General features: G+C 39.9%; 2 protein-coding genes across 3 annotated transcripts; both read left to right on the plus strand.

The window, feature by feature from the left end:
* The first annotated feature begins 17370 nt into the window (after positions 1 to 17370).
* Positions 17371 to 24679, plus strand: LOC137201187 (fructose-bisphosphate aldolase A-like). Of its 2 annotated transcripts, none has more exons than XM_067616106.1 (8): positions 17371 to 17525; positions 19641 to 19757; positions 20786 to 21052; positions 21681 to 21841; positions 22161 to 22244; positions 22730 to 22904; positions 23002 to 23201; positions 24090 to 24679. In XM_067616106.1, exons 2-8 carry the CDS (start codon positions 19646 to 19648, stop codon positions 24183 to 24185), a joined length of 1095 nt encoding a protein of 364 aa, XP_067472207.1. In that variant the 5' UTR covers positions 17371 to 17525; positions 19641 to 19645; the 3' UTR covers positions 24186 to 24679. The 2 variants fall into 2 exon arrangements, with proteins under 2 accessions (XP_067472207.1, XP_067472206.1); XM_067616105.1 differs by lacking the exon at positions 17371 to 17525 and adding an exon at positions 17904 to 17926.
* A 3528-nt stretch (positions 24680 to 28207) lies between these two features.
* si:ch211-195b15.7 (synembryn-A) lies at positions 28208 to 57538 on the plus strand. Its single transcript, XM_067570759.1, has 14 exons — positions 28208 to 28611; positions 29181 to 29283; positions 30603 to 30650; positions 32904 to 32921; positions 33299 to 33388; positions 33751 to 34289; positions 35245 to 35380; positions 37625 to 37813; positions 43708 to 43802; positions 44018 to 44168; positions 45757 to 45852; positions 55162 to 55306; positions 55747 to 56029; positions 56123 to 57538. The coding sequence occupies exons 2-14, from the start codon at positions 29194 to 29196 to the stop codon at positions 56280 to 56282; spliced, it is 2040 nt and encodes a 679-aa protein (XP_067426860.1). The 5' UTR covers positions 28208 to 28611; positions 29181 to 29193; the 3' UTR covers positions 56283 to 57538.
* Positions 57539 to 60948: the final 3410 nt, after the last annotated feature.

Raw genomic sequence — 60948 nt, forward strand, 5'->3', positions numbered from 1 at the left:
ACCTATTATGCTCATTCAGCTCTAAATTTTTGTTTTTGGACTCTACTAGAGTAGTGTGGCATGATTCACAGTTCAAAAAACTCCTTATTTATCTTATACTGGCCCTTTATGCAGCCCCTCAATATACACTTTCTCTTACACTCCGTTTTAGCTCCTGTCTCTTCAAGGCTCCCCTCCCGATGAGCCCACTCTGTTCTGATTGGTCAGCTTTACATATCAGAGTTGTGTAACTTTACCGTCAATGCAAACCAAACATTTCCTGCTTTTTTGCTTCAAATTAAAAGCTTTTCAATGACTAATTAACAGGAGATTTTTATTGTGAAGAATTTACAGGAAATTAAAACTTGTTCCTCACTGAATTAGCGGAGCTTCGTTAGCAGCGCTAAAAACCAGTCAAAAACAACAACATATGGAGCTATTTGGAGCTATTTGTTCAGCGGATCGGTTAGAAATAATGCAGGGAGGACTAGTACAAGGAGAAACAGCCACATTGAGTTGTTTTATGAAGAGCTGCAGACAACCAGCACACCTCCAACAGGTAAACTACTTATTTTACTTTGCTGTGCTGTGTAATCGCGTCGTGGCTTGGCATAACTACTCGTACGCTGTGCTAATAGCAGATGTCCATATAAAGAAATCTGTCACGAACTGACATCAGCTCAAAAGTAGAAAAAAACGTTAGAAACCGAGCATTCAGAGCAGTCTGAAGCTCCTGCTTTTTGCTCACATGGATTACTGCTACATACGTTTACCTCATTATTTGACACATCCACGGCCACTTTTAACATGAACATCCGACAGTGTGACATCATATATATGTCTGAAAATAAGGAAAGGGATAATACGTCCCCTTTAACTAGCTATTGATATGGTGATTTTGTTTATAATTATTAAGTTAATTATTAATCAAAGTTCCAAATTGATAGATTAGTACATTTTGACTTCAGGGTGGTGCCCTGTTATTATTAATTCGTATTAACAGTTTTTATTGATTTTAATAATTAATGATTATCTTTGATAATCATTAATTATGGCTGATAGCCAAACTTGTAGCCAAGGCCCAACAGTAGCTAGACATGTAATTTGCTATACTATATAATTGTATTGTTGTGTTGTTTTTATATATGTTTACTTTATCATGCCTACCCTGTGTATATAACAAAGTATGTATAATTATTATTTTATTCTTTCAGATGTGCAGACAGGAGGCCCATTGACAGTTCTAGAATGTGCAGCTGCCATTTTATAGAGGGACTTCAGAGGGGTCCAATATGGTTCTCCGGGCATGGGAAGAGTCTGCCTGTGGAGGGCAATCCACCCATAGAGGAGAGTTCACCCTTGGAGAAAAGTCCGCCCGTGGAGGGCAGTCCGCCCATGGAGGAGAGTGTGCCTGTTGATTGTGTGCGAACACCGAAACGTCAACGTTTCTGGTACTCTGCACCAACCATCGATGAAAAGGTCCTTAGAATGGAAACTGGCCTCCCAGACAGAAGCATCATCAAAATCTTTGTTGGCTATACAAGGAGATACAAAGAGTCTATTGTTTATTATGCTGGCTGGAGGGTAGAATCTCTCTCACTTGATTACCAGATCTTCATGACTCTCAAGAAACTCCATCATAACTATACCAACTTGCATCTTGCTCAGCTCTTCCAGTGTAGCACCACTTGTGTGACAAATGTAGTACTTACATTCATCAACATTCTCCACGTGTTGTGGTTCAAAGACATCATGACCACTGTTCTAAGTTGGGGGAAAAACCTGTCAAGCTTACAGGCTTACTGTCAAGCTTACTTCATTCCAGATTTATCATACTGCAGGATGGTTATAGATTGCACACACATTGAATTTGCTACTGCAGCCTCCATGGACCTTCAGAAGCACACCTACTGATCATACAGACGCATGTATACATTTAAAATCTTGGCAGGCGTGGCACCAAATGCTGTGATAACATACAGCAGCAAACTGTATCCTGGATTGGTCTCTGACAAGGACATTGTGGCTAAGAGTGGAATCCTAGAGGTCTTCAAGTCAGGTTATCTTATACTTGCTGATAAAGGATTTCTTGTCTGAGACATTGTGCCAGAAGGAGTCAGTGTGAACATCCCACCATTTCTGCATCATGGTAGGTTGACAAAGAGGAGATTAAACTTACTAAAGACATTGCACAGACCAGAATCTATGTTGAAAGGGAAAATAGCTGTTTGAAAGAATATAAAATCTTGCGTTTCATTCCTTACATCTTGTGAAGCCACGCTGATGTGGTGTGCTGTACTTTGGTGAATTTAAGCATCCCTCGATCAAAGAAGTAGCGGTTAATTTGGATGTAGTAATTTTCATTTTGCAGAGCCCACCATAGTGCAACAGGAACACTTGAGTCTTTTTATTTCAATTGCATTACATTTTTGTCCCTTATTTACTCTCATTTGACTTTTTATAGAATGGATTTAATATGTTTGATGATACTGTAAGATTCAAGATATATCAATATGTTTGTCCTTAATTCACTTGTTCTTTCACATCTTTCGAACTTTAGAGAGTTTTGAGGCTATATGGATGTTGTTTTAGGTATACTGGCATTATAGCTATTGTGTCCATTTTGTATCTTTCTAATCTTTTTAATGCTGTTTTCTGACTGCTGATGCATATTATTTGTGTTAGTTCAAGGTGCTCATCAGCCAGACTAGTCTCTGTGGTCTCTGATTGGATGATTGAGGTAGGTGGTGTTATGTGACTGGCTTTCAGCAGACTGTAAAATAAAGAGTTAGACAGTAACAAATTGCATTACTTTTTATACCTTAATGAAATGATTGTTTCGATTTCCTTAATGTTTTGGATCATTAGCTTCCCTATTACCAGGTACTGACAGGTGGCGTGGCGAGAACACTGATCCATTGCCTCCCAAAAGATAAATAAAAAAATACATAAATAAAATATCAAATAGAATCATTAGAACAGCTGTAGTAAAAATAACAAATTGAACACTGTAGAAATCCTTAAGGATATACAAAGATGAACTGATCTGTGCCAGTAGTAGTGATCCTCCTTCAGGTGGTAGGCGCCACCTTCCTCCTGATGAAGATAGAAGAACTTCTCCTGCACTGCTTCCTCAACAATATGGTCCCTTCACTGGAACTCGCGCTTAACCTCAATGATGCCTGTCTGTCCAACCAGATCACTGGGGAAGGCACCCAGGATACCAGAGTCAGCCAGCCACAAGCTTAGCTTCAAGCTAACTCCGGTGCAGTGCATCATTTATGCTTAATACTGCACACTGTCCTGTTCAATAAATCAAATCAAAATAATGGACAAACCAGACCCACTGACCTTCATGCCCATGGCTTCTTCAAATGCCTTGATCCCTTCCTGCTCATCTGTACAGCCAGTGCTCCATGCAGGTCCTGATTCCCACAGAGCTTGAAAATGAGAGAAGGGGTGACACGCTTCACCATCAGCACACTTCCAAAGTCGCTTGCTGTCTGCTGACCTTTCCTCAGAGCATTCCAGAGGTCACTGTCCTTCCGCCCCACTGTTACTGTTGTCTATATGGCCATTATCTGCTCCATTGACATCTTCACAGCTGCAAGGATGCCAACACTGACCTAGTATTTGTGGGTGGCTATGATGCAGTCAGTGGAGAGGTAAAGCAGAGGTTCCTACTGGATTTCAGGCTCAGGAGTGAGCAGCTAGGAAATCCCAGTAAACTGGCCCTGGAATTGACTGAGCAGCCACTTTCGGTCATCGGGGGTTATTGCATGAGTCAGAGCCTTGTACTCCCGTGCTGATGGCACATTGGGCTTTTTCCACTGGCACTCAACATCTGTGGAGCTGAAGTTGTGGATGGTCCAGATCATTGAAGCGGCCGAGTGGCTGCAATTGTACTCTCCACAGGGACACTTGCAGGGGGTAGAGTGGATGACTCCAGAGTCACCAGTGGAAACCTGTAAAGAGGAAGAGCAATAATTTTTAAAAAATCCCACTCACAGCCCGCTTAATACAATCAAAACACACATTTGATGTGATTGGACTTACAAAAGAATCCAATGATCGATACATAATCAATAAATTTTACATACCTAAAGTTGACTCTTGATTGAAAAGACAACATAACCAAAGTGATCTTATTTGTGTATGTAGTGTGAACATGAATATTGGGAAGGGGCACACTGTTCTTCCTAATTACTTCTCTTATTGTTTATTATAATGCTGTGGAAATTGTCTGAAAACACTTAACACACATACGAAATTATACACAAAACACTGCTGGGTTGAAGATTAAAAATTTTTATTGTACAATAAGTAGACAGAACACACAAAGATTTGCATCAGTTCGTCTCAGCGAACAAAAAGCAACCCTGTTCTTTTATAGTTGGAGAAGGAACAAATACATGATCTGTGACTGGTCAAATCATACAAACTTATGGATTACAGCCACGAGATATGCATTTACATGCACATGTCTGTTAGATAAGAGCCACATCACCTAAAGACACAGAAAGGGAAGAGCAACAAACCATGTGGCCCCTAAACATGTCCTGTTTACTCCAAGACCCAGAATATTACTTTCTTGGGCATGAAACAGGATGGAAAAGGCCAGTGGGTCTCTAAACAATAACAAAAGAACATGTCTGTCCAAAGGCACACACAGAGAATCAGAGAAAATGTAATGATCTCACTTCACATCTGTATATTAAAATGATAAGACAATCCTTTGGTCTTTCATCACTTTTACAATAATAAATAATTATACCATTATAATAGTATACTATAATAGTTTTCATATTATTTATACTTTTTATTATTCGTCACTCACTTTTTTAAACACCTAAATTAGCTAATGTATCTGTCTTCTTACACCATTTCATCTTTTTCACCATTTACAGCTTATTTCATCTAATGCTCACTAAACTTAGTTACAGTTCTCTAACTTCGAATAAGTCTTTATCAGCATTAACTTGGTAGCTAGACATGTAACTTGCCTTGTTATATAATTGTATTTTTTTATATTCACTGCAACATGATTAGTATGACTCATAGTTTCAAGTAGACTCATGTTAGCTACCAAACTAGCCAGCCTACAAAAGTCACTGGCCCTGACAGAACCCACAAGCTAGCCCCCACAAACACTACACTGGCTTGACATGGCTTGACTTGTAGTGATTTTTACCCCTTTGGACACTCTTGTTCTCATCTCTAAAAAAAACGCTGCATGTCAGAAAGGGACATCATGGTTGCTCTGTGGTAATGTAACGTAATAAAAAACAATCATACAGTTCAGTGGTTGCAGTAACTCACTAGCCAGCATGACGTTCACAGGTTTTAAACATTTCCATGGTAACAGCGAGCGCCACTGATCAGAGACATCATTGTTACACTTTAGGATTGTGGGTAGTGTAGTATTTCTCCATGATGTGAATAAAACGTCTTTCTTAAAACAAGATTGATATACAGATTTTTGGGTTCTACAGGAGCACAAGGGTTCTACAACAAGCTACAGGATTGTTTCACAATCTCATAGCTTGTGGTAAGTCTACCATGGATGCTTACGACATTATGGCTAATAATCAAAATCCTCTATTCAGAATATGAATGAGATTTTCGCTTCCAGAACCTGTTGAGCTCTGTAAGTTGCCTTGGTTACTGAGCAGGGAATGATATAAGCAACAGTAATGGAACAGTTTTCAAACAATTAGAAAATATGAATCCAGCTGCCAACTACATATAATCAGAGCAGCTCTGCGCTGTGACAGAAATAAAGAGGGAATGTTTTTATATGAAGTTGGATGCTAAAAAACATATTTCTAAAGCAAAGTGCTCCATGATGGGAGGCGGTAATGTGACAGTCACAGAGATATTAAAGAAGGGAATATAATAGTCTACAGGTGATGTTATACTGTCTGCAGCAACACAGGACGATACTGGACAGAGACCTGCAAAAAAAAAAAAAAAAAAAATCCATAAATTGGTACCTATCATGATAATATGGTAAACAGAAAATTAATTTGCATTAAGATTATTTTAGTTATATATTTAATTTTTGTTAATTTCAGTGTCATATTTAAATTCCAAATTAATTCAGATTAGGGCATTATAACTGTAAATCAAACAAGTGTTTCTCCTCTTTGAAGAAAAGCAGAGATGATTTCGTCATGACTCATAGTACAGTTCTGGATCTGGTAAATTTCGGTCATACCTAAGAGAAAATTCTAAGTACGAGAAGATTGATGAATGCATATGTGACAATTTGCGGCTTGTTTTATATCATTATAAACTGAATATGTTTTGGACTATTGGTCGGACAGAACAAGCACACAAGTGCATCACTTCAATGTCACTGTGATATTTTTGCTATAAAAAAATTTAATCACATCCAACATAAGATACAACTATTTTAATGTAATTATTTTAAGTTGAAATTTGCTGCTTATCCAGCAGCAAGTTTCAACTGATGAGATACATTTCAACTGGTGAGATATATTTTGAGTACATTAACTCTAAATATTGCACACTTTTCCTGCACCATATCAATTCAATTAAGCTATATCCACTCCATACCATCTGACTCAAACAGTTACTGAACTATTTGCGGTGTTATGTTGTCATCTACTGGCAAAACCAAGCATAACATTAGATGGCAGCACTGTTAGCATAATGTAGCATAAATCTCCAATTTAGTAACAACATAGCAGCATGCTAATAAACAAGAATGAACACACTTGAGTTAGGAGGAAAGTTAGCATCCAAGCTTGTCCTTAAACTCTATACAACTGATAACACACAATTGTAACATTTACATATAAAAGGAACAAAATATATCCAGTGGACTGGAGATGGATTGAACACTGCTGAGGTCTAAATGCTGCCTGTGTGATCTGCGGTCCAACTAACCTCTAGCAGGTCTGTGTATGCCTCAGGCAATCAGGACTCAGAACTCTAATGAGCCATCAATTTAGCCAGCCAAACTGTCTATTATATAACCACTGAAATCTTTACTACTACAACAAATCCACACTTACTAGAAAAAAGGACACATGGGAGCCTCTACAAAATTCTTATGGTTACAAAACGTTATTTTTCCTCAAATTACAAAGATTTACAAGCTGTTTTTTTTAATCACATAATATTGTTTAATACTTAAATGCTTTCAAATTTCCTTTGTGTGGTCCCACATCACCATCTTGCGCTCTTTATGTTAGTACAAGAGCATTGAAAACACTGTTGAAAAGGCCAAATGTCTGCTAAAAGAGATTCTTTGTCTGACTTTCCTCTGTTGGGTTTTCCACCTCTGACTCCTCTTTATCTCACTGTCCTCATGGAGTGCAGCGCAGTCCTTGGTAGGCAAATAGATAGTGGTCCTTAGATTCAGGACCTGTAGTGGCATACTAGTAGCTTCTGCTCTCTACCAGTTTGCTAGTGTGGCATTATGGATGAATGTATTGACCAAAAGAGACGCAACATAAAGTAGTAGTAATAGTAATAGAGTAGTGTGACGTCACTAAATCTAAATAGTTGATTTAGGTTGATGCTATTTCAAACAGTGTCATGCTGCTCCCAAGTGGAGATGGTGGGCTGCATTGACCTCCCAAAAAAGAGAGAAAGACTTCACCAGAGAGCAGCATCACATCTCAAAAAACTTGTCATATTTTAAGACCTCTTATCATTGTGCCACAGTGTGGGGGAGCCTAGCCAGTGTATCAAGAGAGGTGATAGGGGGCAGACTCAGACACTTGTTCAGTGATTTAAAAAATGTGATTTATTCCAACCAGTGTGACAAAAAGCAAGTGTCTCAAAAAAAAAAGAAACGAAAATGAACAAATCAAACTCATCTTAAGTGGTTTAATTCAGGAAAACGACAAACGTAGGCATGATCATGTGCTACACGGACATCCTCTTGTTTCTCTCTGCTCTCCTCTAAACCAACAACTTTCCACTTAAATAGGCCCTCCAATCTATCTAGGCAAAACCATATTTCTCACAGGGGTGATTCAGTCTCCCACACCTCTAACAATATTGTTACTAGTATCAGTTAACATTGATTACACACATATCATCCATACTATAATCCTCACCATAAACCTAATTAAGAACAAATCACATAAAGACTAAACCCAAACATTTAACTCTACTACAATAAATCCCCCCATACTTGGTCCAACCCATGACATTACTGGTGATGTCAGTGAGAGCTTAAAACCAGGAAGTAGTTAATTGGGTACATCCCAGGCCTCGTATTTGATATTTTCTCGCTCGTCGCTCCCCGCTTGAGCCAGAAGTTGTTCTGGACCACCATTTTGAAGGCCATCCCAAGTCTCTGATTGCTGCTCTGAGGAGCAAGGAGGGATGTCTGAGGAGCTATGAACAAGGAAACATGAGAGCAGGCTTCATGGAAGTCTTTTACCAGACGACACCCCCCCCCTTATTGGAAAGCAGTTATTGATTGGACGCTGCAGCTGATTGGACTGCTCTGATACACCACATCACTGCAGTTTCATACCGAAGTGGAGACAAATTACAGATTAAACTCAAGTGCATCACTCCCAAATTTTCATAATTGTATGTGTTTTCTGATTCACCATCTAGTTAAAAATCTGTGTTAATTGTTGGTCTGATCAACAAAAGAACCATAAACAACTTTCTTCATTTATTAGAAAGATTTTTCTTTTCATGAACTGTTATTTCCCATGTTAACTTTTATTATGGATAAAATTAAAGTCAGGGAGAGTCTGTCGGCAAGAAACACAGTTTAAACACATATTTTACATCATTTGTGGTCATATCCATTCAGTCACATGTGAGGCTGAAAATTCCTGAGCATCGGGTATGAGTTACATAATTTCACAATTTTTATTAAACTATGAATTCACAATCAGAATGTCAATAGATACAGACTCAAATAATTAATGAATAATATGAATGCACCCTGCCAGTAGAAATGGTTCATGTGCCTCAGAGCAGGACACAGGGACAGTGCATGTTATAAATACTGAGCAGGACACAGTGCACAGTATAAATACAGAATGCAGGTTTTTAATTCATGTGCAGGTGTTTGTTGAACAGGTAACAGGCTGCAGAGAGAAAACAGCTGCTCTGACAGTAATAACTGTGCACCTTTATTAGTATTATCACAGTGCAAATGTGTGCAGACACAAACTCCATTAAAAGTCACTATAGCTGTTAGAGCCGACTGACAGCTGATCCAGCTGTGATCAGCTGCCGCCATCATCAGAAACTGATGTCGCCTCATGAGATGCTTCAAAGGAAGGCATCTCTCCATGCATCCATGGTGGGAGGGACTAAGATGCAAGGAAAAGACGTAAGTGACGGAAACGTGGATGCAATTTAAGAGACTTGGAATGTACTCAGTGGCACCGGTCAAAAAGTCCCTCCTATCGTCTTTTCCTAACCACTTTTCCTTGACCTCGATGGAAAACGTCACAAGGTCAAGGAAAGAATTAATAAGGACTTAAGAAAAGACAACTGCAGTGCTGAGAAAATCCGACTTCACTTACACTGGGCTACGTAATTATGTGATGGCAGATGTTATAAACGTGGGTCTGCCGTGGTGAAACTGTAATGTTCTGAAGATGGACTACAAAAAGCGCATCTTAGATACTACGCCCCGGTTGTTCTAACTGTGTTGTTTCATGCATGTTATATAAACGTGGACAACTCAGTGAAAAATATCACTTCATTACCAAGGTCAGAATTGAATTTAAAAAAGGAATATAGGCTACCAGTCACAAAACTCAAGTGACATTATCACATTGAGAATGCTCACGCTCACCCTCCTGAATCCCAATTACTGTATGAAAATAAAAGTTAAATGTATGAAAGATAGGCAGCACATGTTACTCCTGTACATATCATTCTTAAGTTTCTAACATGATGAATTAAAAACATCATCTGACTAAAAACATCTCATATCCCTTTCTCTTGAAAGACAGACTTCTGTGTTATGGTTAATAAGCTGACTATGATCTGTTATTAGCCTGTGCATACAACAGTGCAAGAACCACCACACAACTCAGTAAACACCTTGAAATGTTGACTTGATTGTGCTTTAAAATTGTTATGGTTGATACAGGCTGTGGATCCGTTTCCCCTCCATCCAAAGCTCTGTTCAGCTCGTTTGATAACAGGATAAACAAACATTCATAGCATTATTTTTTTGCCATTTTTCATGTGAAGAGACAGCATGTCTTGTGATTTAGATAATAAAGTTACACTGCGGTGCCTGGTGCGTAAATGTGCACAGCGTCTCTCTTAATATGGGTGATGCCTGCAGGTATTTAATAAACTCAAGCAACGTTATAGTTGTTTTAATGCCAAATTCCCTCATTTTGTTATGACCCTTCCACTGCAGCTCAACAGGGAAACACTGTACAGGGAAAGAAAAAGTGGGAAGCAGCGTAACTTCATTGATTATTCAAACCTCTAGGGCTGTAGTCTCCTGGTTGATTAGTTGATCGATATGCTCTTGTCCGACCAAATTTTCATTGGTTGAATAATTACTGTGTTACTTTCATAAGGAAAAATGTGCTACATCAATAGCCCTCCAGGATTAATCCATTTACTGTGGCAGGAGGGACAGACTAACAAATTACCTGTGTAAACGGGGGTGTATTCAAAACATCCCCGTTGTTTTCACAACTTTGAACTCACCCAACCTAATGGAGACTGCTAGGTCTAACTGTACTCAATGTTTACTGAATCAGTGTTTCTCCTATAATTGTAATGAGAACCCCCGCCAGGCCAAAAAAATATTTTTTGGTGCCAAAAATAACGCCAAATATCCCTTCATTCGGAAATCAATAGTATTTGGGAGTCTCTGTGCAGCGCTGTTCCGAAATGTGAGTCAACCTCTGTGTTGTTGCCTGGGTAACTCTTGGTAACGTAGCTCCGTTAAGGAATACAACATTGCGTAATATGTTTGCGTAGTGAGTGGGAAAGAGCGAGCGGCAGAAAAATGGCAGTGAATGTGAGCGGAACAGAGGAAAATGTTAGCAGTAAATTGTCAGGCTGGCAGTAAATGTACAGTACAGACTACACTCTAATGCTGTAATTCTGCAGTTTCTAAAGACCAAGAAAATCATATCTGTTGTTTCCCCAACTGCTGGAAAAGTGAAGGGGGTTAGCTCCAAAGTTAGCGACAATGGGTTAACCTAACCTGAAGATGCTAAACAGAGAAATAGAGAACGGAAAAATGTGTGACTGCTGAGTTCACTTTTTTTTATTTGGTTGACAACAGCCCTACAAATCTCCAGACATGCCGACAGGACCGGATAGGATCTAATATTAATGAATGTTTATTGACAATGTTTCTTGGTTGGGCTACAGTTGAAGGATTATTAAATATCTGCAGCGATGGGGGGTCTACAACTCACAGCGGAAACAATAAGTGCATTTCCCCATTAAGACAGATGCTGTGCGCATTGACACACAAGGCACAGAAACAGTAACTTCATTGATTATCTATCTATTGATCTATCTATGCTATAGCAAGCATGGTCAATAACAGTGTTTTTGTAGATATGCAGTAGGGGCAGATAATATACATATAGCACTAAAAGCAAAAAACAAGTTGTTCTCTGGTTTTGGTTTAATTTCTATTCCAATTGCCAATTTGAAGACGAAAACGGGAAAAGCATGTGAATCTGTTTTTTAATTCACAGGAAAAACGTATAATGCATTGTATATTTGTTTATTCTGTTATCAAACAAGCTGAACACAGCTTTGGACAGAGGATACACAGACCACTGTGGATGTGTAATGTGGGTTTAATCGTTTGTGAATGGTGCGTCACTTGCTGCCGCAAGGAATTGTGGGACGGACTTATCTCCTTTCCTTTTGTAAAGGATGGTCAAGTGTACCCTGTGCTAAAGGAGATTAGACAGGAAGCACTGACGCATCTTTCCTTAGCAATTAGAGAATTTGATCCGCTCTTATCATGGCTGCCACTCAGTTAGGAACCTTCCTAAGCAAAGCATGGTGGGTAAGGAAAGTTACAACGCAAGCAAAGGTATAATTTAAGAAACAATAAGTAAATGAATACTTAAATGAATAAAAAATAAGTAAACTTAAATACTTGATTAAACTATAAATTAGTGATTGCGGAAACAAAGATTTCTATAGCACTGAATCAATATGACGCAGTTGCATTGAAAATGGTTCACTGATACAGTCAAAATGGCGACATCTCCTGGGCAACTACTGGAATAGCACTTCTATGGTTGAATAAAATCTGAGACTGAGATGAAACAGTCAGAATATAAGTGGTCTTACTGCTTTCTTTGCTGTTATTTTGTTTAAGAAAGTTTAAATTATTAAAATGGATCACTTTTAAACAGTCTACGGCTCTGTTTTTAGATATCATGGCAGATTGAGAAGCACACCCTGTATCCAAGACCAGTGCTACACCTCTCTGATACAAGTGTGACATCACAAGGACACATTTGGGGTGGTCACGTGATTTTTGGAGTGGTGAAGCAAGGCATCAAAATATCTTGTCGCAATATTTTTGCTTAGAAAGATAATGTGAGTAGATGAGATGAGATGAGAAAGATGAGAAAGATGAGTAGTCTGTTTTAAGTGTAACATCACTACCATAAATGCAGATGTAAATATAACAAAACAACACTAAACACAAACAAGGCCTGGGATAGCATGTGAGAGTAATGCTACAAATATAGATGTTAAACTGGCTAAAGAAACAAATCACAAGTATGGAGACAAATACAAAGTAATGGGGGCAAATGGTGTGGGCTCACCCACTATGTCACACAGTTGAATCTGAATCTGAATCTGGATATGCAAAGCAAATATGGTAAAGTTAACAAAGTTAGTTGTGTGCAAAGTTGTGTGCCCAGCAATCAAAGTAGAATATCAATAATGTTTGTGACAAGTGTTGACAAGGCGGTTCTAAAGAATCTTATGACATCAATTTTGTCTCTTTGATTCAAAAAACCACAGAGGAAGATACTTCACGGAGTTATACAAAAAATATTCTTCCTTCGAGGCCTTTGAAAGTATTGGGATTCTTGTAGTGTTATTTGAATAAATTTTCTATTACAAATAGCCATTTTTACTTGAAGGTCTCTTAATTCCCACCACAGAGTTAGGTGCGGTGAACTTGATGTGGTTTATAAATATTGCGCCTACTCTCACCCTTTGCTTGAAGATGGATGGTAGACAGACAGGTTGACAAACCCTATAATAGTATACTGATATGAGAAAAATATCAACATATTGTTGAGTGCTTGCAACAGAATATATCTGTACAGTAAATCAAATCTTAAAGACCTGGGGCCAGATGCATAAAACTCTGTGTAGATTCATGACAAAAACTGTGTGTATGCTCAAAACCACATTAATAAAGTTATGTGTACTCATGGTTCTGTTTTATAAATGTCAGTCATTAGGGTACTGGGCGCATGTGCACGAGCCTCATTTCCACTCCCGCAATTAATCGCAACGGAAAAGAAAAAGTGCAGTTTCACCGATTTTGTTGCACCGACAAGATTCTCCAACAGCAGAACAGCCGTCCTTATGTGCGACCATCACTCGCGGCTGTGCAGCTCTTTATATGGTCTATATCCTTAATTCATCACATGAACCTGTAAACCATCGTCGGCAGTGATATCTCAAAAAAATGTGATCAGCGATTAGTTTGCAATGCTCATATCTAAACTGACTTTACAAGATGTGCCACAACAAAGGATAAAATAAAAAGAACAATAAGAGCAAAATAAAATGTTGATTCCTATGTAAATTAAAAGAATGATAAAATTAAACACAAAAGCAATTAATCAATGTTAACTTCACAGATGACATCAGATCAGACATCTTAAAAATACCTGTGTAAACGCCAAAGAAAATACAAATAAAAAAATGAATCACACAATCAGTGCAGCTGGTTATGAACCTAAACAAACAATGTTTTACTAAAAGATTCCATATCTCACCTTATATTTAACGTCCACCTCATCACACCCTCAGATTGCTTTAGAAAAACATGTGTATGCCTGGTGTAAAGTAGGTGCGCACATTCTCATCGCACATTCTGTGTTTATAAATACCAGTTTATGTACCGGAAATGGTGTATGCATGGTATTTGTGCTTACATATCATTAATGCATCTGGCCCCAGGTTAGTAAATCTGATAATAGAGAAATATCATTAGTTATTGTAGTTATTGATTAAAGTTACATATAATTATGTAAAGTATGTTTGGGTCATTGTATGTAAGTACACCTTCCCACATAAATTCAAACTGTTAACAGGGGTATTATGGGAATATTATACTGGGTTTATAAGATTTATGCTTATATGAGAATCAGACACGTAGGTTTTAATTGACATACTATACCAATAACATACCATAATTTGCCTTAGTCTTGAGTTGCATGATGATCAAAATATAGAAAAGAAAATAGAAAATACAAGTGTCACAAAAGTCAAGTAATCATAAATAATATAAATTAAATAGCAATACTATACAGGGCTATACATTTACATTGAATATATTCTAAAGTGAGAAGAGCTGTACAGAATTTAAAATAAAGTGAATGGAATATACAAAATATTGACCAGGAATGTGCAAATTTATGGTATAAACAGTATATGCAATGTGTAAAATAATACAAAATTTGCATTGATTTAACGCATCATGTTAGATGTGCTGGATTCACAGATGTGCAAATAATGAGATTTTACATTAATATAACGTGGAGTGTGCATAGAGCAGGATAAGAGTCTGTGGCAGTCGGGGTCTTGGGCCTTTTAGAGCAGGCCAGCTGCATCGTCCTGTGTGTAACAACTCTGAACACAGAAAATTAGAATCAAATGCACAACTCAAAGGCCCAATCCCAAACTAGGCCCTACCCACTTCCACTCCACCACCAAGTGTCATTCCAAATGAAGTTACACTTGCAGCTGTGGAGGACACTTCTAATGAAGGTGGAGAGTATAAATGGATAACCAAATTATGGGATGCCCTTGCCACTCTGCCGGAACAAGGAAGCAGCTGTCACCATGGCAATGGATAGAAGCCGTACTTGCACCACTGTTATGCTGCTTCATGTACATATATTTATATTTTTGAAAAACAAGGCTTACACGGTGACAGATCAACTTCATTAATTAATTAGGCTAAGGCAACTACTTACTCCCATCCCTGTTTGGCAGCATTTCTCTTTTTGGTAAATATGTGTTCATTTTCCATTCACAGCCTTATTCTGCCTTGTCTTTTCCACTGTCCCTGTGAACACATAACATCTAAAACCATGACAATGAGATATGAGGTAAATTTGACATATTTCAATTTATTTTTCTGTAGGCTATGTATGCATACAGGCATTTGTGGGTTTGCTACAAGTCAAGCGTCCTTAGAGACAAAGTGATATTCTCCTCATTTTTGTTTTATCTTTTCACACCACACATTCTGAGATTTTGTTTGAGACTGTAAAATTATTGTGGTGAAAACAAAGGTGCGTGTGCTTGACCTAAATACTTGAGAAAGTAGAAAGATGGAACTCTTACATTTGTATGTTGTTTCCTCCATTCTCCTGTTGCATGTGCACTTCCTATTAGGATGACCGTAAGCCTGCACCAATGCAGAATTTTAAGGGTTTCACAGTCCAATCACACTCTGCGCTAATTTAATTGGGATGACCCTCAATATGGTGAACCTCCATGTGAATGCACAAACAGAGAGGGAGTGGATAGCATGGATAGTGGATAGCTGGTTTGGGATTGGGCCAAAGACACAGCAGATAAAAGTTCTCAGGGCAAAGGCAAAGTCAAGCAACAGGTAGTCAGTGAGGCAAACAAAGCAGGTAGGGAGCAGGCAAGCAAGAGCAGAAACGGGCAAGGGTCAAAACTGAACTCAGTGCTGACCCACAAAATGACTGTATGGACACACTGTGGATTTTGGCCCCCATCACTTACATTGAAAGCACATTTGAGGGGAATGTTAATGGACTGTGTTCATATGGCAACTGACTGTTGTTTTAAGACAGACTTGAAAATTTGTGAACCTATCATTTAATATTTTCTGCAGTGAAATCCAGGAAAATAATACCACCTCTACCTCTTCAATAAAAGAGCCCCTTAGAATACACTGTATCATTGATTTGATATACTGAGCTCTCACCCTGATCTCCATACCCTCACGGAAAAAAGCACTGGTCCCTCTGAGGTTGTGTTACATAACACTATCTGAGTCACTGAGGGTCACAGACTGTAACTAATTCCTTTTTCAGACAGTAATGATAACTCATATGATCAATGCTAGGAGATTTTGTCAGATTATAAGGAGGATGCTGAACACATGCCTCATCGGTATGGTAAGGAGTGAATAATGTTATTCATGTTTGAAGAAATCTGTGAGGGAGATGGAGCCTCACCTACAGGCAGATGGATGGCAAGGGCTGATGGCTAATGTGCAGCAGCGGGGTTTCTTTGGTGTAATGATGCTCTTGGCACGTATGACCCACGCATCGCGCATGTGAGGATCCTCACGTAGGCCTAGAGCTGTATGGCTCAAGGCTACGCCCTCAGCTCTGTCTTACAGGCAAAGAGATGATGAACACAGATTAGATAGATAGATAGATAGATAGATAGATAGATAGATAGATAGATAGATATCACCAAAGGGGAAACTACAGTAGTCACAACATGCCAACACATACTAAAAGAGGAAAAAACATAAAACAAAGCAAGCAGTTTGTTCATTGTGAAGCCTTTCACATTGGTGTGTAAAATCAATGCATCTTCTATCACAATATGATAAAACATGTATACGCCTGTACAGCTGACTAGATCAGTCTGTCCATGTTGGACACTTTCGCCTCAAAAAGCCGTAACAGCTGAGAGCTTTCTCTCTTGGTTTTTATTAGAAACTATGTTTATCAGTTATTTATCAACTTGAAACTAAAAGAGTTTTTGTTTTTCAGCTAACACTGATTGGACACTTAAACTATCTTCAGGGTTTCACCTTCAACTGAAAGTTCATCTGCTTTCAACTCTTATTCTTAACTGCTTTCATAGACAAAGACAGAAGACCACATCTGAGTGTGAGATATTTTGAGATGCCTCCAAATAAAGCAAAGCCCCTCTTCAAACTGTATATCTTCCTAAAAAGCAATAAATATTCATTTTTGAATCCCCAAAGACTTAAAATGAGTGAATTTGAAATTAGAATAGGTTACATTTGATAAAGATCTCTGGAATATTTGTGACAAAATATCAATAGAACTGTGGCAGGTTTTTTGATCAATGCATGAATAGTTGCCTGTAAGACAATAATGAGGGTTTAGACATTCCTATCATTTCAGCCTCCACAACATCCTCTTATTGGCTAGAGCTTGTTGAAAGCTGCGTTCTGATTGGACAGTCTCTGCCTGGGGGTGCCCCCTCTACTCTGCTGTACTCTGTCCTTCATCCTTCATGTCCCTCATGTTACAGCTGCAACTTCCTGCACTTGTCTGTTACCCCTGTCACTGCACGTATACAGCAACATCCTGGTGAGTTTTAATTTCTACTTTCAATACTAATGCATTCAAGGGTTTAGATCAGTAGATGAGAGCATGACACTTTTTCATATTCACTTCATAGAGTTTATTAGTCTAGCTCGTTACGTCTTTATTAATGCATTTTCCAAGCGCTTTGTACATTGTTGTGATTATTTTAGTAGGCCTATTTCTAAGAATGATGTTTTCTTAAAGCCACATATCAATTCACAACGGAATAGAGTGGCATCATAAAAATGATCTTGTTTCTCCCGAAGTGTTTTTTGAGGCCCAGTATTTGGCAACTCCCAGTACAATTAAGTCATTCAGAAGGCTTGGCAAGGACGCGGAAGTGCCGTCGCGAGAGGCTGCTAAATTATTGTATTACTACAGTAGGATATTAATGCGGTGTAAATGTAAGTACAAGCAGGAAACAAAACATATCGCTGCCAAAACTGGTAATATTTTGTAACGGCTGTTTGTCGGTGTTCGGCAGGAGTGCTCCTATGAGAAGGTTATGACACAGTTAAAGTCACAGTTATTCGTCATGACGCAGTTTTCACCAGTAGGAGAGCGTCTCAGGTTTAGATAGATTTAAGTGAGTTTCAGGGATCCTGAAACGCAGTACTTAGATCCTTCACTTGAGTGAAAACATCAATACAACAAAGTCCTCGATTACAAGTAAAAGCCCTCAAAATCCCACTTAAATAAACGTAGCCTATAGAAGTTTGATGAGCAAAATGTAAAGTATCAAAAGAAAAAACTCGTTCTACAGAATAATTGCTCCTGTGATGCATTAGGGCTGCAACTAACGACTATTTTCATCATCAATAATCTGTCTATTATTTTCTTGATCAATTGATTAGTTGTTTGGTCTGTAAAATGTCAGAAAAAGGCCTTGTTTTGTCCCGACCAACAGTCCTCAAACCAAAGATAAAGTGCAGTGTGACAGACTAAAGAAACCGGAAATATTCTCATTTTAGAAGCCGGAATTAGAGAATTAGAGAAATGATTATCAAAATTGTTGTCAATTAATTTAATAGTTGGCAACTGATCAATTAATCAACTAATTGTTGCAGCTTTATATATTATAATGTATAATATTTGATTATGAGGGTTGCATCAGTGTGAGTATTTTGATGTTGTAGCTGGTGGAGGTTAAACTCATTGTACCCACTGTATACTGTTGGGTAGTTGAATTTATAATAATGCATCAAATTTTATGAGCTGATCATGTACATCTACATGTAGTGGAGTATAAAGTAAGAAAGAAATAGAAATACTCAAAATTGTACTTAGGTACAATTTAAGTTTTTAAATATATTTTCATCATTGTTACTGTTATTGCTACTGTTTTCATTTCATATCTCTTGATATATGGAAGGTGAAATATAACCAATTCATAAAAGAACCAGAGTGAAAACTCAAAAACCTCAAAAATAAAGAAATATACTGTATGAAGGAATTAAATACAACAATTTGCTCAACTGAGTTTCTGATGGAGTGGAGAAAACTCTTATTAAATTGCTTTTAGACTGTGTAGGCAAATCTTTGGGACATAAAACTGTTTTTAAATTAGTGAAAATTTTAAAAAATAAAATACATCAGTTGAATGAAATAAACTATAAAAATATCCAAATTAATAGAAACTTTTACAGATTGTTTCAGGTCTCCTAAAAGTAGTTTTGACCTGGGTTTCCAGAGGTCCTTTATGGGGTTTTTAGCTTCCTGGATGAGTTGTAAGAGTTCTTGAGTGAATTCCAAGTGTCCTTTGGAAGGTTCCAGGATCTCCTGAAGTAATTGCTGCTCTTTCAGGGGATCCAAGGTTTTCTTTGATAGGGCTCTGTTGTTCATAGAAATTCCAGGGGCTCTGATGGCATCCCAGAGACCTTGAAGAGGTTCCATAGGTCATTGGGGTCTTACATAGGGGTCCTTGGGGAATTGAGTTTTTTAGGGAAAGTAGGCTCTCTCATAACATTTCCTTCACAACATTTCCTTTTCAGATGTGGTGAATTTTGTGTAAACATCTTGTGGTTTGATTTTGTAAAACTGCACAATCTACTTCTGTGTCCTTTAGAAATGACCCAATATTGGTCTCTACCTTTCTTTCTCTTCTTGTCTCTTTTACAGTCAACATGACTCACGCGTATCCCTTCCTGACTTCTGAGCAGAAGAAGGAGCTCAGTGAAATCGCTCAGAGGATCGTAGCTGCTGGGAAAGGCATCCTGGCAGCCGATGAATCCACAGGTACCACAGACTCACTGTGTGACTTGCAGAGAAGAAGGAGGCAGTAATGAATGGCAGTATTTTTGATGAATAACTCATTATCGATATTGTGACAGTATTGTAGGGATGGCTATTGATGCTTTCAAAAAATATTAACACAATGAAATTTTTGATAAATAATCATCAGTAATGTGGATATAATGACTAAGTGGGTAAAAGCACTTAGTCATTATATCCACATCGTAACATTGTAACATCATGATATTACGATATCCAAAATCTAAGATGATGATGATCTAAGATGATCTAGTTTCATATCACGATAATGATATTATACTGATATATTGCCCTGCCTTATCAACCACAATGACTGACCACAGTCCAGTTCAGCAACACAGTGATCAGATTAGAAACAGTTACAGTAACACAATAAAATTTGGATACTACTACATTATTAACCTTAACTGCTGAGTTAATGTAATTTACTCCTGGTGTAAAATCACTTACACTGTAGTTGTCTTCTAATTTGTACCTACTGTATTGTAGGTAACATTTACAAACTGCACGTTTACTCCCCTCTGTTACCTGGTCATATCTCCAGTTGTGGGCTGAAAAGTTAGAGACAACAAACACACATTCTTTGCAATTGCACATTATATGTTGTGGACAAAATAGCAGAAACTCCTGACCTGGCCTCGGGACTCCCCAAGTTATCACCAGTTATATCTGAGGGGTAGGTATGATTTACCTATAAAGGGTCAGAAGCTTTCTACAAAGTTTGGGGAGTCATGAGAGACAAACTAAAAAGGATTTTCAAACTCAAAACAGCAGAGGTGGAGATATCCTGATTTTAAGGCCATAGTATCCCTCAAGCTCCAAAAACACAGGATCCTACACATCACATAGTGTAAGTTGATTTTTAATTAGACTCCCTCTGTCAGGTAAATTCTAATGACTTTCAAACTCCAGTTTGTAATGCAGATTTTCTTTAAAAAATTGTTGAGTCTCTAACTCCACCCACCCAACCTGTTTTTACCTGGCACTTCAAGGCAGTGTGGCCAAGCGCTTCCAGAGCATTAACGCTGAGAACACAGAGGAGAACAGGAGGCTTTACCGCCAGCTTCTCTTCACTGCTGACGACCGGGTCAAACCTTGCATTGGTGGCGTCATCTTCTTCCACGAGACACTCTACCAAAAGACAGACAACGGCAAGCTCTTCCCTCAGCTCGTCAAAGAAAAGGGAATGGTGGTGGGCATCAAGGTGGACAAAGGTGTGGTTCCCCTCGCAGGCACCAATGGAGAAACCACCACTCAAGGTAGAGAGGTGCTCTTTGTTATACAATTGCAGTTTCACAATGAGGGCATGACAAGATACATGTGTTGTTCTGGAACATTTGTGCCCTAAGCAATTATTGACAATGGTATTGTCAACTGATGGGATTTACTGTCATCAGGATGCGAAGTGGAGGGATGCTGCAAGTTTAAAATGAGACATCATGACAATGAAAAATGCACACTTTATATATACTTGAGCATAAATTCATGCTTATTTGCTTTGTTTTTTTTTAGAGTGAAATTAAAATATCAATATCAGTCTCATGTATGTGAGAGTACTCCACCAATTTAGCATTACACTCTTATCAGAGTTTTTTTTAAATGGATCAAATTGGATGCAGGAGAACCAGAGATAGTCTTTTTTTATTTTACATATTCTTCTTCCTTGTCAAAACCTTCTGCCTACATTACCCACAATGCAGCTCTACCACGAACAGTTTGAGCAGATGCTAGGCATCGAAAATTCATTCAAGTAAGAGAAGTCTCACTGGTAGTGCTGCTTGAGCAGAAAGTGTTTGCTCTCAGCTTCCTTCTCTTGCTTCTTGATTCATTCCTCGTTCACACCTTCTTTCATCACTCAAACTGCCTTCTCTGCTGTGTCCCTGTCAGGTCTTGATGGGCTCTATGAGCGCTGTGCTCAGTACAAGAAGGACGGTGCTGACTTCGCCAAGTGGCGCTGTGTGTTAAAGATCACCTCCACCACCCCATCCAACCTGGCCATCATGGAGAACGCCAATGTGCTGGCCCGCTACGCCAGCATCTGCCAGATGGTTAGCCCCACACACACACACACACACACACACACACACACACACACACATACACATTTACATTCCCAGCTCTACAGCTGTGAAGAACTCATTGAGCTGAGCTCACCTAAACACTATTTCTGCAGTGCAGTGATGTAACACAAACAGCTTTCAAACAGCTGTTACACAACTCAGCACACTGTTGGCCCATCAGCTTCTCTTATTACTGTGTACCAATTAGTACACAAGAGAGGATATGCTATTGTCTGTTGCCATGACGCTGATTGCTGTGCTCTTTACAATCCACCTCTAAATGCCCTCCCCCGCTGTCCCCCCTTAGCATGGCATTGTGCCCATCGTGGAGCCTGAGATTCTCCCAGACGGTGACCATGACCTGCAGCGTTGCCAGTATGTGACTGAGAAGGTGAGTGATGCTGGGAACACATGGACGGGATATTATCCCTGCCATTGTGCTCCATCTCTGATATGATAGGTATTGTATTGCAATCTAACTCTGATGAATGCAGGAAAATGTAGTAATCTCCCTGAATCATGCTCTCAAAAAAATCATACATGTAGGTTTAACGTGCGGTGGGGGCTGCTTCGTTGAAATATCGTAGGTGGTGCTGTTGAACCATTCTGCCACACCCATGCCTGCCACCTCTACAGTATTACAGACTTTAAGACTTGACAAGATTATCTATCAGGTCTCAACGAAACCAAATGTCATTTTAATGAGGTTTAATCCTTAATTACATAGAATTTATTTTTTGTTAATACCCCTATTCTGGAAAGCACAGTTATCAATATCATCCTAATTTACTTCATTGCCGAGTGAATGGAAATCAGAGTGCCTTTTTCTAATATTTCATAACTGAATCTGATTCCTTGTTCTCCCTGCTGCTGCAGGTGTTGGCAGCTGTCTACAAGGCTCTGTCTGATCACCATGTTTATCTGGAAGGCACGCTGCTCAAGCCCAACATGGTGACTGCTGGACACTCCTGCCCCAAAAAGTACAGCCCTCAGGAGATCGCCATGGCAACTGTCACTGCCCTGCGTCGCACTGTGCCCCCCGCTGTGCCGGGTGAGCCTGCACAGATAGATATACTGTGTCTACATATGTTTATGACAAATAACTATTCCCACCTGACCCACTATTCCTTTGTGTTCACCTCACTCAGGTGTGACCTTCTTGTCGGGTGGCCAGAGTGAGGAGGAGGCCACCATCAACCTGAATGCCATCAACCAGTGTCCTCTGCACCGACCCTGGGCCCTCACTTTCTCCTACGGCCGGGCCCTGCAGGCCTCTGCACTCAAGGCTTGGGGAGGCAAGAAGGAGAACGGCAAGGCCTGCCAGGAAGAGTACATCAAAAGAGCCCTGGTGAGAAGTTTGTTTATCCAGATACAGTAGGACAAACCTTGTATACTACGACTACATAAACCATTCCTTATTCTCAGCTTGATACAGCACAATTTGTGTGTGAAGTATTGAGATCTTTTACATGAGAAACAAAAGCAGTATTTCAGTAAAAAAAAAAAAGTCCTAAAGGTACAGAAGCATTAATAGCAAAATATTCTGAGTTATCAAAAGTAAAAGTACTCATTATTATTAATGCCTTTCAGAGTTTCCTTCATGTAGTATTATTGGGTTATTATTATTAGTGCATTCACGTGTAATTGTATACTTTCTAACAAGCAGCATACTAAATAAGGGGTTGATAAGTGGTAAATAATTTTATTAATGGTTCCCTGCAGATGTGTTTTAAGATATATAAAAATATTCTGCTTCGAATAATTTGTTTCTGATTATTTCACAAAAAAGATTTACCTAGTTAGAAATTCTTAAAAAGAAATCTCCTCCTTCCTTTATTGATATATCCAGAATATATGAAAATGTAAATATTCTTGTGCGCTGACTTCAAGTTTCGACATCACACTGCAAACTAGTTGTGATGTCACAGTCTGTTCATGACTTGAACAACAGGTCAGGACCACTCATGAATTTCATTGGTACCTCAGATGAAATTTGAAGTACGAGAAAATTGGCGAAATGTCACAAACTCTTACTTGCCACCTAACAACAAACCTGTTTGTATAAGTGCTTCTTGCATGAGGCCCATGAGGAACTAAGGAGCTCATGAGGACCCACAGCTCATTCTGCATACAATTTTCCAGTCATGAAAATTGTAATGAATTTTACGAATGTAATAAAAAACCACACTAACCCAGTTTTTCTTTTATTGCCTCTTTGCTTGGTGTTTCTCCACAGAATAACAGCCAGGCAGCTCTTGGGAAGTACGTGTCCTCTGGAGATAAGGGGGCAGCAGGTCAGGAGTCTCTGTTTGTGGCCAATCACGCTTACTGAAGTCAGCCAGGCTGCTCCTCCTCAGCACACTTCATCCTCATTCCACCCAGTCACTCCCTCACTTTGATAGAGCTTCTCCCATATTAACCAACAGTTCTACATTTTCATTAGTGTTGAGAGCCTAAAAGCGTTCCTGGCTATGATTTGAAAAAGGTGACACTCCAGTTTTATCCTCCCGTCAAGTTTGACTTTTGACTTGTAAAGTCAGTGTTACTGTACCGCCTAACAGTTTGTGTTGTGTCACTTCATTTTGTGTTTGTACATTTAAATCCCACAGAAAGAAAGAGTTAAGAGTTCCACTACAGTCTTCCTCAGTTTGTATTCCATCTCTGGTTTCTGAAATTGTCATAATGATTCTTAACTACACGTGCCTTCATTTCTAAACTGAACCAACAGCAAGAGGGAGACTTTGAAGAGGACGTCATAATGCATGTACAGTATTAGAGTGTATGCACTGGAAAGATCTTTAAATTAAAATATCCCACAACTAATAATTTGCTGTGTTGTTTTTGTGTGCATTAATGATTTCTCATTTATTCTGATTGTGTTCCATACTAATGAGCAGTCATAGCTGCACTTCAGAATAGCTTCAGCTAAACTGTAACTTGCAGGGATTCAAAATACAGCTGTGTGCTTTGGGGGCCTCACATCAGCTGATACAGTGGATGACATTCTGGTGTGACCAGTCAAACAATGAAGAGTCACCCATCAATAAATGAATGCAGGGGCAGAATAGTCAGTCATTAAATAAATAAAGACAGTCCAAAAGAGAACCTCCACACAAATTAAATTCAACTCTATCCTTTTTCATTTTAAGGTCTATGTCTAGCTTTCACCACTAGATGTTATAATTCCATTATTTGAGGTGGTTCATCATGATTTATTGCTGTCACATTGGTTGTTAGATGTGGTGGTTTATTTGATGTGTGCTGTGCACCCTGTCATCAGTCAAACCTGCCATCAGAGCACGAGTCCTGCAGTGGTGATTCTGCTCTTGACAGACTACTGCAATCTACAAGGCATTCTTTCATTTTTAACTACTGCTAAGATAAATCAAGTCAGTATAAGCTGTTATTAACTTTTTTTTATCTTCACCTGAATCTGATTGTGCAGCACAGCAGTTGGGAGGATCATGGTTTTGGCTTTTCTCTGGAACTCTTTATGTCACTGAGTCTAAAAAGATTTAATATTCTATGCTATTTTTGTCTTCCAATAATTTTGTGTCGAACTCATATGATGCAAATCCTAAACATCTGGTTACATTTTTAACATACTTACAGTGCTGGAGTATACTATATAATTTAATATTACTGCAACTATAACAGATTAACAAGCCATGATTATCCATTCTTTAAAACACCCTTTTTTGCTGAGGCGAGAGTAGCCTTTTTTGTTAGATTTAGTTTTCTTGGCCCAATTGTATACTTAATTCAGCTTTTCTTAAACAAAAAACAACCAGTATTTAGAGCAAAAAGATGGCTCTCATTATAATGTCTATGGCTGAATATAGTTGTTTGGACTCCACAGCACTTGCATACTTGCAGACTTAAGAGTGCATCCCGGGGAAGTCTACGGGTGCAGAGGGCTGTTCAAATCCACAATTCATCAAGTCCACAAGAGGCCTCAAGCAGACTTTCTGCAGACTTCCAGAGAGTCTGCTTGGGGTGTAGACTTCACCAGATTTTGCTCAGAAGTATTGGCCTACCCATGATCCACAGCAATATAGAAGTGACGATGTAGCCTGAAAGAAAAAATTTATGATTTAAAGATTATGATTATGATTATGATTGTGATTATGATTATTATTATTATTATTATTATTATTATTATTATTATTATTATTATTATTATTATTATTATTATTATTAACATAAACAATAATTATCGTAATAATAATAGGCTATTCAACATATTTACTTTTGATGACACCTGTTTTTTAAATTTTTGTTGTGTTAATGTATAGGCTTAATAATGTGGATTTGGATTTTTGGATTTGTCTGTTGTTCATCATCTTTGTCCATCTACAATGTGAAGGTTAGGGTTAGTTACTCAGTTGAGAATTTAATCTGAATAAAACCTAACATTAGCAGTGTTTAGCAGTTCATGTAAAGAGAAAATCTCACTGAACTGCTGTAAAGCAGCAGACCTGGACATTTCATGCATAATTTGCAAAAATCAAACCATTGATTCAGAAAAACACTTTGAAATTAGTTAAAGGGTCAGGATTTCAATCCATCTCCATTTTAGGTCTTAAGCTTTGTTTATACTCATGTGAGACACTGTGGTTTGGGCCTCCACAGATGGTGTGTGGATACAAGCATGCACAGAGGCGTTTATGCTCAATGCGTTGTTCATTGCAGTATTCTCCGAAACAACAGGGGCATACAAAAAAAAAATTCTGTGAATAAGCAATAAGTCAACGAATGTTACTGGAAGAAAGTCATTATCCAACATGGCTACATGCAGTGCCCTGGAGCTCGTCGTTGCTGAGGAAGAATTTATCTTGGGGGTCTGGCTATTAATACTACAAAAGCAATGCAAGGGGAGATGGTCAGTCCATCCCTTACGTGCAGAGAGACGTCTGGATGGGGAATATAACTGTATTGTGAGGCCGATGCGCGCCTCAGTTCCTTCCACATGTCTGCACACAGCATAAACCTGGTTTTAAGTCTGTCTCAGAGCACATTTTTAGCCCCTCACCACTCTGCACCCTTGCAGAAAAGACGGTAAACATGTTTACATGTCTCATGCTTTCCATGTTCTGCGTCTGACAGCTATGTACTTGCATGCAGACCGCAGATGCACACGTGGTTCCATTCATACTTGGGGTCTGCAGACACAAACACAGGGCTGCAGCATGATAACTTTCCAGAGTTGTAAGATCCAGTCTGTGAATATTACAAACCACTGTACAGTGTTTTTCTGATCATCCCCCTGTATTGTTTGCACAGGGCTGTTGTCAGTCTGAATGCAGCTGAGGAGTTCCTGTATGTTGTTGAACAACAAGAACAAGCCAAAATAAAAAAATATAGTACATACATACAGGAGACAAGACAAGCATTCCTGTTTGCTTTTTTAGCACAGTTGGCAGTTGGTGCACTTGCTATACGTACAGTCCGCAGAGGGGTTTGCACAGACCCTCGTGGACATGAATGGATGAAATTAAGTCACACAGTCTAATGTGGGCCCCTGAGGCCACGTGGATGCAGAAAGCATGAATTGGCCAAGGCAACTTCGCACCTTTGGTGACCCAACACATCCTCATAATGAAACGACCACACTCACACACTCCAGAACAACTCATAGGAGTGTTTCCAGAATGACACAAAGGAGCATGTTCTAATATGCTTCCTCTATCAGCAATAATCATAAATTAATAATAATAATCATTCCTTCAGTTACAAGAGGGCCTATGCACCATTCGATTCCTGGGCCCCAATGATAATTAAAGCTGCAAGCAGCGATGATTGGGCCTTTGCACCTTCACGCATGTCAGAATGTGCTGCAGTCGAAGGACTTTTATTGCAGGCATGCAGATGTGTTCAGGACCAAGTTAAATATCACTTCCTGTGTGCACCATGTGGCAGTAGAAAACACCCACTTATTATATATATTATATATGTATGTATATATATATATGTTGCTGTATGTTGTATATGAAGTGTAGACCACACCTTGTAAATTTCATGTGAATCTGATGATGTATGACATGTAGAACAAGAGGGCCTTTGCACTTCGGTCCTTGGACCCTAATAATAATAATAATAATAATAATTCCTTCAGGAACAAGAGGGCCTTCGCACTTCAGCGCTCGGGCCCTGATAACAATAATAATAATAATAGTCCCTTCAGATACAATAAGGCTTTCGCACCACTAGGTGCTTTGGCCTTAATAATAATAATCCCTTCAGGAACAAGAGGGCCTTCGCACTTCAGTGCTTGGGCCCTGATAATAATAACAATACCGTCTGGGGATCACCAGAGAAATTAATATTCATCCTCTGTGGACCATTAATATTTACAAAAAATTTGTGGAAACTCTGCAACAGGTTTGTATATCATGTTTACAAAAAATGTTTTAGCCTTAGGGTGGCAACATGGACCTGCTCAGTAAATGCCATGGCAGTCAGCCCATTGAATTTGGATTGATTTCATCTGAAATCTGGTAGAGATCTGAGCCTGGTGACCAGTCTGGGATGTTTCCTTGCCTCCTACTGAAAGCATGTGGGGAAATTCTCCACTCTTCACCGAAGAGAGCAGGTTGTAATGTAGGTGGCCAGAGTAAATCCAGGGCTTAGAGAGTAAAGGAGGGATGGAAGGTGTGGAGTAAGAAGAGAAGTAGCTTACACAGCCATTGTTTCATCGGAGAGACAAGGGAGAAGCTGTCAGAGGCGGTGTGTGTGTCTTCTTTTTACATCGCCAACAGGTGAGTGCAGAATTCATGCTCATTGCAATACTGCTGTAACGCTGTGCAGTACTACAGTAAAAGCTTTGATTTCACTACCTGTCAGTTCCAACATTGGTTCATGTGGATGTTGTAAAAACCTCTTGAAAACTATTAGTGTCAATTAAGCAACAACTTGAAAACAAATTTATTTGATGATAATGTCATTCTCTAACACCTAATTAGACATTTTTAAAATCTTTTCAATTGCATTGTGGTAAGTTTTTATCCAAAGTTATACTGTATTGTACTGTGTGTATGTATTTGTTTCTATGGACACTTTGAATAATGCTTATCTCATTATGCCTTCTTGCCATTTTTTGTTTTCACTATAAAATTGTGTAAAATCTGTCAATTTATGTACATTAATTGGTAACATCTGTTATTTCATTATTTCAAGTGATATTACTTTTTCATAGTCAACGCAAGCTATTTTGTGTAAAGATAATTTTTCAAATGATGGTTAATTTGATATAGATTATTACAATTATTTGACTTTTTATAAAATGGAACTAGGTAGTAGTATAATTACTAGAATGTTTGGTCACTAGGTTGGCTTCAGGCATGGTGCCAGATATGCAGAGGATCATTGAGAGCATCATCCAAGGAGACCAGGACACTGTCCAGGTCCTACTGGACGGTTACACCACCCAGGTCATTGATTGTTGCTGTGACTATTGTATCAGTCTGTAACTGGAAAAATTATTTTTTGTAACCATGGAAACAGTCTGCAATATTCAAATACACTTTATTGGATGAATTGCCAAAGCTCAATAGCATATTATTGAACTATTACATTTCAACACAACATAATCACAAGACAACAACGTTCATTAGAACATGCAGTATTACACTATTGCAAAATAGAACAAAGAACTAAGTAAAATGAAGGAGACTCATGGCTTTTCTCTTAGGTTGTGCCGGTGAGATACATAGTTTGCAACTAATAGAGCTATTTTACTGTGTCCTTGTCTAAAACTTGTCCAATTCAAGAGGCACTGCCACTCCACTATCCCTTAGGGGTGTGCCCAAATACAAATATTCGGCATAGCACAAATAGTGAGGATTTTTATACGAATATTTGTTTCATACAAATATTTTTAATATTATTTGTTTTCGGGAAGAAAAAAAACCCATCATTATCTCAGTCTCTCTCTGCGCCACTGTTACGTCTATCAGCAGGTTTCAACGAAGGGAGTCGCATCCACCTGCTAAATGATGCACATTTCCTAATTTGGACATCACTCCTGGAGTTGGGGGTGTTCCCTAGAGATAAAGCTGAGCTACTGACTCACGTGAAGTGTTCTCAAGGAACTCTCCATAACTCGTTGTTCCCTTTCTCCTTTCCTCAAAGTTAGGTTGTAAAAAATAGACAATAAATGAAAAGTGAAAAGCAAGAATCACCTTTGATGTTCCTCCCTACATGTTACGCGGTGTGCTGTCTGTGTTTTGGGTGTATAAATAAGTAGAGGTCTGTCTGCAATGAGGCGATGAGTAAAGTTTTAGCTCAGCAGTCAGCGCAGTCGTCTATGATCTGGGAGACTCAAGTTCAAGACTTGGTGTGGGGACCTCCTTCGTAAGGTAGTTTATTCATGAACACTTGTAACACTTTAATTTTCTAAAATTAAAAGCGCAATAAAAACAAAACAGGATTTTTAAGCCTCTTTCCACTTTTATTCAAATACAAATACAAATAATTTTGCTGCCTCAACAAATTTAGATACAAATACAAATACTGGGCTCTCTGCACATCCCTCCTTTTACCTTCTTGGTCACTGTGTGTGTTCCAAGTCTGTACTGCGTGCAAAGTTTAAGGTTTTGAAAATGTAGTGTGTCACCAGTAGAAAAGTGAGAAAATGGTATATCTGCATGGTTTTTGTGTAATAGTCCCACATCAAAGGAAATGGTAAAATGCGTAAAGTACATTTATTCATTTGTCCTCCAGTTTCCTTAACCCTTCTGTTTCTCCGTAGTATGCAGAGTGCTTCTTTTTCAACACTGAGGTGCAGGAGAGAAAAAAGGTCTGTACACAAAGAATATTTTAGTTTCAGCTGTAACTGTATGCCTTTCTCTCCATCACTTTCTCTTCATCAGTTCCATCACTTCTTTTGTAATTTTCCATTATTGCCTTCCTGTATTCTTCTCTTGCTATTTTGTACTACAACCTTCACCCCTGCCCAACCTTACTCCTTTCCTCTGAGCTTTTTCAAGGTCCATCCTTTCTGAGTCCCAGCCTGCATCCACTGATCCTGATGCTCTTACTGTGCTCCAGCTTTGATTAGAACCACTTGTTCAGTCTGAGGCTATCTCTATGGCAGGACATACCTGCTCCCCTACAAGATTCCTATTCTTTCCTTTTATATACACTAGGGATGTCAGTGATTAATAGGTTATTGAGTAATTTCCATTAACATTGTTATCAATTAAAAATATATTAACCAACAATGCAGATGATGAGGGGTTTTAATGTAGTACCTGATTGCACCACTAGGTGGAGCCTCTTACTGTTTAATTAAATGAGGATACAGTGTGTTTGCTGACTGCCTGTAATGGCTGCACAAATTGAAAAACAGCTGTAACTAAGTAGCAAATATTAAAGATTTCCTGGATTGATAAAGTTGGAGCGACAGTATTTATGCGTCCCTGGGAAATTTGTTCCAGCTGAGCAGCTGTGTCCAGCAGCTGGACTAGCAATGCACAAGTCACTCCCATCATGTGGTTTAAATATGTGTCATATCATTTTATATAAAACTTGTCAGACTGAAGTCTGTTGTGGGGAGATAAGGGTAACCTGTTTAATGTTTATTCAATGATGTTACAGGTTACTTACTGTTAAAGGCTGCAGCTCTTTTGATTAAGGAAAAATGGGTCCGATTTTGTTAGTTTTGTTAAATATGTCCAACACATCTAGTCTGATCTAATTTATATCCTTTAATGAAGCTGGAAGTTGTGTTTAATACTTTGGATTTTGTTGGCCAGTGAATAGAATAGAATTTTAAACGTTTTATTTAATTTATAATTCAAGTAACTTGGTGTTTACCTAATTGTTAACGTGCCCGACTATTGAATGAGGAAAATGCTTAAAATTTGTGTCCCTAATACACACCCATATCATCCCATATCAATATAACTGAATCAAGCTTTCACTTTATTGAAAATATGGATCATCATGTGAGCAGATTTGTAAGACATCATCGTCACAAATCAGTATGTAACCATTATGAAATTATGCAGATAAAACAAAAAAACAAAAAACAAAAACTGTGTCCAGACTCATCGCACTTTTTACTCAGGTATACAGAACTCATATAAAAGCATGACTTTGGATAGCCAATCCATTATGCAATATGTTCATTGTATCCTGTCCTACATAGACAAGCACTGCATAAACACATTTCAGTAAAACACCTACACCAAATTCATGAAGGTTCAGTGAAGATTATAACAAGACATTGTCTCTGTGCAGTAAAATTTAATATGCCCTGTGCAGATTTTTTTGCATCCTTGAAGTTTAGTTTGGACCTCATTGCATCTGTTGGTGGTTCCATTGCAAGAGTGAATAACAAGGTAAAGGTAACAATGTAAGGAAGCAAAGGGAAAAACCCAGAGAGGGCACCTGTAACTGCTGCTGCTGCTTGGGTTGTGGTATATAAAAGCTTTACCCAATCTACGATCTATATCTATAAGGTGGAAATGGTTAAGAACTTCAAACAATAATTCCCAATCAATGTGGCCAAACATTTTCTCTGCATCAGCTTATATCAATTAATTATAATGCTATTTTTGGAATATTTAATGAAGCCCAGTAATCATCTTATGTCTGAGCAGTGTAGTAGAGAATTGCTTGATCACTCAATAAACACACAAAGAGAGCACTGTCAGGTTATGAAATAATGTAATCAAATAATACAATCAGAAGAACAATGCATCATTTTTCTGAGAGACAAAGGATACATACCACCTAACTATCTTTTTTTGTCTAACAAGTTGGCACTCAGTCAGTCCTGGCACAGAATGTGAAAATATCTATAGTTTACCTTACAGGTTAGTGAACAATTGCTTTTCAAATCAACACATTAAAGAGACATAGAAATCTACATAACTATAATTTTAATAATAATAATTATAACTATAACCTGCTTCTAGCTCCTCTGCTCTGGCTCTTCTAACACCCCTCCTCCATCCAGAACTTCATTTTTCTCAAATGCTTGGATCTCAAATTCATTTTTTACACATGCATTTCTGTCATTGTTCATGGATAAAAATGACTGCAGGAACAAGAACTAGAAGAGGTAAATAATTTATGAGAGAGAGAGAGAGAGAGAGAGAGAGAGAGAGAGAGAGAGAGAGAGAGAGAGAGAGATAGAGAGAGAGAGAGAGAGAGAGAGATGAGCTGACTAAGAGTTCCCTCTGTATTATAATAATCTCTTAGTGTTTAGAGCGCGTAGTCCAACAGTCCAGTGTGTGCATGTATGTGTGTGTGTCTCAAAACTGATTGTGTAATCATGCCCAGCCATATCTCCTAAAGCAGCTTGGATACTTCATGACTCAGCACACCATCCTGTTAACCTTCACCTTGCAGATAGATATCCACATGCTACACTATAAAATCTTTGCAGCTAAAATCATTTGCAGTTACTAGTGCTAACTCTTCCTCTTGGTTGATTAGTTCAGGAAGAACAAAGTGAGGGATGATGCTCCTGACTCTGATTCTGACTGTGACTCAGATGAAGTTGAACTCGATCTTCTTCTCCGAGAGGTAGGCCAATGATTGTATATAATGACTGTATTGTGTGTGCACCTGCATTAGAAAGTTCACCACTTATAGTTACTAGTCACTGGTGTTTGCAGTAGATATGGTAGATGAGCACAGCAGCACATGCACATGATATGCATTTTGTAGCATTAAAAAATTGCATGCATCCATCTATGTCCCTGTGTGTGTTCATGTTTTCTTGTTGACGAGTCACTAAAATCACTAATCCATGTACCGCATATGCATACTGTATATCCCTACATTTTTTAACTTCTTACTCTTTCATTTTGTTCCTTTTCTTCAAAATTATTCCCTCTCAGCCTTCATGACTGTGACTTTTCCCTCTTGACTAAATGTTCCTACAGCGCCTGGCCACAGCCCTGCTGTGCTTCATCAGTAGTCAGCTACAGCCAGCAGTGTTACGGGTTTGCCTGCAGACGCTGCGTATCCTGTCTCGTGACCGGCGGGCCCTAGGGCCCATGGTCACTGATAGCGCCCTTCTAACCTTGGCACACCTGGGAGGCATCAGCTTACTTCAGGCATGCCCACAACAGGAGGAAAGAGCTGAAGATCAGTCACACAGCCAGATTCACAGAGCAGCAAGTGGCCATGAGGAGGCTGCAGATGCTGATGCCACACTATTAGCTGTTAGCTCTGTGGTTTCCCCTTCTTGTCCTGTGGTAGCCTGTGCTGCCAAGAATAATGACTTAGTTCATCAATGGTGTAAGTGGACAGATGATGGTCATGTGATGCCTGCCCATGGGAAGAAGGACATCCAGGAAGAGAACATTCATGAGGAAGAGATTGAGGAGGATGGGGATGTGTGTAGAAATGAGGCCATTAAGGTCTTGTGTAATGTCATCTACAACAGCCCCAGGGCACAGGAGACAGCCAGCACACTAAGGTGACAAATGGGTGGATTTAGCCATAAAATGTAAAATCATGAGAGTAAAAGTTGACACTGGAGTTGTTACATAACACAAAGCCTGGCAGTTTTTGCAGCTCCATGTCTGCAATTGCCACAAGCGTTGAGTTCAGATAGCTGGCTCCATGTTGGATCCAGTTTTAGGTGGGTTAAATACCTAGAGCTCAGATGTTAAGAAGTGTCTCTTTTATCTCTTTTTATTATTTGTGTACAAAACTTTTGGGTAACTTCACCATTTTCAGCCTACACTGCCTTTGATCAGTAAAGTGACACATTGCAGATTATATTAGCAGTAGCTATTTATTGGTGACTCTGTAATAGTTGGAATAAAATCTCTGGCTACTGTTTGGTTAATGTCCTCTCTGCAGGGCTGTGTCTTTACTCAGGCAAAGATTATTTGTGAGGGAAAGAAAGGTCACTCTTTAACACCATTGTGCAATTGCAAGTGGACTGTGTTTTGTTTTTGTTTTTTAGAGCAACAGTGCATGGCCAGGGGTAATAATGGCAATTATACCTGATGAAGGTTGAGCAGACGAAATGTTGTAAACTAATAAATACTCCAGCAGTCAGTGAGACAGCGTACAGTATACATGATGCCAAGTGACATTGCTACATGCTAGCATTTAGGCATTGCATATGAACAACAACATATAGACAATACACTTCAAAGCCCTTATTAGAATTGTGAAGAACCAGTTCCTGGACACTTCTTAAACAGTGGCGGTGTGATACATGGATCTCACCACTGTATTTTGACTGATACTAGGATGAGTAAAGAATGATTGTTTACCCAATAGTTCACTCACAATGTTTTTGTAATGTTCACCTTAAGTATTCCTTTCATAATAACACAAAAAAATGATATATGAATGATGCTCTACAACTGCTGACCAAAGTGTGGACTCACTTTTTTTCATTCCTGATTCCTTGGAAGACTTCTGCAAGGTCTGTGGGAGAGTCTGAAACAAGGGATCAGGAGCGGGGAGCTGTCCAGTGGCCAGTTTTACAAGTTGAGACTACTCTTCTTACTGACAGCTCTGAGGCCTGAGCTCAGGCTGCAGCTACAGCAGGTAAAATGCTTTCCATATCTATCATATTTTCTTGTGTTGTCATAATGAGCATTTTGTGATCCTGTGAAACAAACATTTTTCTTTTTGTGATTATGTGATCTCCCTAACTTTGTTGTGATCAATAGATAGAAAATGTGTCAGGTTTTGATATGATAGTCATCTATGATCACCAGATACATAGCAATCTCTGGCAGGTTGATTGATGATTATCATAGTCTACTTCAGCTGCAACCAAATGAAAAGTTCCTGTAATATCCCTATGATCTTGTTACAGGACTATAGAGCCTACAACAGTGTCTACACAGGAGGCATAGTGAGAGCTGCACCTTAGCAAATCAGCAGCAGCCTCAGTCCTCCATTTGCGTCAGTTCTGCTTGTGGTTGTCAACAGTTAGTCCATAATATAGTAACCTTAAAATAGACATGATGCCTCTTTGCTGATTATAGAGGTGTCATAAAAAAAAGATAATTTGTGTACATGATTTAATGCTCTCAAATTAATAATTTGTGTGCACAAAATATTATATTCACCTTCAACTTAATAATTAAGGTCCATAATTTGTGCTCTCAAAATAATAGTTTGTTTACACAATTTAATCATTCATGTGAACAAATTACTTACTTACAATTTAACAATTTGTGCTCAAAAATCACTAGTTGCTGCTCTCGATTTAATATTATGGTTCCGTTTCTGAAAAGGCACAATTTATGAACTGTTTTATCAATGATTGTGTTCTATTCTTTACTCGCAACATCTATTGCACATCTATTGTATGTCTGTCCGTCTAGAGAGGGATCCCTCCTCTATTGCTCTTCCTGAGGTTTCCTCCATATTTTTCCCTTCCAAAGGTTTTTTTAAGCAGTTTTTCCTTATTCGAATCGGGGGTCTAAGGACAGTGGATGTTGTATTGCTTTACGGACTGTAAAGCCCCCTGAAGCAGATTTGTGATTTGTGATATTGGGCTACACAAAATAAAACTAAAATTGACTTAATGAATCATTTATTAACGCTTTTTAGTTATCATTTCATCTGTAATAAGGCATTTAAGAACAACTTTTGGGTTCCCAGGTTAGGTAAAAACCCCTCCAGCGTGATAACTGCAGCATGGTTGACTATGACATTAAAGGAGAACTCTATGCATGACTAATGAACCTGTTAATGTTGCTGTTTATAAATGGATTTTGGTCCAAATACCCAGCAGCTCTTTTCCAGAGGGTATGTGGTTGAACAGTCCACTTGGAGGGGTGTCCCTGATGAATTAAATAGCTAGCTAAAAGGTAAGCTATGTTTCATGCTGGACGAGGATTTTCTACAACCTGGTAACCCAAAAGTTGAAAAAAATGTAAAGTGGCATTAGTAAGTGATTTATTAACCATTGGTAAAGCTATTAATTACAGCTTATAAACCGTTTATAGATGGCTCCTTATCAGAAAGTGGTACAAATATATATTTCTAGGGGTGGCTTTGTGGCTTCCACTTCTTTGGTGTGAGGTTTGTTTGGGCAGTGTGAGAGCGAGGGACAACCTAAAGGCCAGTGCCTCACACCAAATCCTAAGAGTTGGCAACCCAGATAAATGTCTTCCTTGTCATCTTCTTCTGAGAAGGTTGACTGAATGCCCTGTGCATGTTGTTTACTACACTCTACAAGAGTAGAGGTGGCAAAATATACAATATGATCAGAGCAAAAATTAGTATTTTGTACACACAAATGAATAAACCATGCTCACAAATTACTTTTTTTTTCTCTGTGACACTTCCTAGCCTCCACAGATAATCATAGATTATTACCACATTACAATCTTAAAGAACCCAATGATTACAAGAAGCCTTAAAGAATTACTATTTATTTCTTGATCACAGTAAGACAAAGCCTACAATATCATTATTATGTAGTCATGCAATAACTAAAATCATCATCATTCTGTGATCAAGATAAAACATTTGGATAATTACACCGTAGATTAGACTAGTTTCACAAGAAAAGTTTCATAATCTAATCTCGAAAAATTATATATTCTACCAAACAGTGAACAGTTCTGGTCTTGAAAAACAAGAGAAGTCACAAAAGTTATCTCCAAAGAAATTCAGTGCATATAGTGAAGCCTCAATAAATAATGAAACATACATAAGTAGGTCTTTACAATGTTGTATGCAACTTTTTTCCCAGTTAAATTTAACTTTTTTCATAGATCAGTTTGTTTACATTTTTTACATAGCACTCAGTGGTTTATTTGCCCCTCTCAGGAGCGAGGAGTGGCAGTACTGACCAAAGCCCTAGAACAGTGCCTGGCTGTGAGGTGGGGTGAGGGGTATGAGGTGCTCAATGATAGCACAGCTCCTCCCATCTCAAAGAAGATGTACCAAGAGGTCATCGAGATCCTCAAGACACTCTTTAACATCACTCACAGGCTCCACAGGCAGGAACCAGATGAGGTAACCCCCCAAAACACACAAATCCATCAAACTATTTTAGTTAAACTAATTCATTCATTCATATTTGCATTCATGTCATTCACATCAGCGGCCCATAAGAAGCCAAACAGTCATTCAACTCTTTTGTACGGCATTTTAGTAAAGAATTTCACCTCTTTCGTGCAATGTCCTTAGATGGATCAAAGAAACTAATTGAACACACACTATTGTTAGATTTGACAATTTATTAAATTGTGATGATAGTGAGTCCGATATGATGACCACTGAAATCTGTCTATTTTGGTGATTTCTGAGAGACAATCTAAAACTAGGATAAAGAGCATCCTTCACCAGAAACGTCATGGCTAGTGAGGATTATCCATGCCATTTTCAAGATTAACTTTTACAGTGAACATTCAGATCAGTGACTGTGGCTTTATTATCAATAGGCTAGATAAGATGTATGTTTAAAATGATGGTGTAGGCAACTTAAGAGAACCAACTTACCATTACCAACATTATCATCTACTCTTTGACACATTTTCTCTGTCGCAACATGTCCATTTACAAGCATCAATGAAAATTAAAAATAAGAAGTTGTAGTTGAAGATGAAGAAATTGGAGAAGGATATAAGAACAGTGGAAACTGCTCATAGCGATCACATCTGTCTTGGTCAAATAGCACTATAAGCGGATGATTATTATAACCGATTTCTTTTTCTTCATTTCTCATGCAAAATACCATCTAATTGGCATTTATATATTTATTAGCCTACATAAAGTAATGAAACGGACAGCTTCACTTTTTCCTGAATTTTATTGACTGTTCCAAAATACAGTGCAGCTGTTTCAAATGCAGTGTGCGCATTTTTGAAGCAGCAGGTTCTCACTTCTGCCAGGGACAAGTTCCTTCTTTTCCCCAGCGGCAGAACAGGCAAAGAGAGCTGTGATCTTTTCCTTAGATTTCTTTCCCTCCTTTATTGTCATAAGCTTCATGGAGACTACGTTTGTCATTGAGAAAAAATTACTTTCTGTCTCCGTCATGATTTCAGTGTACAAGGAACAGCAGACTCAGGTGGGCAATAATGTTGCCACAGCTGCTTATCATGGGAGTAAAGTACAAAAAATAGATTTACCATAGTTTAAAATGTTTTTCTATATGTTGTCATGTATGAGACCCAAAATGAACCCTGTAAGTGGACTACTACTATAGGCGAATTACATAGAGCTACAAAGAACATTCTGGAGGCTACCGAAAAGGCCTTGCAGTGGCTGTGGATCCGGAGGGGGATCTGTGGAGTAGTGCACCACTTGGACACAGGTCGGGGACTGATCACCCTGGGGTGCTTGGGTGAGGGTGACTGATGATTAAAGACCCAAAACACCCTATGACCCCAAGTTCATCACTGATGACATGTCCAAGTAGCACTAGAAGGTATATTCTAGAACTATCGCATCTGGCTCAGCCAGTGACCTCCAGGAAAGACTGGATGACATCCATGAACAGAATGGTGATGGCTGGAGAGACAGCAGACAGCACGGAAAGACGGCAAACGGGGCAGCAAGGGCTAGCACCCCAAACTGCAGCTCCTGTGATGGAGCACCCAAGCAAGCTACGAAGAACCCTTCTGAAACATACCCCCAGGGATGCCCGAGGGGGGGAGGATGAGCATCCCAATCAGACAGACCTATTGGCAATGACCCAAGCAAATGGACAATTGACAGTCTGTATCTGCGGCAAGGTGTGCAAAAACCTGAGAGGTCTGAAGATCCACCAGACCAAGATGGCCTGCCTAAGGGGGGAACAAGTGAAGCAATGTGCAGGAGCAGTGGCCAACACTACAGATTCAGTTGTGTTGGCTACAGAACCTGGTCAGACAGAAGAGGAGCCAGACCTGGAGTCACCCCACAGTGCCCTCACAAAGCAGGAAGTCGGAACAGCGTTGGGTGAAGTGGCCTGCCGCTAACAAGAAGAAGGGAAGAGTGGTCAACCAGTTCTGCTATACACTCAAAGGGACCTAGATTCCAACAGTGACAGAAAAATCAGCCAAGAGCCTGTGCAAGACCTTCAACAGTTCCCTGAAAGACACTGCGGCACTTCAACAAACCAGGAGCAACTTGACAACCTGACTCACTGCGATTGACAAATCGGTGCTTCCAGGAAAATTCAAAGCCTGTATGTACCAACATGGAGTCCCACCAAGACTACTCTGGCCCCTTCTAGTCTGCGAGGTGCCAATGACAACAGTGGAGGCACTAGAGAAGACCATCAGTCAGTTTCTCCGAAGGTGGTTGAGGCTCCCTCGGTCCATAAGCAGCATTGCCCTGTACGGGCATTCCACCAAGCTGCAGCTCCCCATCAGAGGCCTATCACTTGAGCCAGGAAGGTTATATTGTACCGAGACTCCTCTGATGTTAAAGTCGCTTCAGCAGGAGTCCTTGTAAAGACCAGAAGGAAGTGGCAGGCACAGGAAGCTGTCGACAGAGCCGGGCATGGCTGTGGCACAAGATCTTGGTGGGCACTGTGGCAGTGGGGCAGGCAGTTCTAGGCAGTTTTTCTAAACCACGCTATGACGAAGCCCATGGAAAGCAGAAGCGTCAACTGGTTCAGGATGAGATACCAGCTGAGGTGGAGGAAGAACACCTTAGCAAAATGGTCAGCATGTACAAACAAGGCGCCTGGACCAGGTGGGAGCAGGCAGAACCTCGAAAGATGACCTGGACAGAGCTCTGGAGAGCCGAACCATTACACATCAAGTTTCTCATCCAATCACTGTATGACGCTCTCCCAAGCCTGACCAACCTGCATAGCTGGGGCATGGCAAGCACTCCAACATGTCAACTGCCAGAAGAGGGGTACTTTGGAGCACATCCTGAGTTGCTGCCCGAAGGCATTGAGGGAAAGATGATACCACTGGCACGACAAAGTTCTAAGGTCTGTGGCAGAAACAATAAGCACAGCAATGCAAAAGTAGTAGTAAAACCGGAAATGACACAATACACTTACCATAGCACGTCAGCACGTCCAGATCAGATTTCTAGTCTCCTTTGAACATGCGTTAACATGCGTCTTGGGTGATCCGATCACAAGTGGACAACTCTAAGTATGTCTGTTCACACCTGGTATTAACATGCATCTCCACATGCGTCTTAAGTGACCACTTGTGATTGGATCTCACTTCCCCGCTCTATATGAAAATAAACACGTACATCATTTCTGTTTGGAAAGACCAAATTCATTTGTTTTTAACTGGTGGGAGGACTGGGGGTCTGTGTGCCCTCTGTCCAAAGCTGTGTTCAACTTGTTTGATAACAGGATAAACAAATATACAATGCATTGTGTGCCCCCTCATGAAAATCAAATGCCTGTCCTATTGATTTGCTATAGCACTGCGTCTGAGCACACACATATATATCTATATATATATATATATAGATATATATAACAAATATTGAGTTATATGCAGCGATCTCCCCGCAGCTGTGTCTCCTCATAGAGAGACGCCGTGCACATTTAGGTATGAGGCACAGCAGCCTAAATTATTTAAATCTCCGACATGCCGACAGGATTGGTCAGGATCTAATGTTAATTAATGTTCTGTGTTCTTCTACACAAAAGGTCAGCTGTTACATACACACAGTCCAGATTCATACAGTGAAACTGTTTGGAGTAAAGCAGCTGTCCTCCAGATAAATCTGAGCTCCATTATGTAAGGCAGCGCAGCAAAACTAAAAACTGTAGTTATCATCTTGACAGAACAGAGGAAACTATTCAGCTATGTTTAGCTTCTGAAATACTTTTTTAGACGAGCGTTATCAAACAAGTCGAACACAGCTTTGCAATGCACTTCCCGTGCCTAGTCTGCAGGAAAATAGAGGAGGTTAGTTGAGTAGGCGGTCCTTCAGTGTGGGCCAGGAGCATTGCGTTTATACTGCAGCCACATGCGGCCCAGATGACCTTCGAATGTGGTCTGAGTGATCGGATCTCAATGTGTCCTCAATGCGTCTTGGATGCGTGCACACCTACACCGTACTTATAGCTGTCCACTTGTGATCGGATCACCGAAGACACATGTTAATGCCAGGTGTAAACAGATAGAATATGTAATCTCTCCAGTGTGTTCTTGATCTGCCCTGGGCTCTCCTCCCATTTGGATGTGTGTGGAATACCACGACAGGAAGGCGTGCAGGAAACATCCAGATACTCAGACACCCTAACTGACTCCAGCCATTCTCTTCGGGTTTGCTTCTACATTGTGCAGCCCACTGAATATGTACAGTAGTCTTTTCCCACTGGCACTGCCCTCGCACTCCTGCTCACCCAATTTTTTCATTGATTCAGATTTTTCATTGGGTGATGTCCCATTTCATTGGGATTTTTTTCCAGGCTCTGGGAAAGTTTTACAAATTTAAAAACTTCACGGTGTTGGGCCTCATAGTACATGTACATGAGTCAAAGGCAGGCCTGCATGCAGTAACAAAGCCTGATAACAAGCAACAGCACCAGTGAAACAAAAGGAGTCCAAAACGGATTCAATCTCCCAACATGCTCTGCTCAGTTCACACTTTAGTGTTAAATCCGGACACTCTCGTCTCTCATTGGCGGAGACTCTCCAACACCAGAGGAAGTCACAGCTACACAGCCGTGACGTCACTGCCCCTTTAAGTACTGGGTGCACCCAGAAATCCCTGCCTGTCCATTGGAACTGCACTGGGGGGAAGCTCTGTCCTTCCATGAGCCAGTTTACTAAAGGAGGTAACCCTGTGCACGCAGACTGGAAGAATCTCCCTCTCTCGTACTAACCCACATACACGCACACACACATACACATGCACACACATCTTCTTACACATCTGACGGTCAGATAACATGGGACACAGCGCCATTCTGTCCCTCCTTATCTGCCATCAGACACGTGTTTTGGGTGAGTTTAGAGATTTCGAGGTTTAGAGTCATCTTGTTATTGTCCAAGACACCGCGGTCACTTCTGTCATTTGGTCCTCACATGACGTGACTTCCTCCCATAGTCACATCCGCATCTAAACTCTCATGTGACATCATCAAACCAGATCAAATCGCCATCTTGCCGGCCACACAAACACACACACACACACACACACACACACACTCCTGTTTGTGTTTTCACTGTACATAACTGTTTTATGTGTTATTGCTTAGGTAGAATTAGATTTTAGGACAGTGGTTTATTGATCAAAGCATTTGGTAACTTTGTTAATTCTACTAAGGTTAATAAACACTGTTACATCTTAAAGAGAAGTCTTTTGTCATTATTGTGTTTTATATATTGTGAAATGTGGCTGATTGAGAGAGTCAGAGCTCAAATGAAAACCTTCGGTCACCTGTGAATGTTTATATCCCTCAGATATTAGCATTCTAGGTGAACTCTTTTATGAGCCTACCTTATTGTTTGGTTATTGGTCCCGGTTTCCCGTAACTATTAATTAATATTGATAATTTGATTAATTTATAATCAATAATTATGTCTGAAAAGAGATAAAAGCCAACTTGCTTAAAAGCCAACCGTGCTCCTCACAGATCTAACAGTGGGGTGCCCCTGTGAGGCTCCCTAACAGTTGGTGCCCTATATTATTAATTAATAGTAATAATTTCTTGATTTCATAATTCATAATTATCTCTGATAATTATGAATTATTACTAATAACCAAATGCACTCCGACCAGATCCAACGATGGTTTAAAAATTCATGATAGAAAAGAGTCATGAATGACCTTGTTTGTGTTTGTGTATATACACGATATAATGGTGGTCTATGGTGAAAATGCTTTTTAGGCTTCAGGGGAATTTTTCACAGCACTGGGAAATATTGGCAGAAAGGCTGAGTGGTGGAGCCATATCCAACTCCCTTAATACATCCATGGTTTGTCTCTTTTAGGAGGATGCTGCTCTGTACCGCCACTTAGCAGCTGTGCTGCGCCACTGCCTGCTGCTGTCATGTGATGGAGAGGGTGCATTGGAGGAACTCCAAGGGTCAGTTGTGCAGCTATAAACATCTACATTTATTTGACAAATTCATAAATCTAATTTTTGGATGATGTAATCTATGTTATTCTGAAGTAGGAGGTGACTAGTTAGTTAGTGTTAGTTAGGTGTAACTAAATGAGCCTACAAAATAGATGAGGGAGCCAAAGTTGACACCTTAACTACAGAACATGGTAACGTTTATGTATGACTTCTTTCCATAGACATACAGTGAACATCCTGTCAGCACTGCCGCTGACATGTCTGGATGTCCTGCTATCTGTTTGTGTGAACAAGGCATCTCACAAGTGGGAGGGAGTCAACATGGACTGTGTCCACACATTGCTGCTGTTCATGGACAGACGTCTGAACAGGGCAAGTGTGTGTTGTGACTACTTGGCCTTATCATCTGGTTGATGTAATCTGTATTATACAGTAGGCCACATTGTATTATTGTATTGTTGTATTGTATCAACGTATGTGAAATGCCAGTAATATCCCACTTTTTGTCTGATGTATGAAATGTGTCTTGTGAAATGTGCACTTTGTGAACCTGTGCTGTTGTTGACAGATAGGAAAGCAAAATTATGATCAACACCATCACCAAAATAACTTTTACCACTCTTAATTAAAATAATCACACCATTTTTAAACCCCCAAACTAAGACTGACAGAGTAGGCATTTAAGCATTTTTAAAAAGCTTATTAAAGATATGGTAAATACAAGTTTGTAGTGATGTGAATAAAAGGTCCTGTCATTTGTCCCAGTATGATATGAAAAATACACATTTTCACATTTTTACACACATTTTCTTTCTTTGATAACAAATTTTTATGACATGAAAATTAAAATAGAATAGAATAGAATTTCCCACCGACCAACAAAACGGTATCTGCTATGCGTCTATGTGATTGTGTTTTGAAGACTACCAGAATTGAGGTTCCAAATCTTATTTTTTGTGACCCTAATACAGTGGAAAATCAGTTTCAACTACAGATTACCTGCCATAACTCATAAATTCAAAAAGAGCTGAAGACATGCATTTAGTTCACAAGAACAGAGATGATTTAACTTAACAATTTATATTTTGGCCAGACCCTGAGGCAGAGTGGCTGGCCTGCTATCATGGCATTGCCTTGGGAAACTCAGCTAAAGGAGAGCATAGACTGGCTCCGTGCAGCAAAACACAACAAAATTACATAAATAACTTCAATCCAATTTCCAGCAATTTAAGGATAGATAAAAGTGGAGACCATAATAACTTCTGCCTACCTCATGACCATTTGATTTAAATAAAACTGATCTTGAAAGCAGTACCTACAATCTAAATTAACTAATTAATTTTAGGATAGACTCAAATCATATAGTACTCTCTTTTCAAATTAGAATTTTCCTGGCCACACCAAATGTTATCTTAGAATAAATGTCAGTGGTGTGGAAAAAGGTGTAATACAAGCAGGCAGTTCAGTTCAATAACTGGCTTAATTAGATTAGCCTCCCAAATCAGAGTGCAGAGCAACATTTAACAGGTGAAGCATCGAGGCAAAAGATACAGCAAATAAGGTTACAACAATACCCTAGAACAAAGCTTGCATACTTTAAAATGTCAAAATACCTGGATAAAAGTATCGCCGAAATTGATGCATGCCACAGGTTGTTCATTCATGTAATTGCACACAATAATTATCTCAAATCAGCACTAAAAATATCCCCTAGAGCCATTTTAAGACACATAAGTACATATTGAATGTTGTTTATGCAACAACATCCAACAATTGTGGACCTGGAATTATATCAGGGGATTTGGATCATCATTGTCATTAGCGACAAAATCAAATTCTCCTGACAAAATAAGAAGGCAATGTCAAACCAAACACTGAAGTGGTAACACAAATTCTTTCTAAATATCAGTCTTAAGGAAGCACTGATGCTGAAACTGGGGTTTAATGTGATGTTTTACAGGCTCAGAAGCTAAAGGAGAAACTAATCCCTGTACTGAATTTGCTGACTGAGAGTTCTCGGGTACACAGAGAGACTCGTCACTATTTACGGCAGAAGGTAATGTATTTTTTCAAATTTTATTTGGCAAAAGTGCGCCAAATATTTTTATAGTCAGTGTTGCAACTCAGATCAACATCAGAAAGAATCCCCTTCTATCTGCAACAGTGTGCACTTCACAGTGATTTTTATGCTGCTTGACAAATAGGTGTGGTTATAACATTGATGCATCAGTGATTTTGTTTGGCCATCAGAAGCTCTGTCAAAATATGACTTTTATCCAGTTTTAAGCCAAATTTTTATGCTATACTTTTAGATCCTGGTTGTTTTATCTATATGTTTTAAAATACAGTGGAAACCGCTTATCGTGATCACGGTTACAATGATCAACCACCAATGTGGATCAAAAAGCTCGGGACAGAATCATTCCTATACAAATACTGTTGCTTATTGTAATCAAGTAGTACGCTTACAGTGTTCATTTGGGTCTTTTCATACATGAAAACATATGGGAAAAAAATTAAAACTACAGTAATTCTATTTTTTTTTACACCTTACTCCCATGATACACATATGATATGTACTTAGCAGCTGTGGCACCATTATCAGGCATTACAGCGCTTCCGCAGGTTTGTGCCTCACCTCACCATCTGGATGCAAATCCACCTGACCCAGAAAATCTTAGAGATGGAAAGAAGAATATCCATCCTGCACTAGATAAAAGATGAACAACGGACCCTTGACTCTTTGATCATCATAGGCCGCACTGTCCCCACCAAAACTGCCAGAGAACTGGACTGTCCCGTATCTGGATGTCCCTGCTGCCCAGGCTGCAGACCACTGGGAGTTAAGCCATAGACCCCGGTTAGCTCCACTCCTAGCCAGAAGGAGCCATGGACTGCTGGTCGTCTGACAGAGGCGTTGATTGTACCTGCTGTTGTGACTATATCTTACAATGGTTTGCATCAGTTGAATAACAAGAATCTTTGCTTTCCAAAGATGTGTCGCATGAGTACCCACTTAAAGACAGGAGTTGTGTACTTAATAGTCTAATGGTCCACACGCAGGCAGGAGACTCATTATTTGGCTCTTTTGGGCACCCCTATTGTTGAAAATCAACAGCAGGTCCAACCCAGGGATTGACTGGACAATCCCTGCGTCTTTGTCCCAGCTGATCACATCCAAAGCATTTCTGGCGCTCAGGCAGTGTCCAGGGTGGTCCACTGTGTTGGGCATTCCACGCTCTGCCTCCTCCTCCCCTCATGGGACCTTGGCCTCCTCTTCGTGCTTCTTCTCCACGCCCCTGTGGTTGCTGTTGTTGTCTGTAATAAAAGGTAGCATTTGTGTTGCTGGATTAGCAAGCTGTGGACTGTAAGTTTGCGGTTGACCACCATAATTAGGTGCTGTTATTTGTGGTGCAACTGCCTGCAAAGGCATCATTTGGTTGTATGTTGGTTCATCCACTTGTGGAAGTGTTGCTGCTGCAATTACAGGAGCTTGGATTTTGTTTTTGTTCTTTTTCTTGTCAGTCAATTCTCCTAATTGCAGGTGGCTAACTTCAGGGACACTTATTTGCTTTGTTCTTCTTGCTGCTTATTCTCTTTTCTGTACTGCTCTATATAGTGTACTATGTACTCTGAGAACAGCCCCCAATCCATTTTCATGAATCCCACCACAGAGTCCAGACGCTTTTGCACCTCCAGAGGCATGGCCTTCTTTACCATAATTTTGAAGAAATTTTTTGTTGTTGTATTAGCATCCTAGACACTTCCTGTTTCTTCTCTCCATTTGCGCTGGAAGCTGTGTAGGAACTTGGCTGGGCACTCATTGCTCTCCAGCTTTTCTCCTTCTAGTTTTGATGCATCCATCTTTTCTGGAAATTGTTTTCTGCGTTCCCTCCAAACATCGCTCTGCCAGTGTCCGAATGGCAAATGATCAGCTGCATTACCATCAGACACTACCTGTATTCCTGCTGCTCTGAAAATGTCCTCTGCAACATGCTTTCCCACCACATGCATTAACAGAGCTTTAATATCTCCAAGGGCTTGCTTGTACCCCACTGTGCTTTCTTCCAATGCTAAAATCCATTTATTAGTTCCTTCAGTGAATTCTGGCAACCTGTTTGCCAATCCTACCATGTCCATGAAAGTCCATGGCATATATTGTTCTATACCATGTCTTGCTATCAGGGGCATCTGTGGTGCTCTGGTCACACTATCATCTTTTTGGTGCTCATGCAGATTTTGCAGACTTTTTGTCTTGTCAACTCCTCCACTTCTTGATCTCCTTCCATTTCACATGGCTTCTTGTTCTCCCTTTATAAATGCCATGACCCTCCGGCATCATTTCTTTGCACCTCTGCAACTCTTGCAGTTGCTTGTGTGCTTCCTGCTTTTCTTTTTCCACTTTGTCAACTTCTTTTTGGAGTAATTCTTTCTTTTGTTTTGTTCTTAACATTATCCCTTTTGTTTCAGTCATTTTCTTTCTTGACTCCTCCAATTCCTCTTCAAACATTGAGTCCTGCAACGCTCTTTCAGCTTGCCTCGCGGACTCTTTTAGTCATGCCTCTGTTTCATCCAACATCCTTTGTGTTTCAGCCAGTTCCCTTCTATTTCTTTCTTTATTTTCTTGTCATCTTTTTCTGGCTTTTTTCTTGGTTTTTATCCTCATCATACCTGAAACCAATCTTTCATCACATTCTATGCTTGCTTCTGTGTCATCAATGTCATCAGTGTCATCACTGCTGCTTGTTTCACTGTTATCAAACGCCATAAGATCTTTGCTTTCCTTATTTCTCCCTTTTTCATTCATCCCCGTTGCTCCAAGTGTAGGTGTGTGTGCAGGGTCAAGTGCATGTGTTAATCCTTTGCCATGTGCTCCTTTTTCTTTTTCTCTCTCCACTTGCTCCCTCAAGTCACACTACCCTTTTCAGCTGTCAGTCTTCCCACTCTTCTGGCTTCCTCCAACAGTGTTGCATAGGGTGCTGAAATACATTGTGATGCTCCTGGTGCAATCTCAGCATTTGCATACATTGTTTGTGGTGTTTGTTGTCTAGAGACTGTTGGTTCATTCAGTGGTGATGCAGGCGATGCCTGGTGTTCACTTAATAAATGTTCCTCTCTGTTGGTCACTTGTATTCTTATCTGTCCTGTTAACTCCCCTCGGATATCTAACATTCCCTCTAAACTGTTTGCTGTCTCTCCCACTACATACTGACCTGCTTGAGCTCAGTTAAGAGTGTATATATTGCAGACACAATCTGAAGCCAGAATCTGAAGCCAGAAACAACAATTTAGCAGATTTGGTAAAAGGTTCTGCTTACTACTCTTAGTGGGCCTGTTGGTTCTGGTCAACAGATGCCCTATGCGAGCGTCATGAGCCTCTGACACCCTCCTGGCACGGCTCGCCAGATGTAGAGAATCCTCAGATGGGCCAATAACTCTCAGATTACTCACGACTCAACACAAAACTCAAAAAGAAAGAGAGACTCAAAAATACACTGGAGGCTGGTAAAGTTCAATGTGAATAGGTTTACTGTGCATATAAAAAGATACAGAGCAAACCGAGGCCTTTTTGTCCAGGGGCAAAAGAAAAAACCTAATGCAAAATCATAAAACTCCATATTATATACTTTTCACAACTCCTCCTTTTGTGGGGCTTAGTTTCTAGTCTCCACCTCATTTCTAATTAAATTCAGCCATCTGGTCATTATTTCTGAGATTCATAAATCACCTTGATGCTTTGGTGGTAATACAAGTGTGACTTATCTTAGCAATTACTGTCTCAACATCTTCCACCTTTTCTCACACTAAAAATGGACCTGACGGCCTTTGATCATTTCATACAGAAAACCAAATTGCCATATCACATATTAGCCTTATTGCTAACGCCCATGGGAACTGTCTCTTATTGGCATAAGGCTATCTTTGCACTCTCACTGGCATATCCGTTAGATCATAGAAAGACAATTTTCCACCACAGATGTCACCCAGAAAACAGTGTACATTGGGGAGCCCCTTGAGAACTTGGTCCATGACTTGCTGGAAGATAAAGGGCACTGACATTGTTCCAAAAGGCAGCCGGTTGTAACAGAACATTCCCTTGTGTGTTGTGATGGTGAGGTATTTGTGGGAGCTCTCCTGGACTGGCACCTGCAGGTAAGCATGTGATATATCAAGTTTGCTGGACCCCACTAGAAACACAAACAGGTCTTCTATCTGAGGGATGGGATAATGTTCAGTACAGAGGGCGGGGTTGATGGTTACTTTAAAATTCGTGCAAATATGTACACCCCCCTTTTTCTTTGTGATTAGCACAATGGGGGTGGCCCATTCACTGAACTGAACTGGGGAAATTACCCCTAGTTGTTGTAGGCACTCCAGCTCTGCCTCCACCTTGGGCCTGAGCGCATAGGGGACCACACAAGCCTCACAGGGCTTGTCCTGGCTTGAATGTCAGTGCTACCTCAAAGCCCTTCAGTGTTCCCATTTCATCTTTGAACACATCTGCATGCCTGTTAATCACTGTTTCCAAAGTGTCTCCCTGCATGTGATGTATGAATCTGACAATGTTTATTGCTCTCCAGTTCAGTCTCACTTTTCTCAGACTCACAACCACACAGGGGAGTGCATTGCCTTTCACCACATATGGGGGGTGGGGGCATGCTCTTTGTTTGTTTATCTGGACCCTAACCTTCATGACACCTACTGCAGAGATCGCTATATGTTTTCAGCAGGATGTGGGTGTGGCGCAGATGAATGTGTGTGAACCTTGCCTTCTACAGCTTCTCTGAAATAAGGGAGACTGCTGCACTAGTGTCTAGTTCCATCTCTTTTGTTTGCCCCTCGTCTTTTGGCCTAATCCAGATTACTAAAGAAACTAGATTGTCCTGCTATATGACATTTTCTCTCCGTGTCCCATCGTTAGCTACATCTACCATGTACAGGGCTAATTCAGCGTCTGAGTCATTTCAGTGTCACTTGGTTTAGCACTAGTGTCCAGCTCATTAACCTGTCTCCTTGAATTTTTCTTCCATTTCTTTCCTTTTTTTCTCCCTCACTGTATTTCCTGCTTTATTTCCCTGCTTCTCTTTGCATGTTGCGTGAAATGTGGCCTTTCTTACCACAGCGGTGGCAGATCTAATCTTTGTGGAAGCAGTCACTTTCACTATGATTTGTCCTACCACACCGGGTGCATTTCCTCCCCGGAGTTGATAAGAGGGAAATAGCATTCACCTTCAAGGAGCTGCTGGGACTCCTTGCCACCGTCTCCATAGAGATGGCAATTTCCGCCACTTTCTGGTAGGTGAGGGCAGCTTCTGTTAGTAGTCTCTTCTGGTTGGACTTGCTGTTCAAACCTGTCCCTCAGTGCATCCTGTAAGTAAGCCCCAAACTCACAGTGCTCTGACAGTTTTTTCAGGTCCGCCATATACTGTACTATTGTCTCCCCCTCTGCTTGATTATTTTTGTGGAAGCAATATCTTCCAGCAATCACAATGGGCTTTGGGAAGAAATGGGCTTGTAGTACTTCCACAGTCTAATCACAAGTTTTCTCTCCCGGTTTATCTGTGGCAATTAAGCTGCACAACAGACCGTAAGTTTTCGGCCTGATCACACTGAGAAAAACTAAGTGAGACAATAATTCAACATGCTGCATTGTACTGTTTAATCAGACCAGAGCAAGCGAGCGAATACAACCAAAATAACACTGTCACCCTCCAGCGGCACCCGGGGGAAGTGGCCTAGAACACCCAACCTAATACATCACACATATAGTTAACTTTTCATAGAGCCTTTTCACCTGTTATCATTATCTACTGATTTTGTAGGACTTTAAATATTGTAATTTTTAGCAGTTTTAGATGACTGATTTAGACCTAGTATTAGTGCCAAGAAATATTAGCACAATTTCTCCTCTTGTAGTTTTCTTAATTATAAAAATTCTGCAAAAAATAATATTGACGCCTATAGTGTCAGTTTTATTGATCATTGATGCCCCACTTACACCAACTGGCAGGCAGTATAAACTTCCACCAGATTTAGAAAAAGACATTAGTGCATTATTCAAACAAAAGTAGACACTATTTCTTCAAAGCTTTCAATTTTGAAGCCGAAACACGTTGAAGCTGTTCTGGCAGTACGTGGTGGCCCAACACCTTACTAAGACACCTTATGTTAGTTTTTCCTTTAATCTGTATGTTTGTATGTTTATGCATATGTTTCATTATTTTCCTCTTGCAAATTTCCTTAATGTTGCTTGTTTTGAATTTCCTCACCTTTGGAAAGAACTCTGTGCTTATTGCTTAAAACATGCTCTATAAATAAAATTATTATTGTTATTATTAGTAGAGATACAAAAGCTTGTCCAGTTCAAATTGAGCAATACCACCACTTTAGGACACCTAAAGGCTAGACTAGCAGGCTTCAGTATTTGTTTAGTATTGGTTATTTTCAGTATTGGCACATCCGCTCAGCAACTGACAACAAGGGCCAGTTGGGCATGCAGTTACAGGGTTACGCACACTCTCACAGAACTGAAGTTACATCCACGTAACTATGATTTCTATTTTGTACAGGCTTCACAATTAGTAAATACTGGATGTGAAGGCCATTAGGGATGTGATGCACTCCCAGCTGAGTCCAAATCTATGCATACAACCAACTCAAACCCTTTTGACTGGGAGAAAAGAAGTAAAGTGACCACACCACTGAGCACCACCTACCTGGAGTCCCACAGTCTAACCACATGCCTTCAAGTTTTAAGCCAGCTTAGATGCCCCAGAATGAAGGAAGTTGGCAGCAGAATAGACCATATGCCCTCTTCATGGTCCTGCCCAGCCAAGGAGAGGCTGAATTGTATCCATGCCCATATTCATTACCTTGTTGAATAAATGGTAAATGGGCTGCATTTATATAGTGACCATTCAAAGTGCTTTACACAACATGCAAACATTAACCCATTCACACACTGATGACAGAGGCTGCCATGCAAGATGCCAACCAGCTCATCAGGAGGATTTGCTAATATCTCATTCACACACACACTCACACACCAATGGCACAGTCTTCGGGAGCAATTTGGGGTTCAGCATCTTGCTCAAGGACACTTGTGGACTGGAGGAGCCAGGGATTGAATGACTGATTGATTGATCTTCCAATTAGTGGACAACCCACTCTACCTCCTGAGCCACAGCTGCCCCAGTGATGAGTTAGAGCAGGGCTGCCCTCAGTTACCATCCTGCGAATACTTGGACAACACACACGGATGGAGGCAAATAAACTCTACCCTAACAGTGAGCAGAAATAGCCTATCAGTCAGCAGAAGTGTGCTCTGACATCTGGGCACTGGCGACATGAGGACACTGCTTTGGATGCAACAAAGCCAGCAGTGTATATCAACCAAGTGTCATCTAACTGGAACAAACTGGAAAGGTTATCAAGTAGTGGTAATTTGTTGAGGGGGCAGTAGGATTGCAACTCCCTCACAGATGATCCTTGCATCTTCCTCATAGTAGAGGTATAACAGCTAGTTAGCCACCGCTGCCTCCCTCCCAAGCACTGGGCAATGTGGAGGGAGTGAGCAGGCTTAATATAGGTAACAAGAAATTACAACAGGACTATCTTGTAGAGAACATCTCAGCAACACCTGAGGGTCACTTAGGTTTTGCTGTGGGCTGTGCTTACTCAAGATGGCAAAGTGAAAAAAGAGAGCCAAGTGGTGGATGTACCACTGTTTTATAGGGCATGCATACTTCTACCTGATTAGGTGGTGAGTGAGTTCTGTCTTTGGGTGCTGAGGAGGAGCCTCAATATGGTAAACCAACAGAGAAGCCTAGTAGAGGGTGAAGCTTGTACAAAATAGTTCTCTTTCAGTTTTCTCTTTCAGGATTTCAGTTTGGAGTTTGTGGGCTAAGGTAAGTTCCTGTCAAACTGTGGAAGTACAAGTGAGCTTGTACAACAGTTCAGTTCAGTCAAAGAGGGGGACAGAATGTTCTGCTGTACATACTGTTTAATGCATGAAAAGCAGGAGGTGCAATCAGTATATATAAAAGCTAATGGAAATGAATGAAAAATTCTGGTATATTTCAACCTGGCACATTTACCATGCTAACTTTGCACTCACCACCTCCATTGTAGAGATTCCAGGGAAATGAGAAATCACGCAAGACAACATACAACATATGGGGCAAGCTACGCAAGCCTCCTACAGCTTTCCAAAAAAAAACAGGATGTTTACATATACTGTAATGCTTGTCTTTGACTCTGAGCTAAAGTAAAGTCTGAAATGGCCATTATGGCTAACTGCATTGGCATATACATCTGGGGCAACTTGTACAACAGTTTGCATTTGTGTGAGGCTGTGGACCACTGTCCTATTTTGCATGTGTTCGTGTTAGAGAAAATAAGATGGTTTGGAAAAGTTTCTGATCTGCAAGAATAAAATGACAAGATGCACACTGCAGATTTTATTGACTACTGCTGGACTATAAAGAGAGGCTCCAGTTATAATTGCTCTGTAAATTGACCCAAACTGTTTTGTAATGTATTATAATCATGAACTCATAATATCAATGAACTCTAAGATGTCACATTATTTGCATTTTTTTTTAAACTGGTGCTCCTTATCCAACACAACTGTGACTTTTTCTCTCAGCTACTACTGTAATTTCAGATCATAGTGGGTCAAGGAAAATGTATCACCAGATGCTAGTGTTTATTGCTGGTGGGTCATAAATATTGCAAAGCCCCACATAAAATGGCTTTTTCTCACCATGCGGAGAGCTGAGCCTTTGGTCCAGCTGGCCTCTGTCTTTTCTTCCAGTTGATTTTGGATAGGTGAGACACAGTCACCAGGATGAACATTTGATAAGCACTGCATTTGTTGCAATAACACAGCTAAGATAGCTCTCACATCTTGATTTCCCATGGCTACCATCAACAGATCCCATTCTGCAGCAAATGTGCTCCTCCTCAGTCAGCATAGGAGAGCAGTGACTGAAGGAATGCCACCAATTTCCTGAGGTAGAGGGTTTTCATGATGGTCTTGTTGCCTCTCTGCCTCTGCCTTCATCATTAGTTTTTCATTGTACTCCTTGTCTGTGTACTCCAGATCAAATAAATAGTAAGTGCAATGACTCGTTATCGTCCTCATAACAGTCAACAGTGAGTTTCCTTTGAAGAGTGTAACCACAGTAAAAGTCAGCCTCACACATGTAAACAAACCAGTATGAGCAGATGAATATGCAGGTGGTTAGGTCGGCTGGCAAGTTGTCTCGGATGTAGATCCCTATGCAGTCATAATGGCCTAATTACTAGTCCCTTAACACAGCACTGACTACTACCTTTCATCTGACCCCAACTTCTGGTCCAGATCTTACCTCCGCTGAGGGACGTTGCCATCCGACCCGAACAGGACACCACACTGAGAGGCCAGCTGGTCCGCCTGATGACCCATGTTGACACAGATGTGAAGCACTGTGCTGCTGAGCTGCTGTTCGTGCTCTGCAAAGAGAATGGTATTGTCACAGTTCATCGCAGACTGAAGCAAAAAGGTCTAAGTGATGGAGTGCTGCAGAGATGATAGATGACAGATTAAAGTGCTTAGTGTTGGAGGGGATTCATTGTAAACATGAATACATAAAGATGAACAAAGGAAGGCATGGAGACTGTGACAACTATGACTAGTACTGCAGTTTTAAAAGATATGTCTGACAGACTACTGCTTTGATTTTGTAATATGAAATCTAATAAAATAAACAAGTAGACTGCTACTATCACTGATCTATTGTCATATCATCGCCATGACAACAGATAGGTGAGTGCATATTTAAGGACTCTATGAGGGGCCCATGATCATACCAGCATTTATAACTGTGAAATGTCTGAGTAAAATCAATGCATTACAATGGAATCACTGTACCAAACAGAAAAGTTTGCATCTTGTGTTCCTTCACAGTTAGCCGCTTTGTCAAATATACGGGTTATGGCAACGCCGCTGGGCTGCTGGCAGCTCGGGGACTGCTGAATGGCAGAAGGAAACCAGACAACAGCCAATATGCCTGCCAGTACTCAAGTGACTCAGACTCAGACACAGAGGAATACCGGGAGGCCAAAGCTAGGATTAACCTGGTGACTGGCCGGGTGGAAGCAGAGCAGCCTGATCCAATGGAGGGCATGACAGAAGAAGAAAAGGAGGTGGAGGCCTTCCGCCTAATCAGCATGATAAACAGACTATCACAGTAAGTGTGTCAATATGGTATTGCCCATAATTAGTGAGAAATACTCTGGAGAATCAAATGAACTGCTACTCTTCCTCACTGTCTTGTACCTAGAGACCAGATCATTCAGCCAATGGGTGTGACAGCAGAGGGGAGACTGGCTCCACTCTGGAGCCAAATGAGGGGATGCACACTGGAGGAGGAGGAAGAGGAAGATGAGGAGGAGGATATGGATCTGATGCCAGAGGGGAGGAAAGACAAACAGATGGAATAGAATGATGTAAACAGGGAGCAGTACAATAACTGTTCCCTGTTTGTCATATGGTGAAAAGTAGTCTTCTTTTACTACTTTATTGTAGTGCGTTTAATTTTCCCTGCTATATTCACACAGCAACAGTGAGACACAGTTACATTGTTTTAAATGGACAGTATTATTATTGTTATCATGAATGCTCATCCTGTACTGTCTGTCACACCAAAGTTCAAATAAGTTTGAGCTTTGAATACACTTTGCATTGACCTTTGGGAAATCAGCCAACGACTGCAGCTTACTGTAAAAGAGTAAAAAAACAATTATTTTAATTAATTTAACTTGTCAAGAGTAATGTCAAAGAGAGAGGTATGTGAAGGAGTGTGAGTGGGAAGGTGGGAGAGGCTGAGCCAGTCAAGACAAAATATTTAAACACTATTTTGTCAGTGAGCGGAATTTATGTTATTTATGGCATTTTTGTAACAAAACCCCTTAGCACCTTTGCAAAGGAATTTTTATTTGTAGAATGTGTTAAAGTGAGACTACTTTGGCTAAGCAGCGGCAACAGTGGCCTCAGCCACCACAAGTGATAATTACAGGAAACCACATATCACAAATGCAATTATTATTAGTGGTCATTATGACAAAAATACACTCAGTTATGCTACACTAAGATGTGGTTCGTGTAACATAGTGTTACCTATGTCTCCACGAGATAAATCCAATTCTATCATTAGCAGTCAGCCTCCGAACATTTGCGTTAAGATATTGAATCATAGGAACAATCTATGATGAGAGAAAAATGTAGTTCCCACACAAAACTGACACAAAACAAAGTAACAAATGCATCGCAGATGTTAGAGAAAACTGCATCTCTGAGTCTGCTGTTGCAACTTTCCATTGTGCTATTACCTATGAAGTGACTCAGTACTGCCACCCACTGCTATAGAATGTGTCTTTACTTTTCCCTCTTTCCCCCTGCTCTTACACCTGGCTGCTTGGGAACACATATATGACTTCTTTCAGCCAGTATACCTTGAAAGTGCTTGTATCCAAACACTATAGAAAAATAGGCTGTAATGGGCAAAAACAGAAGTTACGGTAGGTGAGGAAAATTATTTTTATTGCTGTTGTTTTCTTTGTGTGAGAAAGAATGTACATTTTGCATATTTAAAAGTTACATTGTTAAGTTTTAATGTATCAATGAATTTGGAGTCAGAAAAATATGTGTAGATTCTTCTTTCACATGCAAACACAAATAAAAATCAAACTCAAATTCAGCATTGCAACTTCTTAAATCCTATTTTACATGCCATAAATTGTGACATGCACACGCAGAATTGCAACATATTGCCATAATTTAGGCAGTAAATGTGGGACAAAAGAGCTGCTTACACTGGTTCACACTAGGGTATATCAAATAATCAATCCCTCACTAATAGACAACTGTTGAGACCATAATCAAAAACTTATTGGCATAACTTGGCCTGCCCTTTCAGTCCACAACCGTCTCTCATACTAGTGCCAAATATTCAGTCAGATATAGCAGAAAGGGCAGAAAAGATGGCCAGTTCACTAAACATTGTTCTAGGCAAACGGGAGATTTACATGGTGTGGTCTACACATAATACATAGCTACATGACATATAGTTAGTGGGTGTTCTTTAGCGCCATATAATGAACACAGGAAGAGATATTTAACTCCTCCATGAAACATTCGATAAGTGTCCAGGCCTGAAGACATTTACATGCCTGCAATAAAAGACCTTCAACTGTGGCGCACCCTGACATACATACAGGTGTGAGGGCCCATTCATCGCTGCTTGCAGCTTTAATTATTATTTTTCTTGTAAACAAATCTCATTTTTGAGGGGTTAAAGGTGCTCAAAAACTCAAGAAACTTTGCACATGCATCAGAAGTGGTAAAAATGATGTGATATGTTTTATTGGTCTTGGGCATGACTGTGGCAAAATGGCTTGATAGCGCCCTTGCAAAATTTCAAAGTTGATTAGGTTTCATCGATGTGTACAAAATTTGGCAGGCACATGTATCATGTGCAGATGTACAAAAAAGCCTCTTGGAGCCATACCCTAAGCCCAACAGGAAGTCAATCAATCAATCTTTATTTATATAGCGCCATATCACAACAGAAGTCATCTCAAGGCACTTTTCACATAGAGCAGGTCAAGACCGTACTCTTTAATTTACAGAGACCCAACAATTCCCCCATGAGCAAGCACTTGGCAACAGCGGTAAGGAAAAACTCCCCTTTAACGGGTAGAAACCTCAAGCAGACCCCGGCTCTTGGTGGGCGGCCATCTGCTTTGACCGGTTGGGTTGAGAGAGAGAAAGAGAGAGGGAAAGGGGGAGGGGGGACAGAAGAAAAACAATAACAACAACAACAACAACAACAAGCACAAGCAGCAACAGCCAGGGAAGGATGCCATCAGGACCGTGAAGGACCGCGAAGGTTCGGCCCGGGAGTCAGGTTTTCCTGTGAGATGAGAAAGCACAAAAAACTCCGGGGAAGAAGCAAAGTTAGTGACATGCATTGATGTTACATGAATGCATACAGATGGAGAGGGAGAGGAGGAGAGAGGAGCTCAGTGCATCATGGGAAGTCCCCCAGCAGTCTAGGCCTATAGCAGCATAACTAAGGGCTGATCCAAGGCGAGCCTGGTCGGCCCTAACTATAAGCTTTATCAAAAAGGAAAGTTTTAAGCCTACTCTTAAACATAGAGAGGGTGTCTGCACCCCGGACTGAATCCGGTAGATGGTTCCATAGAAGAGGAGCCTGATAGCTGAAGGCTCTGCCTCCCATTCTACTTTTAAAGACTGTAGGGACCACCAGTAAGCCTGCATACTGGGAGCGCAGTGTTCTAGTGGGATAATACGGTATTATGAGCTCTTCAAGATATGATGGTGCCTGACCATTAAGGGCTTTGTAAGTTAGGAGAAGGATTTTAAATTCTATTCTAGATTTTACAGGAAGCCAATGCAGTGAAGCTAAAATGGGAGAAATGTGGTCTCTTTTTCTAGTTTTAGTCAATACACGTGCAGCTGCATTCTGGACCAGCTGGAGAGTCTTTAGAGACTTGTTAGGGCAGCCTGATAATAAGGAATTGCAATAATCCAGCCTAGAAGTAACAAATGCGTGAACTAGTTTTTCTGCATCTTTTAGGGACAGGATGTGCCTGATTTTTGTGATATTACGTAAGTGAAAAAAGGCAGTCCTTGAGATTTGATTTATGTGGGAGTTAAAGGATATATCCTGATCAAAGATAACTCCCAGATTCCTTACGGTGGTGCTGGAGGCCAGGGTAATGCCATCCAGAGTAGCTTTATCATTAGATAATGTGTTTCTAAGGTGTTTAGGGCCAAGCACAATAACTTCAGTTTTATCTGAATTTAGTAGTAGAAAATTGCAGGTCATCCAGGTCTTTATGTCGTTAAGGCATGTTTGGAGTTTGCTTAACTGATTGGGTTCATCTGGCTTCACTGATAAATATAATTGGGTGTCATCTGCGTAACAATGAAAATTTATGGAGTGTTTCCTAATAATATTACCTAAAGGAAGCATATATAAGGTGAATAGAATTGGTCCAAGTACAGAACCTTGTGGAACTCCATGTCTAACTTTTGCCTTCACGGAGGATTCATCATTCACATGTACAAACTGAAATCAGTCTGATAAATTGGACTTAAACCAGCTTAATGCAGTTCCTTTAATGCCAATTAAATGTTCCAGTCTCTGCAAAAGGATTTGATGGTCAATTGTGTCGAATGCAGTCAACCATTTTGAATTTACTGTGCAATTTTTGTGCAGTTTTTGCCATTTGGAGATGTTGCACTTAAACAAACTCATAGAGCCATAGAGCCTAGAACCAGAACAACTTCAAATTTGGTCAGTGTCATCTAAAGACCTTTACAATGAAAGTTATTAAAGTTGTGACTTTTCATGGAATGCCTTTGCCACAGCAATGTGCAAATTTTTATGTTTCACCATGAAAGAGGACGTTGATGTAACTCGAATGTACATCATCCAAATATCTCTTGCTTGATAAGAGTCACATCTTGAACAAATTTACATGTCAATAATGAGTCACTGGCATAGCACCATCTACTGACAACAGGAAGTTACAAGTGCTGTACTTTTACGACCTCTGCCTAGCGGGTTGACCAGATCCACATCAATTTTTGGTCAGAGAAGCCTTAAGACCATCATGATGTTATATTGTGAAACTTATGAGTTTTAGTTGAATGCCATTGCCCTGGCAACACAGCAAATTTCAATGTTTTGACATGAAAAAAGAAACTATTACAACTCGACTCCACATCATCAGAGATTTCCCAAATTTCACATGTTCACTAACAATCTTGGTTGGGTGTTGCAAGGGGACTCAATAGCGCCCCCTAAAAATTTCAGCAGAGGAGCCCTCAAGGTAGACCTAGACATACCAAATTTGGTAGGCAGATGTTAATCTCCAAACTTAAAAAAGGCCTCTTGGAGCCATACCATTAGCCCAACAGGAAGTCAGCCATTTTGAATTCACTGTGCAATTTTTGCACAGGTTTTGCCATTTGCAGGCCCTGTAAATGAATAAACTCCTCCTAGAGAATTAACCAGAGTAACTTCAAATTAAACTTCAAATTAAAGACCTTTGCAATGCAAAATTATCAAAATCTTGG

Source organism: Thunnus thynnus, chromosome 17 (genome assembly GCF_963924715.1).
Source record: "Thunnus thynnus chromosome 17, fThuThy2.1, whole genome shotgun sequence".
NCBI classification, from domain to species: Eukaryota; Metazoa; Chordata; class Actinopteri; order Scombriformes; family Scombridae; genus Thunnus; species Thunnus thynnus.

Excerpts from the sequence above, each read along its gene's own strand:
- LOC137201187 (XM_067616105.1), top strand. Across the intron at positions 22,245-22,729 it reads GCCAGTATGTGACTGAGAAG|GTGTTGGCAGCTGTCTACAA; the intron begins GTGAGTGATGCT and ends CTGCTGCTGCAG. Across the intron at positions 22,905-23,001 it reads TGTGCCCCCCGCTGTGCCGG|GTGTGACCTTCTTGTCGGGT; the intron begins GTGAGCCTGCAC and ends CACCTCACTCAG.
- si:ch211-195b15.7 (XM_067570759.1), top strand. The coding sequence starts at position 29,194 with ATGGTGCCAGATATGCAGAGGATCATTGAGAGCATCATCCAAGGAGAC. Across the intron at positions 33,389-33,750 it reads TCGATCTTCTTCTCCGAGAG|CGCCTGGCCACAGCCCTGCT; the intron begins GTAGGCCAATGA and ends ATGTTCCTACAG. Across the intron at positions 45,853-55,161 it reads GTCACTATTTACGGCAGAAG|ATCTTACCTCCGCTGAGGGA; the intron begins GTAATGTATTTT and ends CTTCTGGTCCAG.